Raw genomic sequence first — 70426 nt, forward strand, 5'->3', positions numbered from 1 at the left:
CGGTCACCCGCTCTTCTCTCTGCAAAATAAAATCGAACCTCTGTTAAATAAAGATTTAAAGTAAATTATCTATCTTCCCAAATAAAGTTGGTAAATGTGTTCTTCACAGTTATTTTAAAAATCAGGTTTAAAATAAACAACAGAGGTAGTCAGCAGGATTCAAACCCGTGCAGGGAACCCCCAAAGGATTTCAAGCCCATCACCTTAACCACTCGGCCATAACTACCAGCTCTCATTGAGCTCTACCGAAACTTTATATCACAACAAAATTGTGCAAAATGGCCGTGCAGACCTATATATGACTCCATTTAGTAGGATCTCTAACTGTGTGCAAAGGGCACATTGCTATGTTTCTGTCTAAGCTTTGCTTTAGGTCTGAGGTCTTAAGAACCAAAGCAGGCTCCACGCACACTTGCCTGCACAAAAAAACAAGCATTTGCAATGCGAAAGGTCTCACATTTGTGAGAGTTAGAGCTATTGGCGTTGCAAATGACAATGTCTTTTACCTAGGTTTTGGTTTTCTTCGGGAAAATTTGATGTGTCCACGTTGTGTTTTGGGGCACTTCCTGTCGCGGGCGCTAGGCCTACCCACACAAGTGAGGTAAAAAATGTTATCGGGAGACTTGGGGAAACATAGAATAGCAAAACAAGAGTTACTGCCCCTTGTCTTTATCTAAATTTTTTCCTTCCAAATATAAGACAGTGTGTAAAAAAGACGTCTATTTGAGAAATGCCCTTTAATTCGCATGCTAGTGTGGGCACCCCAGAATTCAGAGATGTGCAAATAACCACTGCTCCTTCACTCCTTATCTTGTGCCCATTTTGGAAATAGAAAGGTTTTCTTGATACCTATTTTTCACTCTATATACTTCGGCAAATTAATTGCAGTATACCCGGTATAGAATGAAAACCCACTGCAAGGTGCAGCTCATTTATTTTCTCTGGATACCTAGGGTTCTTGATGAACCTACAAGCCCTATATATCCCCGCAACCAGAAGAGTCCAGCAGGCGTAATGGTATATTGCTTTCAAAAATCTGACATTGCAGAAAAAAGTTACAGAGTAAAACGTAGAGGAAAATGGCTGTTTTTTTCTTCTCAATTTCAATATTTTTTTTTTATTTCAGTTGTTATTTTCTGTAGGAAACACTTGTAAGATCTACACAAGTTACCCATTGCTGAATTCAGAATGTTGTCTTCTTTTAAAAAATGTTTAGGTTACTGGGACCCAGCATTGGTTTCACACCCATTTCTGTCACTGACTGGAAGGAGGCTAAAAGCACACAAAATCGTAAAAATGGGGTATGTCCCAGTAAAATGCCAAAATTGTGTTGAAAAATTGGGTTTTCTGATTCAAGTCTGCCTGTCCCTGAAAGCTGGGAAGCTGGTGATTTTAGCAGTGCAAACCCTTTGTTGATGCCAATTTCAGGGACAAAAACCACAAGCCTTCTTCTCCAGCCCTTTTTTCCATTTTTTTCTTTTTTAAAACAAAATTTTTACTGTATTTTGGCTAATTTCTTGGTCTCCTTCAGGGGAACCCACAAAGTCTGGGTACCTCTAGAATCCCTAGGATGTTGGAAAAAAAGGACGCAAATTTGGCGTGGATAGCTTATGTGGACAAAAATCTATGAGGGCCTAAGCGCGCCCTGCCCCAAATAGCCAAAAAAATGCCTGGCACCTGAGGGGGAAAAGGCTGGCAGCGAAGGGGTTAAAATGCACTATTTTATTCCAATTTCTTCACTTAGCTTCAGATGAACTATTTTTCCCTCCCACCAACTCCTTTCAAAGTGCACCAGCCACCACTGCCTTGGGTGGGACAGATTGTTTTCGATTGCAGTATGGCAGATTGTTTTGGATTGCAGTGTGGTAGTTTGTTTTTGATTGGAGTGCAGCAGATTGCAGTGGGGTAGATTGTTTTGAATTGGAGTAGGGGAGATTGTTTTGAAGTGGAGTGGGGCAGATTGTTTTGGATCGAAGTGGGACAGATTGTTTTGGAGTGGTGCAGATTGTTTTTTATTATAGTGGGGCACATTGGAGTGAGACAGATTTGCTTGGGGTGGGTGGAGAGGATTGGAGTAGGATGAGTTAGAGTGGATTGGATTCGGGTGAGTGATTTGGACTGGAGTGAGGTGGATTAGTGTGGGTGAAGTGGTCTGGATGGGGTGGATTGTAGTGGGGAAGATTGGAGTGGGGTGGATTGAAGTGTACCGCAGGATTATGTGTTAAAGATTAATTTCAGAATTTACACATAATAAAGAAACACTGTTGATTTGCAATATTTTAAACGAGCTAATCGTCATCTTTTGAGAAGAGTGCCCACGAACAAAAGCAAAAGAAAACATGCGTGGAACGTGGGAAAAGACGATTTGGCAAAATAAAAGAAAGTTCGATTTAAATTTAAAACTTAACAGTTTTGGTTGTCCTGCTGGGCATGTTTTTGCCAGTCACAAGCCTTCTGTTTGCAGGGCACTAGAAGGTAAAAGGAAAAAATAGTACCTTGATCAGGTGGGGAGCAGCGGTCAGGCACTGATTAAGCTGAATCAATCAACGCTTGGTCGCTGCTCTACAGAGAGGAACGGAAATGATGCAAGACATGCCTTGATGAATTAGGAAACTGTAAAGAAGAGTGCCACATAAATAAAAAAATGGTGAGAGACATGCGGGCTCCAAGCCCTTTACTGAATGCTACAGAGTCTATCAAGCGAGACCCTAAAAAGGTCAGTTAGTTAAAATAAACAAACATTGTTACTTCTAAATATCAATATTCCAAGGACGCCTAGATGGTCGTCAAGCAAAAAGTTCCTAGTGCATGGAGGGGCTTATGGTAGTTCTGAAGAGAGGCAAAGGACTTGGTCAGAGGGTGGCCTTGTTGGTGTGGTAGGGAAGCAATACCTCAAACGTTATTACTGGGGTAGGGGAGCTTGCAATTCGGAGTAATGAAAATTATCACAAAGCAATCAAGTAATTCCACATCAAAATAACAAGCGTGCGGGCTGACAACCATGCTCTCAGCATCAACGAGCGCAGAGTGAAGTGAATTTTACCATCCTCTGTGCATTTTTATTGCGGGGCTCATTTACATTTGACTTGGCGCGCAGAACGAGTGAGAACCAGGTCAATAGAAACAAAAATCATCTATTTAAAAAGTTTAGTTTCACGTGGGCCTGTTGTCCTTACTTCTTTCAGAATAGCTTTTGAACCTCTGTCCTGTGTGTGTCTGTGACTGTCACGTGAAAGGCAGTCAGAGCATCCAGGTGGGCCCCATGTCACCTGGGGCACCGCCCACCAGTGCTGGAGTTTTAAACAGCACCCGGTTGCATTTTGGGACTTGTGCCTTTTCAATGTGAGCTCAAAGACGGGAGCCTGTGAAATTCTATTGGCTAAAAAATATTAACAGCGGAATGTGAATAGGCCACACAAGACATGACGTCACTGGAAAGCTAAACAGTATGTTGGGGAGACTGGGTGCGGCAATAGGGCTGATGTCATGAATACGTGCAACTCCTCAGTTATTTTTGAATGAACTGCTCATTCATTAGATCCCACCCAAAGAAATGAGCCCACCAGTATGAACACTTGTTTCATTAGAAAATGATGGAGTCACATTGCCTATGTAGAGCAGGTGCTTATACCTTGGTTGGAAGTCATTGCTCGGAGAGTGTTGTCTTTTAAGGTGATTGCACTAGGTCCGAGCAGGTGGGAGAAGACTTGTGCAGTGACTGAGTAAGAGAGATAACCTTCAATTACCACATCACCCTCCCGACATTGTAATCATGTCCATGAAATGGTTTATCAACTCGACTTTCCACACTCAGTGAGGAGGCTCAGGGTTGCGGTGCTCATCAAGTGCACAGACACACTGAGAGCAGCAGGTAGCGTGGCCGAGCGGTCTAAGGCGCTGGATTAAGGCTCCAGTCTCTTTGGAGGCGTGGGTTCAAATCCCACCGCTGCCAGAGATGGATTTTTACAGATCTTAATGACGCATCTCCCTTCTGACCCTTCAATTTGCATAAACAGTGACTCTACCAATAGGTCCCTAATTTTAAAACTCTTTTACAGTCTCCTTCTAAGTAAACTCCTAAACCGTGGACTCCAAGAAATCGGCTGATTGGCGCTGCTGTTGTTTTGCTTCATTCTGCTTAGATCACCTTCAAATGGAAGGTTTAACAAATCATTTGTTCTCCCCACGCGGTCACCCGCTCTTCTCTCTGCAAAATAAAATCGAACCTCTGTTAAATAAAGATTTAAAGTAAATTATCTATCTTCCCAAATAAAGTTGGTAAATGTGTTCTTCACAGTTATTTTAAAAATCAGGTTTAAAATAAACAACAGAGGTAGTCAGCAGGATTCAAACCCGTGCAGGGAACCCCCAAAGGATTTCAAGCCCATCACCTTAACCACTCGGCCATAACTACCAGCTCTCATTGAGCTATACCGAAACTTTATATCACAACAAAATTGTGCAAAATGGCCGTGCAGACCTATATATGACTCCATTTAGTAGGATCTCTAACTGTGTGCAAAGGGCACATTGCTATGTTTCTGTCTAAGCTTTGCTTTAGGTCTGAGGTCTTAAGAACCAAAGCAGGCTCCACGCACACTTGCCTGCACAAAAAAACAAGCATTTGCAATGCGAAAGGTCTCACATTTGTGAGAGTTAGAGCTATTGGCGTTGCAAATGACAATGTCTTTTACCTAGGTTTTGGTTTTCTTTGGGAAAATTTGATGTGTCCACGTTGTGTTTTGGGGCACTTCCTGTCGCGGGCGCTAGGCCTACCCACACAAGTGAGGTAAAAAATGTTATCGGGAGACTTGGGGAAACATAGAATAGCAAAACAAGAGTTACTGCCCCTTGTCTTTATCTACATTTTTTCCTTCCAAATATAAGACAGTGTGTAAAAAAGACGTCTATTTGAGAAATGCCCTTTAATTTGCATGCTAGTGTGGGCACCCCAGAATTCAGAGATGTGCAAATAACCACTGCTCCTTCACTCCTTATCTTGTGCCCATTTTGGAAATAGAAAGGTTTTCTTGATACCTATTTTTCACTCTATATACTTCGGCAAATTAATTGCAGTATACCCGGTATAGAATGAAAACCCACTGCAAGGTGCAGCTCATTTATTTTCTCTGGATACCTAGGGTTCTTGATGAACCTACAAGCCCTATATATCCCCGCAACCAGAAGAGTCCAGCAGGCGTAATGGTATATTGCTTTCAAAAATCTGACATTGCAGAAAAAAGTTACAGAGTAAAACGTAGAGGAAAATGGCTGTTTTTTTCTTCTCAATTTCAATATTTTTTTTTTATTTCAGTTGTTATTTTCTGTAGGAAACACTTGTAAGATCTACACAAGTTACCCATTGCTGAATTCAGAATGTTGTCTTCTTTTAAAAAATGTTTAGGTTACTGGGACCCAGCATTGGTTTCACACCCATTTCTGTCACTGACTGGAAGGAGGCTAAAAGCACACAAAATCGTAAAAATGGGGTATGTCCCAGTAAAATGCCAAAATTGTGTTGAAAAATTGGGTTTTCTGATTCAAGTCTGCCTGTCCCTGAAAGCTGGGAAGCTGGTGATTTTAGCAGTGCAAACCCTTTGTTGATGCCAATTTCAGGGACAAAAACCACAAGCCTTCTTCTCCAGCCCTTTTTTCCATTTTTTTCTTTTTTAAAACAAAATTTTTACTGTATTTTGGCTAATTTCTTGGTCTCCTTCAGGGGAACCCACAAAGTCTGGGTACCTCTAGAATCCCTAGGATGTTGGAAAAAAAGGACGCAAATTTGGCGTGGATAGCTTATGTGGACAAAAATCTATGAGGGCCTAAGCGCACCCTGCCCCAAATAGCCAAAAAAATGCCTGGCACCTGAGGGGGAAAAGGCTGGCAGCGAAGGGGTTAAAATGCACTATTTTATTCCAATTTCTTCACTTAGCTTCAGATGAACTATTTTTCCCTCCCACCAACTCCTTTCAAAGTGCACCAGCCACCACTGCCTTGGGTGGGACAGATTGTTTTCGATTGCAGTATGGCAGATTGTTTTGGATTGCAGTGTGGTAGTTTGTTTTTGATTGGAGTGCAGCAGATTGCAGTGGGGTAGATTGTTTTGAATTGGAGTAGGGGAGATTGTTTTGAAGTGGAGTGGGGCAGATTGTTTTGGATCGAAGTGGGACAGATTGTTTTGGAGTGGTGCAGATTGTTTTTTATTATAGTGGGGCACATTGGAGTGAGACAGATTTGCTTGGGGTGGGTGGAGAGGATTGGAGTAGGATGAGTTAGAGTGGATTGGATTCGGGTGAGTGATTTGGACTGGAGTGAGGTGGATTAGTGTGGGTGAAGTGGTCTGGATGGGGTGGATTGTAGTGGGGAAGATTGGAGTGGGGTGGATTGAAGTGTACCGCAGGATTATGTGTTAAAGATTAATTTCAGAATTTACACATAATAAAGAAACACTGTTGATTTGCAATATTTTAAACAAGCTAATCATCATCTTTTGAGAAGAGTGCCCACGAACAAAAGCAAAAGAAAACATGCGTGGAACGTGGGAAAAGACGATTTGGCAAAATAAAAGAAAGTTCGATTTAAATTTAAAACTTAACAGTTTTGTTTGTCCTGCTGGGCATGTTTTTGCCAGTCACAAGCCTTCTGTTTGCAGGGCACTAGAAGGTAAAAGGAAAAAATAGTACCTTGATCAGGTGGGGAGCAGCGGTCAGGCACTGATTAAGCTGAATCAATCAACGCTTGGTCGCTGCTCTACAGAGAGGAACGGAAATGATGCAAGACATGCCTTGATGAATTAGGAAACTGTAAAGAAGAGTGCCACATAAATAAAAAAATGGTGAGAGACATGCGGGCTCCAAGCCCTTTACTGAATACTACAGAGTCTATCAAGCGAGACCCTAAAAAGGTCAGTTAGTTAAAATAAACAAACATTGTTACTTCTAAATATCAATATTCCAAGGACGCCTAGATGGTCGTCAAGCAAAAAGTTCCTAGTGCATGGAGGGGCTTATGGTAGTTCTGAAGAGAGGCAAAGGACTTGGTCAGAGGGTGGCCTTGTTGGTGTGGTAGGGAAGCAATACCTCAAACATTATTACTGGGGTAGGGGAGCTTGCAATTCGGAGTAATTAAAATTATCACAAAGCAATCAAGTAATTCCACATCAAAATAACAAGCGTGCGGGCTGACAACCATGCTCTCAGCATCAACGAGCGCAGAGTGAAGTGAATTTTACCATCCTCTGTGCATTTTTATTGCGGGGCTCATTTACATTTGACTTGGCGCGCAGAACGAGTGAGAACCAGGTCAATAGAAACAAAAATCATCTATTTAAAAAGTTTAGTTTCACGTGGGCCTGTTGTCCTTACTTCTTTCAGAATAGCTTTTGAACCTCTGTCCTGTGTGTGTCTGTGACTGTCACGTGAAAAGGCAGTCAGGGCATCCAGGTGGACCCCATGTCACCTGGGGCACCGCCCACCAGTGCTGGAGTTTTAAACAGCACCCGGTTGCATTTTGGGACTTGTGCCTTTTCAATGTGAGCTCAAAGACGGGAGCCTGTGAAATTCTATTGGCTAAAAAATATTAACAGCGGAATGTGAATAGGCCACACAAGACATGACGTCACTGGAAAGCTAAACAGTATGTTGGGGAGACTGGGTGCGGCAATAGGGCTGATGTCATGAATACGTGCAACTCCTCAGTTATTTTTGAATGAACTGCTCATTCATTAGATCCCACCCAAAGAAATGAGCCCACCAGTATGAACACTTGTTTCATTAGAAAATGATGGAGTCACATTGCCTATGTAGAGCAGGTGCTTATACCTTGGTTGGAAGTCATTGCTCGGAGAGTGTTGTCTTTTAAGGTGATTGCACTAGGTCCGAGCAGGTGGGAGAAGACTTGTGCAGTGACTGAGTAAGAGAGATAACCTTCAATTACCACATCACCCTCCCGACATTGTAATCATGTCCATGAAATGGTTTATCAACTCGACTTTCCACACTAAGTGAGGAGACTCAGGGTTACGGTGCTCATGAAGTGCACAGACACACTGAGAGCAACAGGTAGCGTGGCCGAGCGGTCTAAGGCGCTGGATTAAGGCTCCAGTCTCTTTGGAGGCGTGGGTTCAAATCCCACCGCTGCCAGAGATGGATTTTTACAGATCTTAATGACGCATCTCCCTTCTGACCCTTCAATTTGCATAAACAGTGACTCTTCCAATAGGTCCCTAATTTTAAAACTCTTTTACAGTCTCCTTCTAAGTAAACTCCTAAACCGTGGACTCCAAGAAATCGGCTGATTGGCGCTGCTGTTGTTTTGCTTCATTCTGCTTAGATCACCTTCAAATGGAAGGTTTAACAAATCATTTGTTCTCCCCACGCGGTCACCCGCTCTTCTCTCTGCAAAATAAAATCGAACCTCTGTTAAATAAAGATTTAAAGTAAATTATCTATCTTCCCAAATAAAGTTGGTAAATGTGTTCTTCACAGTTATTTTAAAAATCAGGTTTAAAATAAACAACAGAGGTAGTCAGCAGGATTCAAACCCGTGCAGGGAACCCCCAAAGGATTTCAAGCCCATCACCTTAACCACTCGGCCATAACTACCAGCTCTCATTGAGCTCTACCGAAACTTTATATCACAACAAAATTGTGCAAAATGGCCGTGCAGACCTATATATGACTCCATTTAGTAGGATCTCTAACTGTGTGCAAAGGGCACATTGCTATGTTTCTGTCTAAGCTTTGCTTTAGGTCTGAGGTCTTAAGAACCAAAGCAGGCTCCACGCACACTTGCCTGCACAAAAAAACAAGCATTTGCAATGCGAAAGGTCTCACATTTGTGAGAGTTAGAGCTATTGGCGTTGCAAATGACAATGTCTTTTACCTAGGTTTTGGTTTTCTTTGGGAAAATTTGATGTGTCCACGTTGTGTTTTGGGGCACTTCCTGTCGCGGGCGCTAGGCCTACCCACACAAGTGAGGTAAAAAATGTTATCGGGAGACTTGGGGAAACATAGAATAGCAAAACAAGAGTTACTGCCCCTTGTCTTTATCTACATTTTTTCCTTCCAAATATAAGACAGTGTGTAAAAAAGACGTCTATTTGAGAAATGCCCTTTAATTTGCATGCTAGTGTGGGCACCCCAGAATTCAGAGATGTGCAAATAACCACTGCTCCTTCACTCCTTATCTTGTGCCCATTTTGGAAATAGAAAGGTTTTCTTGATACCTATTTTTCACTCTATATACTTCGGCAAATTAATTGCAGTATACCCGGTATAGAATGAAAACCCACTGCAAGGTGCAGCTCATTTATTTTCTCTGGATACCTAGGGTTCTTGATGAACCTACAAGCCCTATATATCCCCGCAACCAGAAGAGTCCAGCAGGCGTAATGGTATATTGCTTTCAAAAATCTGACATTGCAGAAAAAAGTTACAGAGTAAAACGTAGAGGAAAATGGCTGTTTTTTTCTTCTCAATTTCAATATTTTTTTTTTATTTCAGTTGTTATTTTCTGTAGGAAACACTTGTAAGATCTACACAAGTTACCCATTGCTGAATTCAGAATGTTGTCTTCTTTTAAAAAATGTTTAGGTTACTGGGACCCAGCATTGGTTTCACACCCATTTCTGTCACTGACTGGAAGGAGGCTAAAAGCACACAAAATCGTAAAAATGGGGTATGTCCCAGTAAAATGCCAAAATTGTGTTGAAAAATTGGGTTTTCTGATTCAAGTCTGCCTGTCCCTGAAAGCTGGGAAGCTGGTGATTTTAGCAGTGCAAACCCTTTGTTGATGCCAATTTCAGGGACAAAAACCACAAGCCTTCTTCTCCAGCCCTTTTTTCCATTTTTTTCTTTTTTAAAACAAAATTTTTACTGTATTTTGGCTAATTTCTTGGTCTCCTTCAGGGGAACCCACAAAGTCTGGGTACCTCTAGAATCCCTAGGATGTTGGAAAAAAAGGACGCAAATTTGGCGTGGATAGCTTATGTGGACAAAAATCTATGAGGGCCTAAGCGCGCCCTGCCCCAAATAGCCAAAAAAATGCCTGGCACCTGAGGGGGAAAAGGCTGGCAGCGAAGGGGTTAAAATGCACTATTTTATTCCAATTTCTTCACTTAGCTTCAGATGAACTATTTTTCCCTCCCACCAACTCCTTTCAAAGTGCACCAGCCACCACTGCCTTGGGTGGGACAGATTGTTTTCGATTGCAGTATGGCAGATTGTTTTGGATTGCAGTGTGGTAGTTTGTTTTTGATTGGAGTGCAGCAGATTGCAGTGGGGTAGATTGTTTTGAATTGGAGTAGGGGAGATTGTTTTGAAGTGGAGTGGGGCAGATTGTTTTGGATCGAAGTGGGACAGATTGTTTTGGAGTGGTGCAGATTGTTTTTTATTATAGTGGGGCACATTGGAGTGAGACAGATTTGCTTGGGGTGGGTGGAGAGGATTGGAGTAGGATGAGTTAGAGTGGATTGGATTCGGGTGAGTGATTTGGACTGGAGTGAGGTGGATTAGTGTGGGTGAAGTGGTCTGGATGGGGTGGATTGTAGTGGGGAAGATTGGAGTGGGGTGGATTGAAGTGTACCGCAGGATTATGTGTTAAAGATTAATTTCAGAATTTACACATAATAAAGAAACACTGTTGATTTGCAATATTTTAAACAAGCTAATCGTCATCTTTTGAGAAGAGTGCCCACGAACAAAAGCAAAAGAAAACATGCGTGGAACGTGGGAAAAGACGATTTGGCAAAATAAAAGAAAGTTCGATTTAAATTTAAAACTTAACAGTTTTGTTTGTCCTGCTGGGCATGTTTTTGCCAGTCACAAGCCTTCTGTTTGCAGGGCACTAGAAGGTAAAAGGAAAAAATAGTACCTTGATCAGGTGGGGAGCAGCGGTCAGGCACTGATTAAGCTGAATCAATCAACGCTTGGTCGCTGCTCTACAGAGAGGAACGGAAATGATGCAAGACATGCCTTGATGAATTAGGAAACTGTAAAGAAGAGTGCCACATAAATAAAAAAATGGTGAGAGACATGCGGGCTCCAAGCCCTTTACTGAATACTACAGAGTCTATCAAGCGAGACCCTAAAAAGGTCAGTTAGTTAAAATAAACAAACATTGTTACTTCTAAATATCAATATTCCAAGGACGCCTAGATGGTCGTCAAGCAAAAAGTTCCTAGTGCATGGAGGGGCTTATGGTAGTTCTGAAGAGAGGCAAAGGACTTGGTCAGAGGGTGGCCTTGTTGGTGTGGTAGGGAAGCAATACCTCAAACATTATTACTGGGGTAGGGGAGCTTGCAATTCGGAGTAATTAAAATTATCACAAAGCAATCAAGTAATTCCACATCAAAATAACAAGCGTGCGGGCTGACAACCATGCTCTCAGCATCAACGAGCGCAGAGTGAAGTGAATTTTACCATCCTCTGTGCATTTTTATTGCGGGGCTCATTTACATTTGACTTGGCGCGCAGAACGAGTGAGAACCAGGTCAATAGAAACAAAAATCATCTATTTAAAAAGTTTAGTTTCACGTGGGCCTGTTGTCCTTACTTCTTTCAGAATAGCTTTTGAACCTCTGTCCTGTGTGTGTCTGTGACTGTCACGTGAAAAGGCAGTCAGGGCATCCAGGTGGACCCCATGTCACCTGGGGCACCGCCCACCAGTGCTGGAGTTTTAAACAGCACCCGGTTGCATTTTGGGACTTGTGCCTTTTCAATGTGAGCTCAAAGACGGGAGCCTGTGAAATTCTATTGGCTAAAAAATATTAACAGCGGAATGTGAATAGGCCACACAAGACATGACGTCACTGGAAAGCTAAACAGTATGTTGGGGAGACTGGGTGCGGCAATAGGGCTGATGTCATGAATACGTGCAACTCCTCAGTTATTTTTGAATGAACTGCTCATTCATTAGATCCCACCCAAAGAAATGAGCCCACCAGTATGAACACTTGTTTCATTAGAAAATGATGGAGTCACATTGCCTATGTAGAGCAGGTGCTTATACCTTGGTTGGAAGTCATTGCTCGGAGAGTGTTGTCTTTTAAGGTGATTGCACTAGGTCCGAGCAGGTGGGAGAAGACTTGTGCAGTGACTGAGTAAGAGAGATAACCTTCAATTACCACATCACCCTCCCGACATTGTAATCATGTCCATGAAATGGTTTATCAACTCGACTTTCCACACTAAGTGAGGAGACTCAGGGTTACGGTGCTCATGAAGTGCACAGACACACTGAGAGCAACAGGTAGCGTGGCCGAGCGGTCTAAGGCGCTGGATTAAGGCTCCAGTCTCTTTGGAGGCGTGGGTTCAAATCCCACCGCTGCCAGAGATGGATTTTTACAGATCTTAATGACGCATCTCCCTTCTGACCCTTCAATTTGCATAAACAGTGACTCTTCCAATAGGTCCCTAATTTTAAAACTCTTTTACAGTCTCCTTCTAAGTAAACTCCTAAACCGTGGACTCCAAGAAATCGGCTGATTGGCGCTGCTGTTGTTTTGCTTCATTCTGCTTAGATCACCTTCAAATGGAAGGTTTAACAAATCATTTGTTCTCCCCACGCGGTCACCCGCTCTTCTCTCTGCAAAATAAAATCGAACCTCTGTTAAATAAAGATTTAAAGTAAATTATCTATCTTCCCAAATAAAGTTGGTAAATGTGTTCTTCACAGTTATTTTAAAAATCAGGTTTAAAATAAACAACAGAGGTAGTCAGCAGGATTCAAACCCGTGCAGGGAACCCCCAAAGGATTTCAAGCCCATCACCTTAACCACTCGGCCATAACTACCAGCTCTCATTGAGCTCTACCGAAACTTTATATCACAACAAAATTGTGCAAAATGGCCGTGCAGACCTATATATGACTCCATTTAGTAGGATCTCTAACTGTGTGCAAAGGGCACATTGCTATGTTTCTGTCTAAGCTTTGCTTTAGGTCTGAGGTCTTAAGAACCAAAGCAGGCTCCACGCACACTTGCCTGCACAAAAAAACAAGCATTTGCAATGCGAAAGGTCTCACATTTGTGAGAGTTAGAGCTATTGGCGTTGCAAATGACAATGTCTTTTACCTAGGTTTTGGTTTTCTTCGGGAAAATTTGATGTGTCCACGTTGTGTTTTGGGGCACTTCCTGTCGCGGGCGCTAGGCCTACCCACACAAGTGAGGTAAAAAATGTTATCGGGAGACTTGGGGAAACATAGAATAGCAAAACAAGAGTTACTGCCCCTTGTCTTTATCTACATTTTTTCCTTCCAAATATAAGACAGTGTGTAAAAAAGACGTCTATTTGAGAAATGCCCTTTAATTCGCATGCTAGTGTGGGCACCCCAGAATTCAGAGATGTGCAAATAACCACTGCTCCTTCACTCCTTATCTTGTGCCCATTTTGGAAATAGAAAGGTTTTCTTGATACCTATTTTTCACTCTATATACTTCGGCAAATTAATTGCAGTATACCCGGTATAGAATGAAAACCCACTGCAAGGTGCAGCTCATTTATTTTCTCTGGATACCTAGGGTTCTTGATGAACCTACAAGCCCTATATATCCCCGCAACCAGAAGAGTCCAGCAGGCGTAATGGTATATTGCTTTCAAAAATCTGACATTGCAGAAAAAAGTTACAGAGTAAAACGTAGAGGAAAATGGCTGTTTTTTTCTTCTCAATTTCAATATTTTTTTTTTTATTTCAGTTGTTATTTTCTGTAGGAAACACTTGTAAGATCTACACAAGTTACCCATTGCTGAATTCAGAATGTTGTCTTCTTTTCAAAAATGTTTAGGTTACTGGGACCCAGCATTGGTTTCACACCCATTTCTGTCACTGACTGGAAGGAGGCTAAAAGCACACAAAATCGTAAAAATGGGGTATGTCCCAGTAAAATGCCAAAATTGTGTTGAAAAATTGGGTTTTCTGATTCAAGTCTGCCTGTCCCTGAAAGCTGGGAAGCTGGTGATTTTAGCAGTGCAAACCCTTTGTTGATGCCAATTTCAGGGACAAAAACCACAAGCCTTCTTCTCCAGCCCTTTTTACCATTTTTTTCTTTTTTAAAACAAAATTTTTACTGTATTTTGGCTAATTTCTTGGTCTCCTTCAGGGGAACCCACAAAGTCTGGGTACCTCTAGAATCCCTAGGATGTTGGAAAAAAAGGACGCAAATTTGGCGTGGATAGCTTATGTGGACAAAAATCTATGAGGGCCTAAGCGCGCCCTGCCCCAAATAGCCAAAAAAATGCCTGGCACCTGAGGGGGAAAAGGCTGGCAGCGAAGGGGTTAAAATGCACTATTTTATTCCAATTTCTTCACTTAGCTTCAGATGAACTATTTTTCCCTCCCACCAACTCCTTTCAAAGTGCACCAGCCACCACTGCCTTGGGTGGGACAGATTGTTTTCGATTGCAGTATGGCAGATTGTTTTGGATTGCAGTGTGGTAGTTTGTTTTTGATTGGAGTGCAGCAGATTGCAGTGGGGTAGATTGTTTTGAATTGGAGTAGGGGAGATTGTTTTGAAGTGGAGTGGGGCAGATTGTTTTGGATCGAAGTGGGACAGATTGTTTTGGAGTGGTGCAGATTGTTTTTTATTATAGTGGGGCACATTGGAGTGAGACAGATTTGCTTGGGGTGGGTGGAGAGGATTGGAGTAGGATGAGTTAGAGTGGATTGGATTCGGGTGAGTGATTTGGACTGGAGTGAGGTGGATTAGTGTGGGTGAAGTGGTCTGGATGGGGTGGATTGTAGTGGGGAAGATTGGAGTGGGGTGGATTGAAGTGTACCGCAGGATTATGTGTTAAAGATTAATTTCAGAATTTACACATAATAAAGAAACACTGTTGATTTGCAATATTTTAAACGAGCTAATCGTCATCTTTTGAGAAGAGTGCCCACGAACAAAAGCAAAAGAAAACATGCGTGGAACGTGGGAAAAGACGATTTGGCAAAATAAAAGAAAGTTCGATTTAAATTTAAAACTTAACAGTTTTGGTTGTCCTGCTGGGCATGTTTTTGCCAGTCACAAGCCTTCTGTTTGCAGGGCACTAGAAGGTAAAAGGAAAAAATAGTACCTTGATCAGGTGGGGAGCAGCGGTCAGGCACTGATTAAGCTGAATCAATCAACGCTTGGTCGCTGCTCTACAGAGAGGAACGGAAATGATGCAAGACATGCCTTGATGAATTAGGAAACTGTAAAGAAGAGTGCCACATAAATAAAAAAATGGTGAGAGACATGCGGGCTCCAAGCCCTTTACTGAATGCTACAGAGTCTATCAAGCGAGACCCTAAAAAGGTCAGTTAGTTAAAATAAACAAACATTGTTACTTCTAAATATCAATATTCCAAGGACGCCTAGATGGTCGTCAAGCAAAAAGTTCCTAGTGCATGGAGGGGCTTATGGTAGTTCTGAAGAGAGGCAAAGGACTTGGTCAGAGGGTGGCCTTGTTGGTGTGGTAGGGAAGCAATACCTCAAACGTTATTACTGGGGTAGGGGAGCTTGCAATTCGGAGTAATGAAAATTATCACAAAGCAATCAAGTAATTCCACATCAAAATAACAAGCGTGCGGGCTGACAACCATGCTCTCAGCATCAACGAGCGCAGAGTGAAGTGAATTTTACCATCCTCTGTGCATTTTTATTGCGGGGCTCATTTACATTTGACTTGGCGCGCAGAACGAGTGAGAACCAGGTCAATAGAAACAAAAATCATCTATTTAAAAAGTTTAGTTTCACGTGGGCCTGTTGTCCTTACTTCTTTCAGAATAGCTTTTGAACCTCTGTCCTGTGTGTGTCTGTGACTGTCACGTGAAAGGCAGTCAGAGCATCCAGGTGGGCCCCATGTCACCTGGGGCACCGCCCACCAGTGCTGGAGTTTTAAACAGCACCCGGTTGCATTTTGGGACTTGTGCCTTTTCAATGTGAGCTCAAAGACGGGAGCCTGTGAAATTCTATTGGCTAAAAAATATTAACAGCGGAATGTGAATAGGCCACACAAGACATGACGTCACTGGAAAGCTAAACAGTATGTTGGGGAGACTGGGTGCGGCAATAGGGCTGATGTCATGAATACGTGCAACTCCTCAGTTATTTTTGAATGAACTGCTCATTCATTAGATCCCACCCAAAGAAATGAGCCCACCAGTATGAACACTTGTTTCATTAGAAAATGATGGAGTCACATTGCCTATGTAGAGCAGGTGCTTATACCTTGGTTGGAAGTCATTGCTCGGAGAGTGTTGTCTTTTAAGGTGATTGCACTAGGTCCGAGCAGGTGGGAGAAGACTTGTGCAGTGACTGAGTAAGAGAGATAACCTTCAATTACCACATCACCCTCCCGACATTGTAATCATGTCCATGAAATGGTTTATCAACTCGACTTTCCACACTCAGTGAGGAGGCTCAGGGTTGCGGTGCTCATCAAGTGCACAGACACACTGAGAGCAGCAGGTAGCGTGGCCGAGCGGTCTAAGGCGCTGGATTAAGGCTCCAGTCTCTTTGGAGGCGTGGGTTCAAATCCCACCGCTGCCAGAGATGGATTTTTACAGATCTTAATGACGCATCTCCCTTCTGACCCTTCAATTTGCATAAACAGTGACTCTACCAATAGGTCCCTAATTTTAAAACTCTTTTACAGTCTCCTTCTAAGTAAACTCCTAAACCGTGGACTCCAAGAAATCGGCTGATTGGCGCTGCTGTTGTTTTGCTTCATTCTGCTTAGATCACCTTCAAATGGAAGGTTTAACAAATAATTTGTTCTCCCCACGCGGTCACCCGCTCTTCTCTCTGCAAAATAAAATCGAACCTCTGTTAAATAAAGATTTAAAGTAAATTATCTATCTTCCCAAATAAAGTTGGTAAATGTGTTCTTCACAGTTATTTTAAAAATCAGGTTTAAAATAAACAACAGAGGTAGTCAGCAGGATTCAAACCCGTGCAGGGAACCCCCAAAGGATTTCAAGCCCATCACCTTAACCACTCGGCCATAACTACCAGCTCTCATTGAGCTATACCGAAACTTTATATCACAACAAAATTGTGCAAAATGGCCGTGCAGACCTATATATGACTCCATTTAGTAGGATCTCTAACTGTGTGCAAAGGGCACATTGCTATGTTTCTGTCTAAGCTTTGCTTTAGGTCTGAGGTCTTAAGAACCAAAGCAGGCTCCACGCACACTTGCCTGCACAAAAAAACAAGCATTTGCAATGCGAAAGGTCTCACATTTGTGAGAGTTAGAGCTATTGGCGTTGCAAATGACAATGTCTTTTACCTAGGTTTTGGTTTTCTTTGGGAAAATTTGATGTGTCCACGTTGTGTTTTGGGGCACTTCCTGTCGCGGGCGCTAGGCCTACCCACACAAGTGAGGTAAAAAATGTTATCGGGAGACTTGGGGAAACATAGAATAGCAAAACAAGAGTTACTGCCCCTTGTCTTTATCTACATTTTTTCCTTCCAAATATAAGACAGTGTGTAAAAAAGACGTCTATTTGAGAAATGCCCTTTAATTTGCATGCTAGTGTGGGCACCCCAGAATTCAGAGATGTGCAAATAACCACTGCTCCTTCACTCCTTATCTTGTGCCCATTTTGGAAATAGAAAGGTTTTCTTGATACCTATTTTTCACTCTATATACTTCGGCAAATTAATTGCAGTATACCCGGTATAGAATGAAAACCCACTGCAAGGTGCAGCTCATTTATTTTCTCTGGATACCTAGGGTTCTTGATGAACCTACAAGCCCTATATATCCCCGCAACCAGAAGAGTCCAGCAGGCGTAATGGTATATTGCTTTCAAAAATCTGACATTGCAGAAAAAAGTTACAGAGTAAAACGTAGAGGAAAATGGCTGTTTTTTTCTTCTCAATTTCAATATTTTTTTTTTATTTCAGTTGTTATTTTCTGTAGGAAACACTTGTAAGATCTACACAAGTTACCCATTGCTGAATTCAGAATGTTGTCTTCTTTTAAAAAATGTTTAGGTTACTGGGACCCAGCATTGGTTTCACACCCATTTCTGTCACTGACTGGAAGGAGGCTAAAAGCACACAAAATCGTAAAAATGGGGTATGTCCCAGTAAAATGCCAAAATTGTGTTGAAAAATTGGGTTTTCTGATTCAAGTCTGCCTGTCCCTGAAAGCTGGGAAGCTGGTGATTTTAGCAGTGCAAACCCTTTGTTGATGCCAATTTCAGGGACAAAAACCACAAGCCTTCTTCTCCAGCCCTTTTTTCCATTTTTTTCTTTTTTAAAACAAAATTTTTACTGTATTTTGGCTAATTTCTTGGTCTCCTTCAGGGGAACCCACAAAGTCTGGGTACCTCTAGAATCCCTAGGATGTTGGAAAAAAAGGACGCAAATTTGGCGTGGATAGCTTATGTGGACAAAAATCTATGAGGGCCTAAGCGCACCCTGCCCCAAATAGCCAAAAAAATGCCTGGCACCTGAGGGGGAAAAGGCTGGCAGCGAAGGGGTTAAAATGCACTATTTTATTCCAATTTCTTCACTTAGCTTCAGATGAACTATTTTTCCCTCCCACCAACTCCTTTCAAAGTGCACCAGCCACCACTGCCTTGGGTGGGACAGATTGTTTTCGATTGCAGTATGGCAGATTGTTTTGGATTGCAGTGTGGTAGTTTGTTTTTGATTGGAGTGCAGCAGATTGCAGTGGGGTAGATTGTTTTGAATTGGAGTAGGGGAGATTGTTTTGAAGTGGAGTGGGGCAGATTGTTTTGGATCGAAGTGGGACAGATTGTTTTGGAGTGGTGCAGATTGTTTTTTATTATAGTGGGGCACATTGGAGTGAGACAGATTTGCTTGGGGTGGGTGGAGAGGATTGGAGTAGGATGAGTTAGAGTGGATTGGATTCGGGTGAGTGATTTGGACTGGAGTGAGGTGGATTAGTGTGGGTGAAGTGGTCTGGATGGGGTGGATTGTAGTGGGGAAGATTGGAGTGGGGTGGATTGAAGTGTACCGCAGGATTATGTGTTAAAGATTAATTTCAGAATTTACACATAATAAAGAAACACTGTTGATTTGCAATATTTTAAACAAGCTAATCATCATCTTTTGAGAAGAGTGCCCACGAACAAAAGCAAAAGAAAACATGCGTGGAACGTGGGAAAAGACGATTTGGCAAAATAAAAGAAAGTTCGATTTAAATTTAAAACTTAACAGTTTTGTTTGTCCTGCTGGGCATGTTTTTGCCAGTCACAAGCCTTCTGTTTGCAGGGCACTAGAAGGTAAAAGGAAAAAATAGTACCTTGATCAGGTGGGGAGCAGCGGTCAGGCACTGATTAAGCTGAATCAATCAACGCTTGGTCGCTGCTCTACAGAGAGGAACGGAAATGATGCAAGACATGCCTTGATGAATTAGGAAACTGTAAAGAAGAGTGCCACATAAATAAAAAAATGGTGAGAGACATGCGGGCTCCAAGCCCTTTACTGAATACTACAGAGTCTATCAAGCGAGACCCTAAAAAGGTCAGTTAGTTAAAATAAACAAACATTGTTACTTCTAAATATCAATATTCCAAGGACGCCTAGATGGTCGTCAAGCAAAAAGTTCCTAGTGCATGGAGGGGCTTATGGTAGTTCTGAAGAGAGGCAAAGGACTTGGTCAGAGGGTGGCCTTGTTGGTGTGGTAGGGAAGCAATACCTCAAACATTATTACTGGGGTAGGGGAGCTTGCAATTCGGAGTAATTAAAATTATCACAAAGCAATCAAGTAATTCCACATCAAAATAACAAGCGTGCGGGCTGACAACCATGCTCTCAGCATCAACGAGCGCAGAGTGAAGTGAATTTTACCATCCTCTGTGCATTTTTATTGCGGGGCTCATTTACATTTGACTTGGCGCGCAGAACGAGTGAGAACCAGGTCAATAGAAACAAAAATCATCTATTTAAAAAGTTTAGTTTCACGTGGGCCTGTTGTCCTTACTTCTTTCAGAATAGCTTTTGAACCTCTGTCCTGTGTGTGTCTGTGACTGTCACGTGAAAAGGCAGTCAGGGCATCCAGGTGGACCCCATGTCACCTGGGGCACCGCCCACCAGTGCTGGAGTTTTAAACAGCACCCGGTTGCATTTTGGGACTTGTGCCTTTTCAATGTGAGCTCAAAGACGGGAGCCTGTGAAATTCTATTGGCTAAAAAATATTAACAGCGGAATGTGAATAGGCCACACAAGACATGACGTCACTGGAAAGCTAAACAGTATGTTGGGGAGACTGGGTGCGGCAATAGGGCTGATGTCATGAATACGTGCAACTCCTCAGTTATTTTTGAATGAACTGCTCATTCATTAGATCCCACCCAAAGAAATGAGCCCACCAGTATGAACACTTGTTTCATTAGAAAATGATGGAGTCACATTGCCTATGTAGAGCAGGTGCTTATACCTTGGTTGGAAGTCATTGCTCGGAGAGTGTTGTCTTTTAAGGTGATTGCACTAGGTCCGAGCAGGTGGGAGAAGACTTGTGCAGTGACTGAGTAAGAGAGATAACCTTCAATTACCACATCACCCTCCCGACATTGTAATCATGTCCATGAAATGGTTTATCAACTCGACTTTCCACACTAAGTGAGGAGACTCAGGGTTACGGTGCTCATGAAGTGCACAGACACACTGAGAGCAACAGGTAGCGTGGCCGAGCGGTCTAAGGCGCTGGATTAAGGCTCCAGTCTCTTTGGAGGCGTGGGTTCAAATCCCACCGCTGCCAGAGATGGATTTTTACAGATCTTAATGACGCATCTCCCTTCTGACCCTTCAATTTGCATAAACAGTGACTCTTCCAATAGGTCCCTAATTTTAAAACTCTTTTACAGTCTCCTTCTAAGTAAACTCCTAAACCGTGGACTCCAAGAAATCGGCTGATTGGCGCTGCTGTTGTTTTGCTTCATTCTGCTTAGATCACCTTCAAATGGAAGGTTTAACAAATCATTTGTTCTCCCCACGCGGTCACCCGCTCTTCTCTCTGCAAAATAAAATCGAACCTCTGTTAAATAAAGATTTAAAGTAAATTATCTATCTTCCCAAATAAAGTTGGTAAATGTGTTCTTCACAGTTATTTTAAAAATCAGGTTTAAAATAAACAACAGAGGTAGTCAGCAGGATTCAAACCCGTGCAGGGAACCCCCAAAGGATTTCAAGCCCATCACCTTAACCACTCGGCCATAACTACCAGCTCTCATTGAGCTCTACCGAAACTTTATATCACAACAAAATTGTGCAAAATGGCCGTGCAGACCTATATATGACTCCATTTAGTAGGATCTCTAACTGTGTGCAAAGGGCACATTGCTATGTTTCTGTCTAAGCTTTGCTTTAGGTCTGAGGTCTTAAGAACCAAAGCAGGCTCCACGCACACTTGCCTGCACAAAAAAACAAGCATTTGCAATGCGAAAGGTCTCACATTTGTGAGAGTTAGAGCTATTGGCGTTGCAAATGACAATGTCTTTTACCTAGGTTTTGGTTTTCTTTGGGAAAATTTGATGTGTCCACGTTGTGTTTTGGGGCACTTCCTGTCGCGGGCGCTAGGCCTACCCACACAAGTGAGGTAAAAAATGTTATCGGGAGACTTGGGGAAACATAGAATAGCAAAACAAGAGTTACTGCCCCTTGTCTTTATCTACATTTTTTCCTTCCAAATATAAGACAGTGTGTAAAAAAGACGTCTATTTGAGAAATGCCCTTTAATTTGCATGCTAGTGTGGGCACCCCAGAATTCAGAGATGTGCAAATAACCACTGCTCCTTCACTCCTTATCTTGTGCCCATTTTGGAAATAGAAAGGTTTTCTTGATACCTATTTTTCACTCTATATACTTCGGCAAATTAATTGCAGTATACCCGGTATAGAATGAAAACCCACTGCAAGGTGCAGCTCATTTATTTTCTCTGGATACCTAGGGTTCTTGATGAACCTACAAGCCCTATATATCCCCGCAACCAGAAGAGTCCAGCAGGCGTAATGGTATATTGCTTTCAAAAATCTGACATTGCAGAAAAAAGTTACAGAGTAAAACGTAGAGGAAAATGGCTGTTTTTTTCTTCTCAATTTCAATATTTTTTTTTTATTTCAGTTGTTATTTTCTGTAGGAAACACTTGTAAGATCTACACAAGTTACCCATTGCTGAATTCAGAATGTTGTCTTCTTTTAAAAAATGTTTAGGTTACTGGGACCCAGCATTGGTTTCACACCCATTTCTGTCACTGACTGGAAGGAGGCTAAAAGCACACAAAATCGTAAAAATGGGGTATGTCCCAGTAAAATGCCAAAATTGTGTTGAAAAATTGGGTTTTCTGATTCAAGTCTGCCTGTCCCTGAAAGCTGGGAAGCTGGTGATTTTAGCAGTGCAAACCCTTTGTTGATGCCAATTTCAGGGACAAAAACCACAAGCCTTCTTCTCCAGCCCTTTTTTCCATTTTTTTCTTTTTTAAAACAAAATTTTTACTGTATTTTGGCTAATTTCTTGGTCTCCTTCAGGGGAACCCACAAAGTCTGGGTACCTCTAGAATCCCTAGGATGTTGGAAAAAAAGGACGCAAATTTGGCGTGGATAGCTTATGTGGACAAAAATCTATGAGGGCCTAAGCGCGCCCTGCCCCAAATAGCCAAAAAAATGCCTGGCACCTGAGGGGGAAAAGGCTGGCAGCGAAGGGGTTAAAATGCACTATTTTATTCCAATTTCTTCACTTAGCTTCAGATGAACTATTTTTCCCTCCCACCAACTCCTTTCAAAGTGCACCAGCCACCACTGCCTTGGGTGGGACAGATTGTTTTCGATTGCAGTATGGCAGATTGTTTTGGATTGCAGTGTGGTAGTTTGTTTTTGATTGGAGTGCAGCAGATTGCAGTGGGGTAGATTGTTTTGAATTGGAGTAGGGGAGATTGTTTTGAAGTGGAGTGGGGCAGATTGTTTTGGATCGAAGTGGGACAGATTGTTTTGGAGTGGTGCAGATTGTTTTTTATTATAGTGGGGCACATTGGAGTGAGACAGATTTGCTTGGGGTGGGTGGAGAGGATTGGAGTAGGATGAGTTAGAGTGGATTGGATTCGGGTGAGTGATTTGGACTGGAGTGAGGTGGATTAGTGTGGGTGAAGTGGTCTGGATGGGGTGGATTGTAGTGGGGAAGATTGGAGTGGGGTGGATTGAAGTGTACCGCAGGATTATGTGTTAAAGATTAATTTCAGAATTTACACATAATAAAGAAACACTGTTGATTTGCAATATTTTAAACAAGCTAATCGTCATCTTTTGAGAAGAGTGCCCACGAACAAAAGCAAAAGAAAACATGCGTGGAACGTGGGAAAAGACGATTTGGCAAAATAAAAGAAAGTTCGATTTAAATTTAAAACTTAACAGTTTTGTTTGTCCTGCTGGGCATGTTTTTGCCAGTCACAAGCCTTCTGTTTGCAGGGCACTAGAAGGTAAAAGGAAAAAATAGTACCTTGATCAGGTGGGGAGCAGCGGTCAGGCACTGATTAAGCTGAATCAATCAACGCTTGGTCGCTGCTCTACAGAGAGGAACGGAAATGATGCAAGACATGCCTTGATGAATTAGGAAACTGTAAAGAAGAGTGCCACATAAATAAAAAAATGGTGAGAGACATGCGGGCTCCAAGCCCTTTACTGAATACTACAGAGTCTATCAAGCGAGACCCTAAAAAGGTCAGTTAGTTAAAATAAACAAACATTGTTACTTCTAAATATCAATATTCCAAGGACGCCTAGATGGTCGTCAAGCAAAAAGTTCCTAGTGCATGGAGGGGCTTATGGTAGTTCTGAAGAGAGGCAAAGGACTTGGTCAGAGGGTGGCCTTGTTGGTGTGGTAGGGAAGCAATACCTCAAACATTATTACTGGGGTAGGGGAGCTTGCAATTCGGAGTAATTAAAATTATCACAAAGCAATCAAGTAATTCCACATCAAAATAACAAGCGTGCGGGCTGACAACCATGCTCTCAGCATCAACGAGCGCAGAGTGAAGTGAATTTTACCATCCTCTGTGCATTTTTATTGCGGGGCTCATTTACATTTGACTTGGCGCGCAGAACGAGTGAGAACCAGGTCAATAGAAACAAAAATCATCTATTTAAAAAGTTTAGTTTCACGTGGGCCTGTTGTCCTTACTTCTTTCAGAATAGCTTTTGAACCTCTGTCCTGTGTGTGTCTGTGACTGTCACGTGAAAAGGCAGTCAGGGCATCCAGGTGGACCCCATGTCACCTGGGGCACCGCCCACCAGTGCTGGAGTTTTAAACAGCACCCGGTTGCATTTTGGGACTTGTGCCTTTTCAATGTGAGCTCAAAGACGGGAGCCTGTGAAATTCTATTGGCTAAAAAATATTAACAGCGGAATGTGAATAGGCCACACAAGACATGACGTCACTGGAAAGCTAAACAGTATGTTGGGGAGACTGGGTGCGGCAATAGGGCTGATGTCATGAATACGTGCAACTCCTCAGTTATTTTTGAATGAACTGCTCATTCATTAGATCCCACCCAAAGAAATGAGCCCACCAGTATGAACACTTGTTTCATTAGAAAATGATGGAGTCACATTGCCTATGTAGAGCAGGTGCTTATACCTTGGTTGGAAGTCATTGCTCGGAGAGTGTTGTCTTTTAAGGTGATTGCACTAGGTCCGAGCAGGTGGGAGAAGACTTGTGCAGTGACTGAGTAAGAGAGATAACCTTCAATTACCACATCACCCTCCCGACATTGTAATCATGTCCATGAAATGGTTTATCAACTCGACTTTCCACACTAAGTGAGGAGACTCAGGGTTACGGTGCTCATGAAGTGCACAGACACACTGAGAGCAACAGGTAGCGTGGCCGAGCGGTCTAAGGCGCTGGATTAAGGCTCCAGTCTCTTTGGAGGCGTGGGTTCAAATCCCACCGCTGCCAGAGATGGATTTTTACAGATCTTAATGACGCATCTCCCTTCTGACCCTTCAATTTGCATAAACAGTGACTCTTCCAATAGGTCCCTAATTTTAAAACTCTTTTACAGTCTCCTTCTAAGTAAACTCCTAAACCGTGGACTCCAAGAAATCGGCTGATTGGCGCTGCTGTTGTTTTGCTTCATTCTGCTTAGATCACCTTCAAATGGAAGGTTTAACAAATCATTTGTTCTCCCCACGCGGTCACCCGCTCTTCTCTCTGCAAAATAAAATCGAACCTCTGTTAAATAAAGATTTAAAGTAAATTATCTATCTTCCCAAATAAAGTTGGTAAATGTGTTCTTCACAGTTATTTTAAAAATCAGGTTTAAAATAAACAACAGAGGTAGTCAGCAGGATTCAAACCCGTGCAGGGAACCCCCAAAGGATTTCAAGCCCATCACCTTAACCACTCGGCCATAACTACCAGCTCTCATTGAGCTCTACCGAAACTTTATATCACAACAAAATTGTGCAAAATGGCCGTGCAGACCTATATATGACTCCATTTAGTAGGATCTCTAACTGTGTGCAAAGGGCACATTGCTATGTTTCTGTCTAAGCTTTGCTTTAGGTCTGAGGTCTTAAGAACCAAAGCAGGCTCCACGCACACTTGCCTGCACAAAAAAACAAGCATTTGCAATGCGAAAGGTCTCACATTTGTGAGAGTTAGAGCTATTGGCGTTGCAAATGACAATGTCTTTTACCTAGGTTTTGGTTTTCTTCGGGAAAATTTGATGTGTCCACGTTGTGTTTTGGGGCACTTCCTGTCGCGGGCGCTAGGCCTACCCACACAAGTGAGGTAAAAAATGTTATCGGGAGACTTGGGGAAACATAGAATAGCAAAACAAGAGTTACTGCCCCTTGTCTTTATCTACATTTTTTCCTTCCAAATATAAGACAGTGTGTAAAAAAGACGTCTATTTGAGAAATGCCCTTTAATTCGCATGCTAGTGTGGGCACCCCAGAATTCAGAGATGTGCAAATAACCACTGCTCCTTCACTCCTTATCTTGTGCCCATTTTGGAAATAGAAAGGTTTTCTTGATACCTATTTTTCACTCTATATACTTCGGCAAATTAATTGCAGTATACCCGGTATAGAATGAAAACCCACTGCAAGGTGCAGCTCATTTATTTTCTCTGGATACCTAGGGTTCTTGATGAACCTACAAGCCCTATATATCCCCGCAACCAGAAGAGTCCAGCAGGCGTAATGGTATATTGCTTTCAAAAATCTGACATTGCAGAAAAAAGTTACAGAGTAAAACGTAGAGGAAAATGGCTGTTTTTTTCTTCTCAATTTCAATATTTTTTTTTTTATTTCAGTTGTTATTTTCTGTAGGAAACACTTGTAAGATCTACACAAGTTACCCATTGCTGAATTCAGAATGTTGTCTTCTTTTCAAAAATGTTTAGGTTACTGGGACCCAGCATTGGTTTCACACCCATTTCTGTCACTGACTGGAAGGAGGCTAAAAGCACACAAAATCGTAAAAATGGGGTATGTCCCAGTAAAATGCCAAAATTGTGTTGAAAAATTGGGTTTTCTGATTCAAGTCTGCCTGTCCCTGAAAGCTGGGAAGCTGGTGATTTTAGCAGTGCAAACCCTTTGTTGATGCCAATTTCAGGGACAAAAACCACAAGCCTTCTTCTCCAGCCCTTTTTACCATTTTTTTCTTTTTTAAAACAAAATTTTTACTGTATTTTGGCTAATTTCTTGGTCTCCTTCAGGGGAACCCACAAAGTCTGGGTACCTCTAGAATCCCTAGGATGTTGGAAAAAAAGGACGCAAATTTGGCGTGGATAGCTTATGTGGACAAAAATCTATGAGGGCCTAAGCGCGCCCTGCCCCAAATAGCCAAAAAAATGCCTGGCACCTGAGGGGGAAAAGGCTGGCAGCGAAGGGGTTAAAATGCACTATTTTATTCCAATTTCTTCACTTAGCTTCAGATGAACTATTTTTCCCTCCCACCAACTCCTTTCAAAGTGCACCAGCCACCACTGCCTTGGGTGGGACAGATTGTTTTCGATTGCAGTATGGCAGATTGTTTTGGATTGCAGTGTGGTAGTTTGTTTTTGATTGGAGTGCAGCAGATTGCAGTGGGGTAGATTGTTTTGAATTGGAGTAGGGGAGATTGTTTTGAAGTGGAGTGGGGCAGATTGTTTTGGATCGAAGTGGGACAGATTGTTTTGGAGTGGTGCAGATTGTTTTTTATTATAGTGGGGCACATTGGAGTGAGACAGATTTGCTTGGGGTGGGTGGAGAGGATTGGAGTAGGATGAGTTAGAGTGGATTGGATTCGGGTGAGTGATTTGGACTGGAGTGAGGTGGATTAGTGTGGGTGAAGTGGTCTGGATGGGGTGGATTGTAGTGGGGAAGATTGGAGTGGGGTGGATTGAAGTGTACCGCAGGATTATGTGTTAAAGATTAATTTCAGAATTTACACATAATAAAGAAACACTGTTGATTTGCAATATTTTAAACGAGCTAATCGTCATCTTTTGAGAAGAGTGCCCACGAACAAAAGCAAAAGAAAACATGCGTGGAACGTGGGAAAAGACGATTTGGCAAAATAAAAGAAAGTTCGATTTAAATTTAAAACTTAACAGTTTTGGTTGTCCTGCTGGGCATGTTTTTGCCAGTCACAAGCCTTCTGTTTGCAGGGCACTAGAAGGTAAAAGGAAAAAATAGTACCTTGATCAGGTGGGGAGCAGCGGTCAGGCACTGATTAAGCTGAATCAATCAACGCTTGGTCGCTGCTCTACAGAGAGGAACGGAAATGATGCAAGACATGCCTTGATGAATTAGGAAACTGTAAAGAAGAGTGCCACATAAATAAAAAAATGGTGAGAGACATGCGGGCTCCAAGCCCTTTACTGAATACTACAGAGTCTATCAAGCGAGACCCTAAAAAGGTCAGTTAGTTAAAATAAACAAACATTGTTACTTCTAAATATCAATATTCCAAGGACGCCTAGATGGTCGTCAAGCAAAAAGTTCCTAGTGCATGGAGGGGCTTATGGTAGTTCTGAAGAGAGGCAAAGGACTTGGTCAGAGGGTGGCCTTGTTGGTGTGGTAGGGAAGCAATACCTCAAACATTATTACTGGGGTAGGGGAGCTTGCAATTCGGAGTAATTAAAATTATCACAAAGCAATCAAGTAATTCCACATCAAAATAACAAGCGTGCGGGCTGACAACCATGCTCTCAGCATCAACGAGCGCAGAGTGAAGTGAATTTTACCATCCTCTGTGCATTTTTATTGCGGGGCTCATTTACATTTGACTTGGCGCGCAGAACGAGTGAGAACCAGGTCAATAGAAACAAAAATCATCTGTTTAAAAAGTTTAGTTTCACGTGGGCCTGTTGTCCTTACTTCTTTCAGAATAGCTTTTGAACCTCTGTCCTGTGTGTGTCTGTGACTGTCACGTGAAAAGGCAGTCAGGGCATCCAGGTGGACCCCATGTCACCTGGGGCACCGCCCACCAGTGCTGGAGTTTTAAACAGCACCCGGTTGCATTTTGGGACTTGTGCCTTTTCAATGTGAGCTCAAAGACGGGAGCCTGTGAAATTCTATTGGCTAAAAAATATTAACAGCGGAATGTGAATAGGCCACACAAGACATGACGTCACTGGAAAGCTAAACAGTATGTTGGGGAGACTGGGTGCGGCAATAGGGCTGATGTCATGAATACGTGCAACTCCTCAGTTATTTTTGAATGAACTGCTCATTCATTAGATCCCACCCAAAGAAATGAGCCCACCAGTATGAACACTTGTTTCATTAGAAAATGATGGAGTCACATTGCCTATGTAGAGCAGGTGCTTATACCTTGGTTGGAAGTCATTGCTCGGAGAGTGTTGTCTTTTAAGGTGATTGCACTAGGTCCGAGCAGGTGGGAGAAGACTTGTGCAGTGACTGAGTAAGAGAGATAACCTTCAATTACCACATCACCCTCCCGACATTGTAATCATGTCCATGAAATGGTTTATCAACTCGACTTTCCACACTAAGTGAGGAGACTCAGGGTTACGGTGCTCATGAAGTGCACAGACACACTGAGAGCAACAGGTAGCGTGGCCGAGCGGTCTAAGGCGCTGGATTAAGGCTCCAGTCTCTTTGGAGGCGTGGGTTCAAATCCCACCGCTGCCAGAGATGGATTTTTACAGATCTTAATGACGCATCTCCCTTCTGACCCTTCAATTTGCATAAACAGTGACTCTTCCAATAGGTCCCTAATTTTAAAACTCTTTTACAGTCTCCTTCTAAGTAAACTCCTAAACCGTGGACTCCAAGAAATCGGCTGATTGGCGCTGCTGTTGTTTTGCTTCATTCTGCTTAGATCACCTTCAAATGGAAGGTTTAACAAATCATTTGTTCTCCCCACGCGGTCACCCGCTCTTCTCTCTGCAAAATAAAATCGAACCTCTGTTAAATAAAGATTTAAAGTAAATTATCTATCTTCCCAAATAAAGTTGGTAAATGTGTTCTTCACAGTTATTTTAAAAATCAGGTTTAAAATAAACAACAGAGGTAGTCAGCAGGATTCAAACCCGTGCAGGGAACCCCCAAAGGATTTCAAGCCCATCACCTTAACCACTCGGCCATAACTACCAGCTCTCATTGAGCTCTACCGAAACTTTATATCACAACAAAATTGTGCAAAATGGCCGTGCAGACCTATATATGACTCCATTTAGTAGGATCTCTAACTGTGTGCAAAGGGCACATTGCTATGTTTCTGTCTAAGCTTTGCTTTAGGTCTGAGGTCTTAAGAACCAAAGCAGGCTCCACGCACACTTGCCTGCACAAAAAAACAAGCATTTGCAATGCGAAAGGTCTCACATTTGTGAGAGTTAGAGCTATTGGCGTTGCAAATGACAATGTCTTTTACCTAGGTTTTGGTTTTCTTTGGGAAAATTTGATGTGTCCACGTTGTGTTTTGGGGCACTTCCTGTCGCGGGCGCTAGGCCTACCCACACAAGTGAGGTAAAAAATGTTATCGGGAGACTTGGGGAAACATAGAATAGCAAAACAAGAGTTACTGCCCCTTGTCTTTATCTACATTTTTTCCTTCCAAATATAAGACAGTGTGTAAAAAAGACGTCTATTTGAGAAATGCCCTTTAATTTGCATGCTAGTGTGGGCACCCCAGAATTCAGAGATGTGCAAATAACCACTGCTCCTTCACTCCTTATCTTGTGCCCATTTTGGAAATAGAAAGGTTTTCTTGATACCTATTTTTCACTCTATATACTTCGGCAAATTAATTGCAGTATACCCGGTATAGAATGAAAACCCACTGCAAGGTGCAGCTCATTTATTTTCTCTGGATACCTAGGGTTCTTGATGAACCTACAAGCCCTATATATCCCCGCAACCAGAAGAGTCCAGCAGGCGTAATGGTATATTGCTTTCAAAAATCTGACATTGCAGAAAAAAGTTACAGAGTAAAACGTAGAGGAAAATGGCTGTTTTTTTCTTCTCAATTTCAATATTTTTTTTTTATTTCAGTTGTTATTTTCTGTAGGAAACACTTGTAAGATCTACACAAGTTACCCATTGCTGAATTCAGAATGTTGTCTTCTTTTAAAAAATGTTTAGGTTACTGGGACCCAGCATTGGTTTCACACCCATTTCTGTCACTGACTGGAAGGAGGCTAAAAGCACACAAAATCGTAAAAATGGGGTATGTCCCAGTAAAATGCCAAAATTGTGTTGAAAAATTGGGTTTTCTGATTCAAGTCTGCCTGTCCCTGAAAGCTGGGAAGCTGGTGATTTTAGCAGTGCAAACCCTTTGTTGATGCCAATTTCAGGGACAAAAACCACAAGCCTTCTTCTCCAGCCCTTTTTTCCATTTTTTTCTTTTTTAAAACAAAATTTTTACTGTATTTTGGCTAATTTCTTGGTCTCCTTCAGGGGAACCCACAAAGTCTGGGTACCTCTAGAATCCCTAGGATGTTGGAAAAAAAGGACGCAAATTTGGCGTGGATAGCTTATGTGGACAAAAATCTATGAGGGCCTAAGCGCGCCCTGCCCCAAATAGCCAAAAAAATGCCTGGCACCTGAGGGGGAAAAGGCTGGCAGCGAAGGGGTTAAAATGCACTATTTTATTCCAATTTCTTCACTTAGCTTCAGATGAACTATTTTTCCCTCCCACCAACTCCTTTCAAAGTGCACCAGCCACCACTGCCTTGGGTGGGACAGATTGTTTTCGATTGCAGTATGGCAGATTGTTTTGGATTGCAGTGTGGTAGTTTGTTTTTGATTGGAGTGCAGCAGATTGCAGTGGGGTAGATTGTTTTGAATTGGAGTAGGGGAGATTGTTTTGAAGTGGAGTGGGGCAGATTGTTTTGGATCGAAGTGGGACAGATTGTTTTGGAGTGGTGCAGATTGTTTTTTATTATAGTGGGGCACATTGGAGTGAGACAGATTTGCTTGGGGTGGGTGGAGAGGATTGGAGTAGGATGAGTTAGAGTGGATTGGATTCGGGTGAGTGATTTGGACTGGAGTGAGGTGGATTAGTGTGGGTGAAGTGGTCTGGATGGGGTGGATTGTAGTGGGGAAGATTGGAGTGGGGTGGATTGAAGTGTACCGCAGGATTATGTGTTAAAGATTAATTTCAGAATTTACACATAATAAAGAAACACTGTTGATTTGCAATATTTTAAACAAGCTAATCGTCATCTTTTGAGAAGAGTGCCCACGAACAAAAGCAAAAGAAAACATGCGTGGAACGTGGGAAAAGACGATTTGGCAAAATAAAAGAAAGTTCGATTTAAATTTAAAACTTAACAGTTTTGTTTGTCCTGCTGGGCATGTTTTTGCCAGTCACAAGCCTTCTGTTTGCAGGGCACTAGAAGGTAAAAGGAAAAAATAGTACCTTGATCAGGTGGGGAGCAGCGGTCAGGCACTGATTAAGCTGAATCAATCAACGCTTGGTCGCTGCTCTACAGAGAGGAACGGAAATGATGCAAGACATGCCTTGATGAATTAGGAAACTGTAAAGAAGAGTGCCACATAAATAAAAAAATGGTGAGAGACATGCGGGCTCCAAGCCCTTTACTGAATACTACAGAGTCTATCAAGCGAGACCCTAAAAAGGTCAGTTAGTTAAAATAAACAAACATTGTTACTTCTAAATATCAATATTCCAAGGACGCCTAGATGGTCGTCAAGCAAAAAGTTCCTAGTGCATGGAGGGGCTTATGGTAGTTCTGAAGAGAGGCAAAGGACTTGGTCAGAGGGTGGCCTTGTTGGTGTGGTAGGGAAGCAATACCTCAAACATTATTACTGGGGTAGGGGAGCTTGCAATTCGGAGTAATTAAAATTATCACAAAGCAATCAAGTAATTCCACATCAAAATAACAAGCGTGCGGGCTGACAACCATGCTCTCAGCATCAACGAGCGCAGAGTGAAGTGAATTTTACCATCCTCTGTGCATTTTTATTGCGGGGCTCATTTACATTTGACTTGGCGCGCAGAACGAGTGAGAACCAGGTCAATAGAAACAAAAATCATCTATTTAAAAAGTTTAGTTTCACGTGGGCCTGTTGTCCTTACTTCTTTCAGAATAGCTTTTGAACCTCTGTCCTGTGTGTGTCTGTGACTGTCACGTGAAAAGGCAGTCAGGGCATCCAGGTGGACCCCATGTCACCTGGGGCACCGCCCACCAGTGCTGGAGTTTTAAACAGCACCCGGTTGCATTTTGGGACTTGTGCCTTTTCAATGTGAGCTCAAAGACGGGAGCCTGTGAAATTCTATTGGCTAAAAAATATTAACAGCGGAATGTGAATAGGCCACACAAGACATGACGTCACTGGAAAGCTAAACAGTATGTTGGGGAGACTGGGTGCGGCAATAGGGCTGATGTCATGAATACGTGCAACTCCTCAGTTATTTTTGAATGAACTGCTCATTCATTAGATCCCACCCAAAGAAATGAGCCCACCAGTATGAACACTTGTTTCATTAGAAAATGATGGAGTCACATTGCCTATGTAGAGCAGGTGCTTATACCTTGGTTGGAAGTCATTGCTCGGAGAGTGTTGTCTTTTAAGGTGATTGCACTAGGTCCGAGCAGGTGGGAGAAGACTTGTGCAGTGACTGAGTAAGAGAGATAACCTTCAATTACCACATCACCCTCCCGACATTGTAATCATGTCCATGAAATGGTTTATCAACTCGACTTTCCACACTAAGTGAGGAGACTCAGGGTTACGGTGCTCATGAAGTGCACAGACACACTGAGAGCAACAGGTAGCGTGGCCGAGCGGTCTAAGGCGCTGGATTAAGGCTCCAGTCTCTTTGGAGGCGTGGGTTCAAATCCCACCGCTGCCAGAGATGGATTTTTACAGATCTTAATGACGCATCTCCCTTCTGACCCTTCAATTTGCATAAACAGTGACTCTTCCAATAGGTCCCTAATTTTAAAACTCTTTTACAGTCTCCTTCTAAGTAAACTCCTAAACCGTGGACTCCAAGAAATCGGCTGATTGGCGCTGCTGTTGTTTTGCTTCATTCTGCTTAGATCACCTTCAAATGGAAGGTTTAACAAATCATTTGTTCTCCCCACGCGGTCACCCGCTCTTCTCTCTGCAAAATAAAATCGAACCTCTGTTAAATAAAGATTTAAAGTAAATTATCTATCTTCCCAAATAAAGTTGGTAAATGTGTTCTTCACAGTTATTTTAAAAATCAGGTTTAAAATAAACAACAGAGGTAGTCAGCAGGATTCAAACCCGTGCAGGGAACCCCCAAAGGATTTCAAGCCCATCACCTTAACCACTCGGCCATAACTACCAGCTCTCATTGAGCTCTACCGAAACTTTATATCACAACAAAATTGTGCAAAATGGCCGTGCAGACCTATATATGACTCCATTTAGTAGGATCTCTAACTGTGTGCAAAGGGCACATTGCTATGTTTCTGTCTAAGCTTTGCTTTAGGTCTGAGGTCTTAAGAACCAAAGCAGGCTCCACGCACACTTGCCTGCACAAAAAAACAAGCATTTGCAATGCGAAAGGTCTCACATTTGTGAGAGTTAGAGCTATTGGCGTTGCAAATGACAATGTCTTTTACCTAGGTTTTGGTTTTCTTCGGGAAAATTTGATGTGTCCACGTTGTGTTTTGGGGCACTTCCTGTCGCGGGCGCTAGGCCTACCCACACAAGTGAGGTAAAAAATGTTATCGGGAGACTTGGGGAAACATAGAATAGCAAAACAAGAGTTACTGCCCCTTGTCTTTATCTACATTTTTTCCTTCCAAATATAAGACAGTGTGTAAAAAAGACGTCTATTTGAGAAATGCCCTTTAATTCGCATGCTAGTGTGGGCACCCCAGAATTCAGAGATGTGCAAATAACCACTGCTCCTTCACTCCTTATCTTGTGCCCATTTTGGAAATAGAAAGGTTTTCTTGATACCTATTTTTCACTCTATATACTTCGGCAAATTAATTGCAGTATACCCGGTATAGAATGAAAACCCACTGCAAGGTGCAGCTCATTTATTTTCTCTGGATACCTAGGGTTCTTGATGAACCTACAAGCCCTATATATCCCCGCAACCAGAAGAGTCCAGCAGGCGTAATGGTATATTGCTTTCAAAAATCTGACATTGCAGAAAAAAGTTACAGAGTAAAACGTAGAGGAAAATGGCTGTTTTTTTCTTCTCAATTTCAATATTTTTTTTTTTATTTCAGTTGTTATTTTCTGTAGGAAACACTTGTAAGATCTACACAAGTTACCCATTGCTGAATTCAGAATGTTGTCTTCTTTTCAAAAATGTTTAGGTTACTGGGACCCAGCATTGGTTTCACACCCATTTCTGTCACTGACTGGAAGGAGGCTAAAAGCACACAAAATCGTAAAAATGGGGTATGTCCCAGTAAAATGCCAAAATTGTGTTGAAAAATTGGGTTTTCTGATTCAAGTCTGCCTGTCCCTGAAAGCTGGGAAGCTGGTGATTTTAGCAGTGCAAACCCTTTGTTGATGCCAATTTCAGGGACAAAAACCACAAGCCTTCTTCTCCAGCCCTTTTTACCATTTTTTTCTTTTTTAAAACAAAATTTTTACTGTATTTTGGCTAATTTCTTGGTCTCCTTCAGGGGAACCCACAAAGTCTGGGTACCTCTAGAATCCCTAGGATGTTGGAAAAAAAGGACGCAAATTTGGCGTGGATAGCTTATGTGGACAAAAATCTATGAGGGCCTAAGCGCGCCCTGCCCCAAATAGCCAAAAAAATGCCTGGCACCTGAGGGGGAAAAGGCTGGCAGCGAAGGGGTTAAAATGCACTATTTTATTCCAATTTCTTCACTTAGCTTCAGATGAACTATTTTTCCCTCCCACCAACTCCTTTCAAAGTGCACCAGCCACCACTGCCTTGGGTGGGACAGATTGTTTTCGATTGCAGTATGGCAGATTGTTTTGGATTGCAGTGTGGTAGTTTGTTTTTGATTGGAGTGCAGCAGATTGCAGTGGGGTAGATTGTTTTGAATTGGAGTAGGGGAGATTGTTTTGAAGTGGAGTGGGGCAGATTGTTTTGGATCGAAGTGGGACAGATTGTTTTGGAGTGGTGCAGATTGTTTTTTATTATAGTGGGGCACATTGGAGTGAGACAGATTTGCTTGGGGTGGGTGGAGAGGATTGGAGTAGGATGAGTTAGAGTGGATTGGATTCGGGTGAGTGATTTGGACTGGAGTGAGGTGGATTAGTGTGGGTGAAGTGGTCTGGATGGGGTGGATTGTAGTGGGGAAGATTGGAGTGGGGTGGATTGAAGTGTACCGCAGGATTATGTGTTAAAGATTAATTTCAGAATTTACACATAATAAAGAAACACTGTTGATTTGCAATATTTTAAACGAGCTAATCGTCATCTTTTGAGAAGAGTGCCCACGAACAAAAGCAAAAGAAAACATGCGTGGAACGTGGGAAAAGACGATTTGGCAAAATAAAAGAAAGTTCGATTTAAATTTAAAACTTAACAGTTTTGGTTGTCCTGCTGGGCATGTTTTTGCCAGTCACAAGCCTTCTGTTTGCAGGGCACTAGAAGGTAAAAGGAAAAAATAGTACCTTGATCAGGTGGGGAGCAGCGGTCAGGCACTGATTAAGCTGAATCAATCAACGCTTGGTCGCTGCTCTACAGAGAGGAACGGAAATGATGCAAGACATGCCTTGATGAATTAGGAAACTGTAAAGAAGAGTGCCACATAAATAAAAAAATGGTGAGAGACATGCGGGCTCCAAGCCCTTTACTGAATACTACAGAGTCTATCAAGCGAGACCCTAAAAAGGTCAGTTAGTTAAAATAAACAAACATTGTTACTTCTAAATATCAATATTCCAAGGACGCCTAGATGGTCGTCAAGCAAAAAGTTCCTAGTGCATGGAGGGGCTTATGGTAGTTCTGAAGAGAGGCAAAGGACTTGGTCAGAGGGTGGCCTTGTTGGTGTGGTAGGGAAGCAATACCTCAAACATTATTACTGGGGTAGGGGAGCTTGCAATTCGGAGTAATTAAAATTATCACAAAGCAATCAAGTAATTCCACATCAAAATAACAAGCGTGCGGGCTGACAACCATGCTCTCAGCATCAACGAGCGCAGAGTGAAGTGAATTTTACCATCCTCTGTGCATTTTTATTGCGGGGCTCATTTACATTTGACTTGGCGCGCAGAACGAGTGAGAACCAGGTCAATAGAAACAAAAATCATCTGTTTAAAAAGTTTAGTTTCACGTGGGCCTGTTGTCCTTACTTCTTTCAGAATAGCTTTTGAACCTCTGTCCTGTGTGTGTCTGTGACTGTCACGTGAAAAGGCAGTCAGGGCATCCAGGTGGACCCCATGTCACCTGGGGCACCGCCCACCAGTGCTGGAGTTTTAAACAGCACCCGGTTGCATTTTGGGACTTGTGCCTTTTCAATGTGAGCTCAAAGACGGGAGCCTGTGAAATTCTATTGGCTAAAAAATATTAACAGCGGAATGTGAATAGGCCACACAAGACATGACGTCACTGGAAAGCTAAACAGTATGTTGGGGAGACTGGGTGCGGCAATAGGGCTGATGTCATGAATACGTGCAACTCCTCAGTTATTTTTGAATGAACTGCTCATTCATTAGATCCCACCCAAAGAAATGAGCCCACCAGTATGAACACTTGTTTCATTAGAAAATGATGGAGTCACATTGCCTATGTAGAGCAGGTGCTTATACCTTGGTTGGAAGTCATTGCTCGGAGAGTGTTGTCTTTTAAGGTGATTGCACTAGGTCCGAGCAGGTGGGAGAAGACTTGTGCAGTGACTGAGTAAGAGAGATAACCTTCAATTACCACATCACCCTCCCGACATTGTAATCATGTCCATGAAATGGTTTATCAACTCGACTTTCCACACTAAGTGAGGAGACTCAGGGTTACGGTGCTCATGAAGTGCACAGACACACTGAGAGCAACAGGTAGCGTGGCCGAGCGGTCTAAGGCGCTGGATTAAGGCTCCAGTCTCTTTGGAGGCGTGGGTTCAAATCCCACCGCTGCCAGAGATGGATTTTTACAGATCTTAATGACGCATCTCCCTTCTGACCCTTCAATTTGCATAAACAGTGACTCTACCAATAGGTCCCTAATTTTAAAACTCTTTTACAGTCTCCTTCTAAGTAAACTCCTAAACCGTGGACTCCAAGAAATCGGCTGATTGGCGCTGCTGTTGTTTTGCTTCATTCTGCTTAGATCACCTTCAAATGGAAGGTTTAACAAATCATTTGTTCTCCCCACGCGGTCACCCGCTCTTCTCTCTGCAAAATAAAATCGAACCTCTGTTAAATAAAGATTTAAAGTAAATTATCTATCTTCCCAAATAAAGTTGGTAAATGTGTTCTTCACAGTTATTTTAAAAATCAGGTTTAAAATAAACAACAGAGGTAGTCAGCAGGATTCAAACCCGTGCAGGGAACCCCCAAAGGATTTCAAGCCCATCACCTTAACCACTCGGCCATAACTACCAGCTCTCATTGAGCTCTACCGAAACTTTATATCACAACAAAATTGTGCAAAATGGCCGTGCAGACCTATATATGACTCCATTTAGTAGGATCTCTAACTGTGTGCAAAGGGCACATTGCTATGTTTCTGTCTAAGCTTTGCTTTAGGTCTGAGGTCTTAAGAACCAAAGCAGGCTCCACGCACACTTGCCTGCACAAAAAAACAAGCATTTGCAATGCGAAAGGTCTCACATTTGTGAGAGTTAGAGCTATTGGCGTTGCAAATGACAATGTCTTTTACCTAGGTTTTGGTTTTCTTCGGGAAAATTTGATGTGTCCACGTTGTGTTTTGGGGCACTTCCTGTCGCGGGCGCTAGGCCTACCCACACAAGTGAGGTAAAAAATGTTATCGGGAGACTTGGGGAAACATAGAATAGCAAAACAAGAGTTACTGCCCCTTGTCTTTATCTACATTTTTTCCTTCCAAATATAAGACAGTGTGTAAAAAAGACGTCTATTTGAGAAATGCCCTTTAATTCGCATGCTAGTGTGGGCACCCCAGAATTCAGAGATGTGCAAATAACCACTGCTCCTTCACTCCTTATCTTGTGCCCATTTTGGAAATAGAAAGGTTTTCTTGATACCTATTTTTCACTCTATATACTTCGGCAAATTAATTGCAGTATACCCGGTATAGAATGAAAACCCACTGCAAGGTGCAGCTCATTTATTTTCTCTGGATACCTAGGGTTCTTGATGAACCTACAAGCCCTATATATCCCCGCAACCAGAAGAGTCCAGCAGGCGTAATGGTATATTGCTTTCAAAAATCTGACATTGCAGAAAAAAGTTACAGAGTAAAACGTAGAGGAAAATGGCTGTTTTTTTCTTCTCAATTTCAATATTTTTTTTTTATTTCAGTTGTTATTTTCTGTAGGAAACACTTGTAAGATCTACACAAGTTACCCATTGCTGAATTCAGAATGTTGTCTTCTTTTAAAAAATGTTTAGGTTACTGGGACCCAGCATTGGTTTCACACCCATTTCTGTCACTGACTGGAAGGAGGCTAAAAGCACACAAAATCGTAAAAATGGGGTATGTCCCAGTAAAATGCCAAAATTGTGTTGAAAAATTGGGTTTTCTGATTCAAGTCTGCCTGTCCCTGAAAGCTGGGAAGCTGGTGATTTTAGCAGTGCAAACCCTTTGTTGATGCCAATTTCAGGGACAAAAACCACAAGCCTTCTTCTCCAGCCCTTTTTTCCATTTTTTTCTTTTTTAAAACAAAATTTTTACTGTATTTTGGCTAATTTCTTGGTCTCCTTCAGGGGAACCCACAAAGTCTGGGTACCTCTAGAATCCCTAGGATGTTGGAAAAAAAGGACGCAAATTTGGCGTGGATAGCTTATGTGGACAAAAATCTATGAGGGCCTAAGCGCGCCCTGCCCCAAATAGCCAAAAAAATGCCTGGCACCTGAGGGGGAAAAGGCTGGCAGCGAAGGGGTTAAAATGCACTATTTTATTCCAATTTCTTCACTTAGCTTCAGATGAACTATTTTTCCCTCCCACCAACTCCTTTCAAAGTGCACCAGCCACCACTGCCTTGGGTGGGACAGATTGTTTTCGATTGCAGTATGGCAGATTGTTTTGGATTGCAGTGTGGTAGTTTGTTTTTGATTGGAGTGCAGCAGATTGCAGTGGGGTAGATTGTTTTGAATTGGAGTAGGGGAGATTGTTTTGAAGTGGAGTGGGGCAGATTGTTTTGGATCGAAGTGGGACAGATTGTTTTGGAGTGGTGCAGATTGTTTTTTATTATAGTGGGGCACATTGGAGTGAGACAGATTTGCTTGGGGTGGGTGGAGAGGATTGGAGTAGGATGAGTTAGAGTGGATTGGATTCGGGTGAGTGATTTGGACTGGAGTGAGGTGGATTAGTGTGGGTGAAGTGGTCTGGATGGGGTGGATTGTAGTGGGGAAGATTGGAGTGGGGTGGATTGAAGTGTACCGCAGGATTATGTGTTAAAGATTAATTTCAGAATTTACACATAATAAAGAAACACTGTTGATTTGCAATATTTTAAACGAGCTAATCGTCATCTTTTGAGAAGAGTGCCCACGAACAAAAGCAAAAGAAAACATGCGTGGAACGTGGGAAAAGACGATTTGGCAAAATAAAAGAAAGTTCGATTTAAATTTAAAACTTAACAGTTTTGGTTGTCCTGCTGGGCATGTTTTTGCCAGTCACAAGCCTTCTGTTTGCAGGGCACTAGAAGGTAAAAGGAAAAAATAGTACCTTGATCAGGTGGGGAGCAGCGGTCAGGCACTGATTAAGCTGAATCAATCAACGCTTGGTCGCTGCTCTACAGAGAGGAACGGAAATGATGCAAGACATGCCTTGATGAATTAGGAAACTGTAAAGAAGAGTGCCACATAAATAAAAAAATGGTGAGAGACATGCGGGCTCCAAGACCTTTACTGAATACTACAGAGTCTATCAAGCGAGACCCTAAAAAGGTCAGTTAGTTAAAATAAACAAACATTGTTACTTCTAAATATCAATATTCCAAGGACGCCTAGATGGTCGTCAAGCAAAAAGTTCCTAGTGCATGGAGGGGCTTATGGTAGTTCTGAAGAGAGGCAAAGGACTTGGTCAGAGGGTGGCCTTGTTGGTGTGGTAGGGAAGCAATACCTCAAACGTTATTACTGGGGTAGGGGAGCTTGCAATTCGGAGTAATTAAAATTATCACAAAGCAATCAAGTAATTCCACATCAAAATAACAAGCGTGCGGGCTGACAACCATGCTCTCAGCATCAACGAGCGCAGAGTGAAGTGAATTTTACCATCCTCTGTGCATTTTTATTGCGGGGCTCATTTACATTTGACTTGGCGCGCAGAACGAGTGAGAACCAGGTCAATAGAAACAAAAATCATCTATTTAAAAAGTTTAGTTTCACGTGGGCCTGTTGTGCTTACTTCTTTCAGAATAGCTTTTGAACCTCTGTCCTGTGTGTGTCTGTGACTGTCACGTGAAAAGGCAGTCAGGGCATCCAGGTGGACCCCATGTCACCTGGGGCACCGCCCACCAGTGCTGGAGTTTTAAACAGCACCCGGTTGCATTTTGGGACTTGTGCCTTTTCAATGTGAGCTCAAAGACGGGAGCCTGTGAAATTCTATTGGCTAAAAAATATTAACAGCGGAATGTGAATAGGCCACACAAGACATGACGTCACTGGAAAGCTAAACAGTATGTTGGGGAGACTGGGTGCGGCAATAGGGCTGATGTCATGAATACGTGCAACTCCTCAGTTATTTTTGAATGAACTGCTCATTCATTAGATCCCACCCTAAGAAATGAGCCCACCAGTATGAACACTTGTTTCATTAGAAAATGATGGAGTCACATTGCCTATGTAGAGCAGGTGCTTATACCTTGGTTGGAAGTCATTGCTCGGAGAGTGTTGTCTTTTAAGGTGATTGCACTAGGTCCGAGCAGGTGGGAGAAGACTTGTGCAGTGACTGAGTAAGAGAGATAACCTTCAATTACCACATCACCCTCCCGACATTGTAATCATGTCCATGAAATGGTTTATCAACTCGACTTTCCACACTCAGTGAGGAGGCTCAGGGTTGCGGTGCTCATCAAGTGCACAGACACACTGAGAGCAGCAGGTAGCGTGGCCGAGCGGTCTAAGGCGCTGGATTAAGGCTCCAGTCTCTTTGGAGGCGTGGGTTCAAATCCCACCGCTGCCAGAGATGGATTTTTACAGATCTTAATGACGCATCTCCCTTCTGACCCTTCAATTTGCATAAACAGTGACTCTACCAATAGGTCCCTAATTTTAAAACTCTTTTACAGTCTCCTTCTAAGTAAACTCCTAAACCGTGGACTCCAAGAAATCGGCTGATTGGCGCTGCTGTTGTTTTGCTTCATTCTGCTTAGATCACCTTCAAATGGAAGGTTTAACAAATAATTTGTTCTCCCCACGCGGTCACCCGCTCTTCTCTCTGCAAAATAAAATCGAACCTCTGTTAAATAAAGATTTAAAGTAAATTATCTATCTTCCCAAATAAAGTTGGTAAATGTGTTCTTCACAGTTATTTTAAAAATCAGGTTTAAAATAAACAACAGAGGTAGTCAGCAGGATTCAAACCCGTGCAGGGAACCCCCAAAGGATTTCAAGCCCATCACCTTAACCACTCGGCCATAACTACCAGCTCTCATTGAGCTATACCGAAACTTTATATCACAACAAAATTGTGCAAAATGGCCGTGCAGACCTATATATGACTCCATTTAGTAGGATCTCTAACTGTGTGCAAAGGGCACATTGCTATGTTTCTGTCTAAGCTTTGCTTTAGGTCTGAGGTCTTAAGAACCAAAGCAGGCTCCACGCACACTTGCCTGCACAAAAAAACAAGCATTTGCAATGCGAAAGGTCTCACATTTGTGAGAGTTAGAGCTATTGGCGTTGCAAATGACAATGTCTTTTACCTAGGTTTTGGTTTTCTTTGGGAAAATTTGATGTGTCCACGTTGTGTTTTGGGGCACTTCCTGTCGCGGGCGCTAGGCCTACCCACACAAGTGAGGTAAAAAATGTTATCGGGAGACTTGGGGAAACATAGAATAGCAAAACAAGAGTTACTGCCCCTTGTCTTTATCTACATTTTTTCCTTCCAAATATAAGACAGTGTGTAAAAAAGACGTCTATTTGAGAAATGCCCTTTAATTCGCATGCTAGTGTGGGCACCCCAGAATTCAGAGATGTGCAAATAACCACTGCTCCTTCACTCCTTATCTTGTGCCCATTTTGGAAATAGAAAGGTTTTCTTGATACCTATTTTTCACTCTATATACTTTGGCAAATTAATTGCAGTATACCCGGTATAGAATGAAAACCCACTGCAAGGTGCAGCTCATTTATTTTCTCTGGATACCTAGGGTTCTTGATGAACCTACAAGCCCTATATATCCCCGCAACCAGAAGAGTCCAGCAGGCGTAATGGTATATTGCTTTCAAAAATCTGACATTGCAGAAAAAAGTTACAGAGTAAAACGTAGAGGAAAATGGCTGTTTTTTTCTTCTCAATTTCAATATTTTTTTTTTATTTCAGTTGTTATTTTCTGTAGGAAACACTTGTAAGATCTACACAAGTTACCCATTGCTGAATTCAGAATGTTGTCTTCTTTTCAAAAATGTTTAGGTTACTGGGACCCAGCATTGGTTTCACACCCATTTCTGTCACTGACTGGAAGGAGGCTAAAAGCACACAAAATCGTAAAAATGGGGTATGTCCCAGTAAAATGCCAAAATTGTGTTGAAAAATTGGGTTTTCTGATTCAAGTCTGCCTGTCCCTGAAAGCTGGGAAGCTGGTGATTTTAGCAGTGCAAACCCTTTGTTGATGCCAATTTCAGGGACAAAAACCACAAGCCTTCTTCTCCAGCCCTTTTTTCCATTTTTTTCTTTTTTAAAACAAAATTTTTACTGTATTTTGGCTAATTTCTTGGTCTCCTTCAGGGGAACCCACAAAGTCTGGGTACCTCTAGAATCCCTAGGATGTTGGAAAAAAAGGACGCAAATTTGGCGTGGATAGCTTATGTGGACAAAAATCTATGAGGGCCTAAGCGCGCCCTGCCCCAAATAGCCAAAAAAATGCCTGGCACCTGAGGGGGAAAAGGCTGGCAGCGAAGGGGTTAAAATGCACTATTTTATTCCAATTTCTTCACTTAGCTTCAGATGAACTATTTTTCCCTCCCACCAACTCCTTTCAAAGTGCACCAGCCACCACTGCCTTGGGTGGGACAGATTGTTTTCGATTGCAGTATGGCAGATTGTTTTGGATTGCAGTGTGGTAGTTTGTTTTTGATTGGAGTGCAGCAGATTGCAGTGGGGTAGATTGTTTTGAATTGGAGTAGGGGAGATTGTTTTGAAGTGGAGTGGGGCAGATTGTTTTGGATCGAAGTGGGACAGATTGTTTTGGAGTGGTGCAGATTGTTTTTTATTATAGTGGGGCACATTGGAGTGAGACAGATTTGCTTGGGGTGGGTGGAGAGGATTGGAGTAGGATGAGTTAGAGTGGATTGGATTCGGGTGAGTGATTTGGACTGGAGTGAGGTGGATTAGTGTGGGTGAAGTGGTCTGGATGGGGTGGATTGTAGTGGGGAAGATTGGAGTGGGGTGGATTGAAGTGTACCGCAGGATTATGTGTTAAAGATTAATTTCAGAATTTACACATAATAAAGAAACACTGTTGATTTGCAATATTTTAAACAAGCTAATCATCATCTTTTGAGAAGAGTGCCCACGAACAAAAGCAAAAGAAAACATGCGTGGAACGTGGGAAAAGACGATTTGGCAAAATAAAAGAAAGTTCGATTTAAATTTAAAACTTAACAGTTTTGTTTGTCCTGCTGGGCATGTTTTTGCCAGTCACAAGCCTTCTGTTTGCAGGGCACTAGAAGGTAAAAGGAAAAAATAGTACCTTGATCAGGTGGGGAGCAGCGGTCAGGCACTGATTAAGCTGAATCAATCAACGCTTGGTCGCTGCTCTACAGAGAGGAACGGAAATGATGCAAGACATGCCTTGATGAATTAGGAAACTGTAAAGAAGAGTGCCACATAAATAAAAAAATGGTGAGAGACATGCGGGCTCCAAGCCCTTTACTGAATACTACAGAGTCTATCAAGCGAGACCCTAAAAAGGCCAGTTAGTTAAAATAAACAAACATTGTTACTTCTAAATATCAATATTCCAAGGACGCCTAGATGGTCGTCAAGCAAAAAGTTCCTAGTGCATGGAGGGGCTTATGGTAGTTCTGAAGAGAGGCAAAGGACTTGGTCAGAGGGTGGCCTTGTTGGTGTGGTAGGGAAGCAATACCTCAAACATTATTACTGGGGTAGGGGAGCTTGCAATTCGGAGTAATTAAAATTATCACAAAGCAATCAAGTAATTCCACATCAAAATAACAAGCGTGCGGGCTGACAACCATGCTCTCAGCATCAACGAGCGCAGAGTGAAGTGAATTTTACCATCCTCTGTGCATTTTTATTGCGGGGCTCATTTACATTTGACTTGGCGCGCAGAACGAGTGAGAACCAGGTCAATAGAAACAAAAATCATCTATTTAAAAAGTTTAGTTTCACGTGGGCCTGTTGTCCTTACTTCTTTCAGAATAGCTTTTGAACCTCTGTCCTGTGTGTGTCTGTGACTGTCACGTGAAAAGGCAGTCAGGGCATCCAGGTGGACCCCATGTCACCTGGGGCACCGCCCACCAGTGCTGGAGTTTTAAACAGCACCCGGTTGCATTTTGGGACTTGTGCCTTTTCAATGTGAGCTCAAAGACGGGAGCCTGTGAAATTCTATTGGCTAAAAAATATTAACAGCGGAATGTGAATAGGCCACACAAGACATGACGTCACTGGAAAGCTAAACAGTATGTTGGGGAGACTGGGTGCGGCAATAGGGCTGATGTCATGAATACGTGCAACTCCTCAGTTATTTTTGAATGAACTGCTCATTCATTAGATCCCACCCAAAGAAATGAGCCCACCAGTATGAACACTTGTTTCATTAGAAAATGATGGAGTCACATTGCCTATGTAGAGCAGGTGCTTATACCTTGGTTGGAAGTCATTGCTCGGAGAGTGTTGTCTTTTAAGGTGATTGCACTCGGTCCGAGCAGGTGGGAGAAGACTTGTGCAGTGACTGAGTAAGAGAGATAACCTTCAATTACCACATCACCCTCCCGACATTGTAATCATGTCCATGAAATGGTTTATCAACTCGACTTTCCACACTAAGTGAGGAGACTCAGGGTTACGGTGCTCATGAAGTGCACAGACACACTGAGAGCAACAGGTAGCGTGGCCGAGCGGTCTAAGGCGCTGGATTAAGGCTCCAGTCTCTTTGGAGGCGTGGGTTCAAATCCCACCGCTGCCAGAGATGGATTTTTACAGATCTTAATGACGCATCTCCCTTCTGACCCTTCAATTTGCATAAACAGTGACTCTACCAATAGGTCCCTAATTTTAAAACTCTTTTACAGTCTCCTTCTAAGTAAACTCCTAAACCGTGGACTCCAAGAAATCGGCTGATTGGCGCTGCTGTTGTTTTGCTTCATTCTGCTTAGATCACCTTCAAATGGAAGGTTTAACAAATCATTTGTTCTCCCCACGCGGTCACCCGCTCTTCTCTCTGCAAAATAAAATCGAACCTCTGTTAAATAAAGATTTAAAGTAAATTATCTATCTTCCCAAATAAAGTTGGTAAATGTGTTCTTCACAGTTATTTTAAAAATCAGGTTTAAAATAAACAACAGAGGTAGTCAGCAGGATTCAAACCCGTGCAGGGAACCCCCAAAGGATTTCAAGCCCATCACCTTAACCACTCGGCCATAACTACCAGCTCTCATTGAGCTCTACCGAAACTTTATATCACAACAAAATTGTGCAAAATGGCCGTGCAGACCTATATATGACTCCATTTAGTAGGATCTCTAACTGTGTGCAAAGGGCACATTGCTATGTTTCTGTCTAAGCTTTGCTTTAGGTCTGAGGTCTTAAGAACCAAAGCAGGCTCCACGCACACTTGCCTGCACAAAAAAACAAGCATTTGCAATGCGAAAGGTCTCACATTTGTGAGAGTTAGAGCTATTGGCGTTGCAAATGACAATGTCTTTTACCTAGGTTTTGGTTTTCTTCGGGAAAATTTGATGTGTCCACGTTGTGTTTTGGGGCACTTCCTGTCGCGGGCGCTAGGCCTACCCACACAAGTGAGATAAAAAATGTTATCGGGAGACTTGGGGAAACATAGAATAGCAAAACAAGAGTTACTGCCCCTTGTCTTTATCTACATTTTTTCCTTCCAAATATAAGACAGTGTGTAAAAAAGACGTCTATTTGAGAAATGCCCTTTAATTCGCATGCTAGTGTGGGCACCCCAGAATTCAGAGATGTGCAAATAACCACTGCTCCTTCACTCCTTATCTTGTGCCCATTTTGGAAATAGAAAGGTTTTCTTGATACCTATTTTTCACTCTATATACTTCGGCAAATTAATTGCAGTATACCCGGTATAGAATGAAAACCCACTGCAAGGTGCAGCTCATTTATTTTCTCTGGATACCTAGGGTTCTTGATGAACCTACAAGCCCTATATATCCCCGCAACCAGAAGAGTCCAGCAGGCGTAATGGTATATTGCTTTCAAAAATCTGACATTGCAGAAAAAAGTTACAGAGTAAAACGTAGAGGAAAATGGCTGTTTTTTTCTTCTCAATTTCAATATTTTTTTTTTATTTCAGTTGTTATTTTCTGTAGGAAACACTTGTAAGATCTACACAAGTTACCCATTGCTGAATTCAGAATGTTGTCTTCTTTTAAAAAATGTTTAGGTTACTGGGACCCAGCATTGGTTTCACACCCATTTCTGTCACTGACTGGAAGGAGGCTAAAAGCACACAAAATCGTAAAAATGGGGTATGTCCCAGTAAAATGCCAAAATTGTGTTGAAAAATTGGGTTTTCTGATTCAAGTCTGCCTGTCCCTGAAAGCTGGGAAGCTGGTGATTTTAGCAGTGCAAACCCTTTGTTGATGCCAATTTCAGGGACAAAAACCACAAGCCTTCTTCTCCAGCCCTTTTTTCCATTTTTTTCTTTTTTAAAACAAAATTTTTACTGTATTTTGGCTAATTTCTTGGTCTCCTTCAGGGGAACCCACAAAGTCTGGGTACCTCTAGAATCCCTAGGATGTTGGAAAAAAAGGACGCAAATTTGGCGTGGATAGCTTATGTGGACAAAAATCTATGAGGGCCTAAGCGCGCCCTGCCCCAAATAGCCAAAAAAATGCCTGGCACCTGAGGGGGAAAAGGCTGGCAGCGAAGGGGTTAAAATGCACTATTTTATTCCAATTTCTTCACTTAGCTTCAGATGAACTATTTTTCCCTCCCACCAACTCCTTTCAAAGTGCACCAGCCACCACTGCCTTGGGTGGGACAGATTGTTTTCGATTGCAGTATGGCAGATTGTTTTGGATTGCAGTGTGGTAGTTTGTTTTTGATTGGAGTGCAGCAGATTGCAGTGGGGTAGATTGTTTTGAATTGGAGTAGGGGAGATTGTTTTGAAGTGGAGTGGGGCAGATTGTTTTGGATCGAAGTGGGACAGATTGTTTTGGAGTGGTGCAGATTGTTTTTTATTATAGTGGGGCACATTGGAGTGAGACAGATTTGCTTGGGGTGGGTGGAGAGGATTGGAGTAGGATGAGTTAGAGTGGATTGGATTCGGGTGAGTGATTTGGACTGGAGTGAGGTGGATTAGTGTGGGTGAAGTGGTCTGGATGGGGTGGATTGTAGTGGGGAAGATTGGAGTGGGGTGGATTGAAGTGTACCGCAGGATTATGTGTTAAAGATTAATTTCAGAATTTACACATAATAAAGAAACACTGTTGATTTGCAATATTTTAAACGAGCTAATCGTCATCTTTTGAGAAGAGTGCCCACGAACAAAAGCAAAAGAAAACATGCGTGGAACGTGGGAAAAGACGATTTGGCAAAATAAAAGAAAGTTCGATTTAAATTTAAAACTTAACAGTTTTGGTTGTCCTGCTGGGCATGTTTTTGCCAGTCACAAGCCTTCTGTTTGCAGGGCACTAGAAGGTAAAAGGAAAAAATAGTACCTTGATCAGGTGGGGAGCAGCGGTCAGGCACTGATTAAGCTGAATCAATCAACGCTTGGTCGCTGCTCTACAGAGAGGAACGGAAATGATGCAAGACATGCCTTGATGAATTAGGAAACTGTAAAGAAGAGTGCCACATAAATAAAAAAATGGTGAGAGACATGCGGGCTCCAAGACCTTTACTGAATACTACAGAGTCTATCAAGCGAGACCCTAAAAAGGTCAGTTAGTTAAAATAAACAAACATTGTTACTTCTAAATATCAATATTCCAAGGACGCCTAGATGGTCGTCAAGCAAAAAGTTCCTAGTGCATGGAGGGGCTTATGGTAGTTCTGAAGAGAGGCAAAGGACTTGGTCAGAGGGTGGCCTTGTTGGTGTGGTAGGGAAGCAATACCTCAAACATTATTACTGGGGTAGGGGAGCTTGCAATTCGGAGTAATTAAAATTATCACAAAGCAATCAAGTAATTCCACATCAAAATAACAAGCGTGCGGGCTGACAACCATGCTCTCAGCATCAACGAGCGCAGAGTGAAGTGAATTTTACCATCCTCTGTGCATTTTTATTGCGGGGCTCATTTACATTTGACTTGGCGCGCAGAACGAGTGAGAACCAGGTCAATAGAAACAAAAATCATCTGTTTAAAAAGTTTAGTTTCACGTGGGCCTGTTGTCCTTACTTCTTTCAGAATAGCTTTTGAACCTCTGTCCTGTGTGTGTCTGTGACTGTCACGTGAAAAGGCAGTCAGGGCATCCAGGTGGACCCCATGTCACCTGGGGCACCGCCCACCAGTGCTGGAGTTTTAAACAGCACCCGGTTGCATTTTGGGACTTGTGCCTTTTCAATGTGAGCTCAAAGACGGGAGCCTGTGAAATTCTATTGGCTAAAAAATATTAACAGCGGAATGTGAATAGGCCACACAAGACATGACGTCACTGGAAAGCTAAACAGTATGTTGGGGAGACTGGGTGCGGCAATAGGGCTGATGTCATGAATACGTGCAACTCCTCAGTTATTTTTGAATGAACTGCTCATTCATTAGATCCCACCCAAAGAAATGAGCCCACCAGTATGAACACTTGTTTCATTAGAAAATGATGGAGTCACATTGCCTATGTAGAGCAGGTGCTTATACCTTGGTTGGAAGTCATTGCTCGGAGAGTGTTGTCTTTTAAGGTGATTGCACTAGGTCCGAGCAGGTGGGAGAAGACTTGTGCAGTGACTGAGTAAGAGAGATAACCTTCAATTACCACATCACCCTCCCGACATTGTAATCATGTCCATGAAATGGTTTATCAACTCGACTTTCCACACTAAGTGAGGAGACTCAGGGTTACGGTGCTCATGAAGTGCACAGACACACTGAGAGCAACAGGTAGCGTGGCCGAGCGGTCTAAGGCGCTGGATTAAGGCTCCAGTCTCTTTGGAGGCGTGGGTTCAAATCCCACCGCTGCCAGAGATGGATTTTTACAGATCTTAATGACGCATCTCCCTTCTGACCCTTCAATTTGCATAAACAGTGACTCTACCAATAGGTCCCTAATTTTAAAACTCTTTTACAGTCTCCTTCTAAGTAAACTCCTAAACCGTGGACTCCAAGAAATCGGCTGATTGGCGCTGCTGTTGTTTTGCTTCATTCTGCTTAGATCACCTTCAAATGGAAGGTTTAACAAATCATTTGTTCTCCCCACGCGGTCACCCGCTCTTCTCTCTGCAAAATAAAATCGAACCTCTGTTAAATAAAGATTTAAAGTAAATTATCTATCTTCCCAAATAAAGTTGGTAAATGTGTTCTTCACAGTTATTTTAAAAATCAGGTTTAAAATAAACAACAGAGGTAGTCAGCAGGATTCAAACCCGTGCAGGGAACCCCCAAAGGATTTCAAGCCCATCACCTTAACCACTCGGCCATAACTACCAGCTCTCATTGAGCTCTACCGAAACTTTATATCACAACAAAATTGTGCAAAATGGCCGTGCAGACCTATATATGACTCCATTTAGTAGGATCTCTAACTGTGTGCAAAGGGCACATTGCTATGTTTCTGTCTAAGCTTTGCTTTAGGTCTGAGGTCTTAAGAACCAAAGCAGGCTCCACGCACACTTGCCTGCACAAAAAAACAAGCATTTGCAATGCGAAAGGTCTCACATTTGTGAGAGTTAGAGCTATTGGCGTTGCAAATGACAATGTCTTTTACCTAGGTTTTGGTTTTCTTCGGGAAAATTTGATGTGTCCACGTTGTGTTTTGGGGCACTTCCTGTCGCGGGCGCTAGGCCTACCCACACAAGTGAGGTAAAAAATGTTATCGGGAGACTTGGGGAAACATAGAATAGCAAAACAAGAGTTACTGCCCCTTGTCTTTATCTACATTTTTTCCTTCCAAATATAAGACAGTGTGTAAAAAAGACGTCTATTTGAGAAATGCCCTTTAATTCGCATGCTAGTGTGGGCACCCCAGAATTCAGAGATGTGCAAATAACCACTGCTCCTTCACTCCTTATCTTGTGCCCATTTTGGAAATAGAAAGGTTTTCTTGATACCTATTTTTCACTCTATATACTTCGGCAAATTAATTGCAGTATACCCGGTATAGAATGAAAACCCACTGCAAGGTGCAGCTCATTTATTTTCTCTGGATACCTAGGGTTCTTGATGAACCTACAAGCCCTATATATCCCCGCAACCAGAAGAGTCCAGCAGGCGTAATGGTATATTGCTTTCAAAAATCTGACATTGCAGAAAAAAGTTACAGAGTAAAACGTAGAGGAAAATGGCTGTTTTTTTCTTCTCAATTTCAATATTTTTTTTTTATTTCAGTTGTTATTTTCTGTAGGAAACACTTGTAAGATCTACACAAGTTACCCATTGCTGAATTCAGAATGTTGTCTTCTTTTCAAAAATGTTTAGGTTACTGGGACCCAGCATTGGTTTCACACCCATTTCTGTCACTGACTGGAAGGAGGCTAAAAGCACACAAAATCGTAAAAATGGGGTATGTCCCAGTAAAATGCCAAAATTGTGTTGAAAAATTGGGTTTTCTGATTCAAGTCTGCCTGTCCCTGAAAGCTGGGAAGCTGGTGATTTTAGCAGTGCAAACCCTTTGTTGATGCCAATTTCAGGGACAAAAACCACAAGCCTTCTTCTCCAGCCCTTTTTTCCATTTTTTTCTTTTTTAAAACAACATTTTTACTGTATTTTGGCTAATTTCTTGGTCTCCTTCAGGGGAACCCACAAAGTCTGGGTACCTCTAGAATCCCTAGGATGTTGGAAAAAAAGGACGCAAATTTGGCGTGGATAGCTTATGTGGACAAAAATCTATGAGGGCCTAAGCGCGCCCTGCCCCAAATAGCCAAAAAAATGCCTGGCACCTGAGGGGGAAAAGGCTGGCAGCGAAGGGGTTAAAATGCACTATTTTATTCCAATTTCTTCACTTAGCTTCAGATGAACTATTTTTCCCTCCCACCAACTCCTTTCAAAGTGCACCAGCCACCACTGCCTTGGGTGGGACAGATTGTTTTCGATTGCAGTATGGCAGATTGTTTTGGATTGCAGTGTGGTAGTTTGTTTTTGATTGGAGTGCAGCAGATTGCAGTGGGGTAGATTGTTTTGAATTGGAGTAGGGGAGATTGTTTTGAAGTGGAGTGGGGCAGATTGTTTTGGATCGAAGTGGGACAGATTGTTTTGGAGTGGTGCAGATTGTTTTTTATTATAGTGGGGCACATTGGAGTGAGACAGATTTGCTTGGGGTGGGTGGAGAGGATTGGAGTAGGATGAGTTAGAGTGGATTGGATTCGGGTGAGTGATTTGGACTGGAGTGAGGTGGATTAGTGTGGGTGAAGTGGTCTGGATGGGGTGGATTGTAGTGGGGAAGATTGGAGTGGGGTGGATTGAAGTGTACCGCAGGATTATGTGTTAAAGATTAATTTCAGAATTTACACATAATAAAGAAACACTGTTGATTTGCAATATTTTAAACGAGCTAATCGTCATCTTTTGAGAAGAGTGCCCACGAACAAAAGCAAAAGAAAACATGCGTGGAACGTGGGAAAAGACGATTTGGCAAAATAAAAGAAAGTTCGATTTAAATTTAAAACTTAACAGTTTTGGTTGTCCTGCTGGGCATGTTTTTGCCAGTCACAAGCCTTCTGTTTGCAGGGCACTAGAAGGTAAAAGGAAAAAATAGTACCTTGATCAGGTGGGGAGCAGCGGTCAGGCACTGATTAAGCTGAATCAATCAACGCTTGGTCGCTGCTCTACAGAGAGGAACGGAAATGATGCAAGACATGCCTTGATGAATTAGGAAACTGTAAAGAAGAGTGCCACATAAATAAAAAAATGGTGAGAGACATGCGGGCTCCAAGCCCTTTACTGAATACTACAGAGTCTATCAAGCGAGACCCTAAAAAGGTCAGTTAGTTAAAATAAACAAACATTGTTACTTCTAAATATCAATATTCCAAGGACGCCTAGATGGTCGTCAAGCAAAAAGTTCCTAGTGCATGGAGGGGCTTATGGTAGTTCTGAAGAGAGGCAAAGGACTTGGTCAGAGGGTGGCCTTGTTGGTGTGGTAGGGAAGCAATACCTCAAACGTTATTACTGGGGTAGGGGAGCTTGCAATTCGGAGTAATTAAAATTATCACAAAGCAATCAAGTAATTCCACATCAAAATAACAAGCGTGCGGGCTGACAACCATGCTCTCAGCATCAACGAGCGCAGAGTGAAGTGAATTTTACCATCCTCTGTGCATTTTTATTGCGAGGCTCATTTACATTTGACTTGGCGCGCAGAACGAGTGAGAACCAGGTCAATAGAAACAAAAATCATCTATTTAAAAAGTTTAGTTTCACGTGGGCCTGTTGTGCTTACTTCTTTCAGAATAGCTTTTGAACCTCTGTCCTGTGTGTGTCTGTGACTGTCACGTGAAAAGGCAGTCAGGGCATCCAGGTGGACCCCATGTCTCCTGGGGCACCGCCCACCAGTGCTGGAGTTTTAAACAGCACCCGGTTGCATTTTGGGACTTGTGCCTTTTCAATGTGAGCTCAAAGACGGGAGCCTGTGAAATTCTATTGGCTAAAAAATATTAACAGCGGAATGTGAATAGGCCACACAAGACATGACGTCACTGGAAAGCTAAACAGTATGTTGGGGAGACTGGGTGCGGCAATAGGGCTGATGTCATGAATACGTGCAACTCCTCAGTTATTTTTGAATGAACTGCTCATTCATTAGATCCCACCCTAAGAAATGAGCCCACCAGTATGAACACTTGTTTCATTAGAAAATGATGGAGTCACATTGCCTATGTTGAGCAGGTGCTTATACCTTGGTTGGAAGTCATTGCTCGGAGAGTGTTGTCTTTTAAGGTGATTGCACTAGGTCCGAGCAGGTGGGAGAAGACTTGTGCAGTGACTGAGTAAGAGAGATAACCTTCAATTACCACATCACCCTCCCGACATTGTAATCATGTCCATGAAATGGTTTATCAACTCGACTTTCCACACTAAGTGAGGAGACTCAGGGTTACGGTGCTCATGAAGTGCACAGACACACTGAGAGCAACAGGTAGCGTGGCCGAGCGGTCTAAGGCGCTGGATTAAGGCTCCAGTCTCTTTGGAGGCGTGGGTTCAAATCCCACCGCTGCCAGAGATGGATTTTTACAGATCTTAATGACGCATCTCCCTTCTGACCCTTCAATTTGCATAAACAGTGACTCTACCAATAGGTCCCTAATTTTAAAACTCTTTTACAGTCTCCTTCTAAGTAAACTCCTAAACCGTGGACTCCAAGAAATCGGCTGATTGGCGCTGCTGTTGTTTTGCTTCATTCTGCTTAGATCACCTTCAAATGGAAGGTTTAACAAATCATTTGTTCTCCCCACGCGGTCACCCGCTCTTCTCTCTGCAAAATAAAATCGAACCTCTGTTAAATAAAGATTTAAAGTAAATTATCTATCTTCCCAAATAAAGTTGGTAAATGTGTTCTTCACAGTTATTTTAAAAATCAGGTTTAAAATAAACAACAGAGGTAGTCAGCAGGATTCAAACCCGTGCAGGGAACCCCCAAAGGATTTCAAGCCCATCACCTTAACCACTCGGCCATAACTACCAGCTCTCATTGAGCTCTACCGAAACTTTATATCACAACAAAATTGTGCAAAATGGCCGTGCAGACCTATATATGACTCCATTTAGTAGGATCTCTAACTGTGTGCAAAGGGCACATTGCTATGTTTCTGTCTAAGCTTTGCTTTAGGTCTGAGGTCTTAAGAACCAAAGCAGGCTCCACGCACACTTGCCTGCACAAAAAAACAAGCATTTGCAATGCGAAAGGTCTCACATTTGTGAGAGTTAGAGCTATTGGCGTTGCAAATGACAATGTCTTTTACCTAGGTTTTGGTTTTCTTTGGGAAAATTTGATGTGTCCACGTTGTGTTTTGGGGCACTTCCTGTCGCGGGCGCTAGGCCTACCCACACAAGTGAGGTAAAAAATGTTATCGGGAGACTTGGGGAAACATAGAATAGCAAAACAAGAGTTACTGCCCCTTGTCTTTATCTAAATTTTTTCCTTCCAAATATAAGACAGTGTGTAAAAAAGACGTCTATTTGAGAAATGCCCTTTAATTTGCATGCTAGTGTGGGCACCCCAGAATTCAGAGATGTGCAAATAACCACTGCTCCTTCACTCCTTATCTTGTGCCCATTTTGGAAATAGAAAGGTTTTCTTGATACCTATTTTTCACTCTATATACTTCGGCAAATTAATTGCAGTATACCCGGTATAGAATGAAAACCCACTGCAAGGTGCAGCTCATTTATTTTCTCTGGATACCTAGGGTTCTTGATGAACCTACAAGCCCTATATATCCCCGCAACCAGAAGAGTCCAGCAGGCGTAATGGTATATTGCTTTCAAAAATCTGACATTGCAGAAAAAAGTTACAGAGTAAAACGTAGAGGAAAATGGCTGTTTTTTTCTTCTCAATTTCAATATTTTTTTTTTATTTCAGTTGTTATTTTCTGTAGGAAACACTTGTAAGATCTACACAAGTTACCCATTGCTGAATTCAGAATGTTGTCTTCTTTTAAAAAATGTTTAGGTTACTGACACCCAGCATTGGTTTCACACCCATTTCTGTCACTGACTGGAAGGAGGCTAAAAGCACACAAAATCGTAAAAATGGGGTATGTCCCAGTAAAATGCCAAAATTGTGTTGAAAAATTGGGTTTTCTGATTCAAGTCTGCCTGTCCCTGAAAGCTGGGAAGCTGGTGATTTTAGCAGTGCAAACCCTTTGTTGATGCCAATTTCAGGGACAAAAACCACAAGCCTTCTTCTCCAGCCCTTTTTTCCATTTTTTTCTTTTTTAAAACAAAATTTTTACTGTATTTTGGCTAATTTCTTGGTCTCCTTCAGGGGAACCCACAAAGTCTGGGTACCTCTAGAATCCCTAGGATGTTGGAAAAAAAGGACGCAAATTTGGCGTGGATAGCTTATGTGGACAAAAATCTATGAGGGCCTAAGCGCGCCCTGCCCCAAATAGCCAAAAAAATGCCTGGCACCTGAGGGGGAAAAGGCTGGCAGCGAAGGGGTTAAAATGCACTATTTTATTCCAATTTCTTCACTTAGCTTCAGATGAACTATTTTTCCCTCCCACCAACTCCTTTCAAAGTGCACCAGCCACCACTGCCTTGGGTGGGACAGATTGTTTTCGATTGCAGTATGGCAGATTGTTTTGGATTGCAGTGTGGTAGTTTGTTTTTGATTGGAGTGCAGCAGATTGCAGTGGGGTAGATTGTTTTGAATTGGAGTAGGGGAGATTGTTTTGAAGTGGAGTGGGGCAGATTGTTTTGGATCGAAGTGGGACAGATTGTTTTGGAGTGGTGCAGATTGTTTTTTATTATAGTGGGGCACATTGGAGTGAGACAGATTTGCTTGGGGTGGGTGGAGAGGATTGGAGTAGGATGAGTTAGAGTGGATTGGATTCGGGTGAGTGATTTGGACTGGAGTGAGGTGGATTAGTGTGGGTGAAGTGGTCTGGATGGGGTGGATTGTAGTGGGGAAGATTGGAGTGGGGTGGATTGAAGTGTACCGCAGGATTATGTGTTAAAGATTAATTTCAGAATTTACACATAATAAAGAAACACTGTTGATTTGCAATATTTTAAACAAGCTAATCGTCATCTTTTGAGAAGAGTGCCCACGAACAAAAGCAAAAGAAAACATGCGTGGAACGTGGGAAAAGACGATTTGGCAAAATAAAAGAAAGTTCGATTTAAATTTAAAACTTAACAGTTTTGTTTGTCCTGCTGGGCATGTTTTTGCCAGTCACAAGCCTTCTGTTTGCAGGGCACTAGAAGGTAAAAGGAAAAAATAGTACCTTGATCAGGTGGGGAGCAGCGGTCAGGCACTGATTAAGCTGAATCAATCAACGCTTGGTCGCTGCTCTACAGAGAGGAACGGAAATGATGCAAGACATGCCTTGATGAATTAGGAAACTGTAAAGAAGAGTGCCACATAAATAAAAAAATGGTGAGAGACATGCGGGCTCCAAGCCCTTTACTGAATACTACAGAGTCTATCAAGCGAGACCCTAAAAAGGTCAGTTAGTTAAAATAAACAAACATTGTTACTTCTAAATATCAATATTCCAAGGACGCCTAGATGGTCGTCAAGCAAAAAGTTCCTAGTGCATGGAGGGGCTTATGGTAGTTCTGAAGAGAGGCAAAGGACTTGGTCAGAGGGTGGCCTTGTTGGTGTGGTAGGGAAGCAATACCTCAAACATTATTACTGGGGTAGGGGAGCTTGCAATTCGGAGTAATTAAAATTATCACAAAGCAATCAAGTAATTCCACATCAAAATAACAAGCGTGCGGGCTGACAACCATGCTCTCAGCATCAACGAGCGCAGAGTGAAGTGAATTTTACCATCCTCTGTGCATTTTTATTGCGGGGCTCATTTACATTTGACTTGGCGCGCAGAACGAGTGAGAACCAGGTCAATAGAAACAAAAATCATCTATTTAAAAAGTTTAGTTTCACGTGGGCCTGTTGTCCTTACTTCTTTCAGAATAGCTTTTGAACCTCTGTCCTGTGTGTGTCTGTGACTGTCACGTGAAAAGGCAGTCAGGGCATCCAGGTGGACCCCATGTCACCTGGGGCACCGCCCACCAGTGCTGGAGTTTTAAACAGCACCCGGTTGCATTTTGGGACTTGTGCCTTTTCAATGTGAGCTCAAAGACGGGAGCCTGTGAAATTCTATTGGCTAAAAAATATTAACAGCGGAATGTGAATAGGCCACACAAGACATGACGTCACTGGAAAGCTAAACAGTATGTTGGGGAGACTGGGTGCGGCAATAGGGCTGATGTCATGAATACGTGCAACTCCTCAGTTATTTTTGAATGAACTGCTCATTCATTAGATCCCACCCAAAGAAATGAGCCCACCAGTATGAACACTTGTTTCATTAGAAAATGATGGAGTCACATTGCCTATGTAGAGCAGGTGCTTATACCTTGGTTGGAAGTCATTGCTCGGAGAGTGTTGTCTTTTAAGGTGATTGCACTAGGTCCGAGCAGGTGGGAGAAGACTTGTGCAGTGACTGAGTAAGAGAGATAACCTTCAATTACCACATCACCCTCCCGACATTGTAATCATGTCCATGAAATGGTTTATCAACTCGACTTTCCACACTAAGTGAGGAGACTCAGGGTTACGGTGCTCATGAAGTGCACAGACACACTGAGAGCAACAGGTAGCGTGGCCGAGCGGTCTAAGGCGCTGGATTAAGGCTCCAGTCTCTTTGGAGGCGTGGGTTCAAATCCCACCGCTGCCAGAGATGGATTTTTACAGATCTTAATGACGCATCTCCCTTCTGACCCTTCAATTTGCATAAACAGTGACTCTTCCAATAGGTCCCTAATTTTAAAACTCTTTTACAGTCTCCTTCTAAGTAAACTCCTAAACCGTGGACTCCAAGAAATCGGCTGATTGGCGCTGCTGTTGTTTTGCTTCATTCTGCTTAGATCACCTTCAAATGGAAGGTTTAACAAATCATTTGTTCTCCCCACGCGGTCACCCGCTCTTCTCTCTGCAAAATAAAATCGAACCTCTGTTAAATAAAGATTTAAAGTAAATTATCTATCTTCCCAAATAAAGTTGGTAAATGTGTTCTTCACAGTTATTTTAAAAATCAGGTTTAAAATAAACAACAGAGGTAGTCAGCAGGATTCAAACCCGTGCAGGGAACCCCCAAAGGATTTCAAGCCCATCACCTTAACCACTCGGCCATAACTACCAGCTCTCATTGAGCTCTACCGAAACTTTATATCACAACAAAATTGTGCAAAATGGCCGTGCAGACCTATATATGACTCCATTTAGTAGGATCTCTAACTGTGTGCAAAGGGCACATTGCTATGTTTCTGTCTAAGCTTTGCTTTAGGTCTGAGGTCTTAAGAACCAAAGCAGGCTCCACGCACACTTGCCTGCACAAAAAAACAAGCATTTGCAATGCGAAAGGTCTCACATTTGTGAGAGTTAGAGCTATTGGCGTTGCAAATGACAATGTCTTTTACCTAGGTTTTGGTTTTCTTCGGGAAAATTTGATGTGTCCACGTTGTGTTTTGGGGCACTTCCTGTCGCGGGCGCTAGGCCTACCCACACAAGTGAGGTAAAAAATGTTATCGGGAGACTTGGGGAAACATAGAATAGCAAAACAAGAGTTACTGCCCCTTGTCTTTATCTACATTTTTTCCTTCCAAATATAAGACAGTGTGTAAAAAAGACGTCTATTTGAGAAATGCCCTTTAATTCGCATGCTAGTGTGGGCACCCCAGAATTCAGAGATGTGCAAATAACCACTGCTCCTTCACTCCTTATCTTGTGCCCATTTTGGAAATAGAAAGGTTTTCTTGATACCTATTTTTCACTCTATATACTTCGGCAAATTAATTGCAGTATACCCGGTATAGAATGAAAACCCACTGCAAGGTGCAGCTCATTTATTTTCTCTGGATACCTAGGGTTCTTGATGAACCTACAAGCCCTATATATCCCCGCAACCAGAAGAGTCCAGCAGGCGTAATGGTATATTGCTTTCAAAAATCTGACATTGCAGAAAAAAGTTACAGAGTAAAACGTAGAGGAAAATGGCTGTTTTTTTCTTCTCAATTTCAATATTTTTTTTTTATTTCAGTTGTTATTTTCTGTAGGAAACACTTGTAAGATCTACACAAGTTACCCATTGCTGAATTCAGAATGTTGTCTTCTTTTCAAAAATGTTTAGGTTACTGGGACCCAGCATTGGTTTCACACCCATTTCTGTCACTGACTGGAAGGAGGCTAAAAGCACACAAAATCGTAAAAATGGGGTATGTCCCAGTAAAATGCCAAAATTGTGTTGAAAAATTGGGTTTTCTGATTCAAGTCTGCCTGTCCCTGAAAGCTGGGAAGCTGGTGATTTTAGCAGTGCAAACCCTTTGTTGATGCCAATTTCAGGGACAAAAACCACAAGCCTTCTTCTCCAGCCCTTTTTACCATTTTTTTCTTTTTTAAAACAAAATTTTTACTGTATTTTGGCTAATTTCTTGGTCTCCTTCAGGGGAACCCACAAAGTCTGGGTACCTCTAGAATCCCTAGGATGTTGGGAAAAAAGGACGCAAATTTGGCGTGGATAGCTTATGTGGACAAAAATCTATGAGGGCCTAAGCGCGCCCTGCCCCAAATAGCCAAAAAAATGCCTGGCACCTGAGGGGGAAAAGGCTGGCAGCGAAGGGGTTAAAATGCACTATTTTATTCCAATTTCTTCACTTAGCTTCAGATGAACTATTTTTCCCTCCCACCAACTCCTTTCAAAGTGCACCAGCCACCACTGCCTTGGGTGGGACAGATTGTTTTCGATTGCAGTATGGCAGATTGTTTTGGATTGCAGTGTGGTAGTTTGTTTTTGATTGGAGTGCAGCAGATTGCAGTGGGGTAGATTGTTTTGAATTGGAGTAGGGGAGATTGTTTTGAAGTGGAGTGGGGCAGATTGTTTTGGATCGAAGTGGGACAGATTGTTTTGGAGTGGTGCAGATTGTTTTTTATTATAGTGGGGCACATTGGAGTGAGACAGATTTGCTTGGGGTGGGTGGAGAGGATTGGAGTAGGATGAGTTAGAGTGGATTGGATTCGGGTGAGTGATTTGGACTGGAGTGAGGTGGATTAGTGTGGGTGAAGTGGTCTGGATGGGGTGGATTGTAGTGGGGAAGATTGGAGTGGGGTGGATTGAAGTGTACCGCAGGATTATGTGTTAAAGATTAATTTCAGAATATACACATAATAAAGAAACACTGTTGATTTGCAATATTTTAAACGAGCTAATCGTCATCTTTTGAGAAGAGTGCCCACGAACAAAAGCAAAAGAAAACATGCGTGGAACGTGGGAAAAGACGATTTGGCAAAATAAAAGAAAGTTCGATTTAAATTTAAAACTTAACAGTTTTGGTTGTCCTGCTGGGCATGTTTTTGCCAGTCACAAGCCTTCTGTTTGCAGGGCACTAGAAGGTAAAAGGAAAAAATAGTACCTTGATCAGGTGGGGAGCAGCGGTCAGGCACTGATTAAGCTGAATCAATCAACGCTTGGTCGCTGCTCTACAGAGAGGAACGGAAATGATGCAAGACATGCCTTGATGAATTAGGAAACTGTAAAGAAGAGTGCCACATAAATAAAAAAATGGTGAGAGACATGCGGGCTCCAAGCCCTTTACTGAATACTACAGAGTCTATCAAGCGAGACCCTAAAAAGGTCAGTTAGTTAAAATAAACAAACATTGTTACTTCTAAATATCAATATTCCAAGGACGCCTAGATGGTCGTCAAGCAAAAAGTTCCTAGTGCATGGAGGGGCTTATGGTAGTTCTGAAGAGAGGCAAAGGACTTGGTCAGAGGGTGGCCTTGTTGGTGTGGTAGGGAAGCAATACCTCAAACATTATTACTGGGGTAGGGGAGCTTGCAATTCGGAGTAATTAAAATTATCACAAAGCAATCAAGTAATTCCACATCAAAATAACAAGCGTGCGGGCTGACAACCATGCTCTCAGCATCAACGAGCGCAGAGTGAAGTGAATTTTACCATCCTCTGTGCATTTTTATTGCGGGGCTCATTTACATTTGACTTGGCGCGCAGAACGAGTGAGAACCAGGTCAATAGAAACAAAAATCATCTGTTTAAAAAGTTTAGTTTCACGTGGGCCTGTTGTCCTTACTTCTTTCAGAGTAGCTTTTGAACCTCTGTCCTGTGTGTGTCTGTGACTGTCACGTGAAAAGGCAGTCAGGGCATCCAGGTGGACCCCATGTCACCTGGGGCACCGCCCACCAGTGCTGGAGTTTTAAACAGCACCCGGTTGCATTTTGGGACTTGTGCCTTTTCAATGTGAGCTCAAAGACGGGAGCCTGTGAAATTCTATTGGCTAAAAAATATTAACAGCGGAATGTGAATAGGCCACACAAGACATGACGTCACTGGAAAGCTAAACAGTATGTTGGGGAGACTGGGTGCGGCAATAGGGCTGATGTCATGAATACGTGCAACTCCTCAGTTATTTTTGAATGAACTGCTCATTCATTAGATCCCACCCAAAGAAATGAGCCCACCAGTATGAACACTTGTTTCATTAGAAAATGATGGAGTCACATTGCCTATGTAGAGCAGGTGCTTATACCTTGGTTGGAAGTCATTGCTCGGAGAGTGTTGTCTTTTAAGGTGATTGCACTAGGTCCGAGCAGGTGGGAGAAGACTTGTGCAGTGACTGAGTAAGAGAGATAACCTTCAATTACCACATCACCCTCCCGACATTGTAATCATGTCCATGAAATGGTTTATCAACTCGACTTTCCACACTAAGTGAGGAGACTCAGGGTTACGGTGCTCATGAAGTGCACAGACACACTGAGAGCAACAGGTAGCGTGGCCGAGCGGTCTAAGGCGCTGGATTAAGGCTCCAGTCTCTTTGGAGGCGTGGGTTCAAATCCCACCGCTGCCAGAGATGGATTTTTACAGATCTTAATGACGCATCTCCCTTCTGACCCTTCAATTTGCATAAACAGTGACTCTACCAATAGGTCCCTAATTTTAAAACTCTTTTACAGTCTCCTTCTAAGTAAACTCCTAAACCGTGGACTCCAAGAAATCGGCTGATTGGCGCTGCTGTTGTTTTGCTTCATTCTGCTTAGATCACCTTCAAATGGAAGGTTTAACAAATCATTTGTTCTCCCCACGCGGTCACCCGCTCTTCTCTCTGCAAAATAAAATCGAACCTCTGTTAAATAAAGATTTAAAGTAAATTATCTATCTTCCCAAATAAAGTTGGTAAATGTGTTCTTCACAGTTATTTTAAAAATCAGGTTTAAAATAAACAACAGAGGTAGTCAGCAGGATTCAAACCCGTGCAGGGAACCCCCAAAGGATTTCAAGCCCATCACCTTAACCACTCGGCCATAACTACCAGCTCTCATTGAGCTCTACCGAAACTTTATATCACAACAAAATTGTGCAAAATGGCCGTGCAGACCTATATATGACTCCATTTAGTAGGATCTCTAACTGTGTGCAAAGGGCACATTGCTATGTTTCTGTCTAAGCTTTGCTTTAGGTCTGAGGTCTTAAGAACCAAAGCAGGCTCCACGCACACTTGCCTGCACAAAAAAACAAGCATTTGCAATGCGAAAGGTCTCACATTTGTGAGAGTTAGAGCTATTGGCGTTGCAAATGACAATGTCTTTTACCTAGGTTTTGGTTTTCTTCGGGAAAATTTGATGTGTCCACGTTGTGTTTTGGGGCACTTCCTGTCGCGGGCGCTAGGCCTACCCACACAAGTGAGGTAAAAAATGTTATCGGGAGACTTGGGGAAACATAGAATAGCAAAACAAGAGTTACTGCCCCTTGTCTTTATCTACATTTTTTCCTTCCAAATATAAGACAGTGTGTAAAAAAGACGTCTATTTGAGAAATGCCCTTTAATTCGCATGCTAGTGTGGGCACCCCAGAATTCAGAGATGTGCAAATAACCACTGCTCCTTCACTCCTTATCTTGTGCCCATTTTGGAAATAGAAAGGTTTTCTTGATACCTATTTTTCACTCTATATACTTCGGCAAATTAATTGCAGTATACCCGGTATAGAATGAAAACCCACTGCAAGGTGCAGCTCATTTATTTTCTCTGGATACCTAGGGTTCTTGATGAACCTACAAGCCCTATATATCCCCGCAACCAGAAGAGTCCAGCAGGCGTAATGGTATATTGCTTTCAAAAATCTGACATTGCAGAAAAAAGTTACAGAGTAAAACGTAGAGGAAAATGGCTGTTTTTTTCTTCTCAATTTCAATATTTTTTTTTTATTTCAGTTGTTATTTTCTGTAGGAAACACTTGTAAGATCTACACAAGTTACCCATTGCTGAATTCAGAATGTTGTCTTCTTTTAAAAAATGTTTAGGTTACTGGGACCCAGCATTGGTTTCACACCCATTTCTGTCACTGACTGGAAGGAGGCTAAAAGCACACAAAATCGTAAAAATGGGGTATGTCCCAGTAAAATGCAAAAATTGTGTTGAAAAATTGGGTTTTCTGATTCAAGTCTGCCTGTCCCTGAAAGCTGGGAAGCTGGTGATTTTAGCAGTGCAAACCCTTTGTTGATGCCAATTTCAGGGACAAAAACCACAAGCCTTCTTCTCCAGCCCTTTTTTCCATTTTTTTCTTTTTTAAAACAACATTTTTACTGTATTTTGGCTAATTTCTTGGTCTCCTTCAGGGGAACCCACAAAGTCTGGGTACCTCTAGAATCCCTAGGATGTTGGAAAAAAAGGACGCAAATTTGGCGTGGATAGCTTATGTGGACAAAAATCTATGAGGGCCTAAGCGCGCCCTGCCCCAAATAGCCAAAAAAATGCCTGCCACCTGAGGGGGAAAAGGCTGGCAGCGAAGGGGTTAAAATGCACTATTTTATTCCAATTTCTTCACTTAGCTTCAGATGAACTATTTTTCCCTCCCACCAACTCCTTTCAAAGTGCACCAGCCACCACTGCCTTGGGTGGGACAGATTGTTTTCGATTGCAGTATGGCAGATTGTTTTGGATTGCAGTGTGGTAGTTTGTTTTTGATTGGAGTGCAGCAGATTGCAGTGGGGTAGATTGTTTTGAATTGGAGTAGGGGAGATTGTTTTGAAGTGGAGTGGGGCAGATTGTTTTGGATCGAAGTGGGACAGATTGTTTTGGAGTGGTGCAGATTGTTTTTTATTATAGTGGGGCACATTGGAGTGAGACAGATTTGCTTGGGGTGGGTGGAGAGGATTGGAGTAGGATGAGTTAGAGTGGATTGGATTCGGGTGAGTGATTTGGACTGGAGTGAGGTGGATTAGTGTGGGTGAAGTGGTCTGGATGGGGTGGATTGTAGTGGGGAAGATTGGAGTGGGGTGGATTGAAGTGTACCGCAGGATTATGTGTTAAAGATTAATTTCAGAATTTACACATAATAAAGAAACACTGTTGATTTGCAATATTTTAAACGAGCTAATCGTCATCTTTTGAGAAGAGTGCCCACGAACAAAAGCAAAAGAAAACATGCGTGGAACGTGGGAAAAGACGATTTGGCAAAATAAAAGAAAGTTCGATTTAAATTTAAAACTTAACAGTTTTGGTTGTCCTGCTGGGCATGTTTTTGCCAGTCACAAGCCTTCTGTTTGCAGGGCACTAGAAGGTAAAAGGAAAAAATAGTACCTTGATCAGGTGGGGAGCAGCGGTCAGGCACTGATTAAGCTGAATCAATCAACGCTTGGTCGCTGCTCTACAGAGAGGAACGGAAATGATGCAAGACATGCCTTGATGAATTAGGAAACTGTAAAGAAGAGTGCCACATAAATAAAAAAATGGTGAGAGACATGCGGGCTCCAAGCCCTTTACTGAATACTACAGAGTCTATCAAGCGAGACCCTAAAAAGGTCAGTTAGTTAAAATAAACAAACATTGTTACTTCTAAATATCAATATTCCAAGGACGCCTAGATGGTCGTCAAGCAAAAAGTTCCTAGTGCATGGAGGGGCTTATGGTAGTTCTGAAGAGAGGCAAAGGACTTGGTCAGAGGGTGGCCTTGTTGGTGTGGTAGGGAAGCAATACCTCAAACGTTATTACTGGGGTAGGGGAGCTTGCAATTCGGAGTAATTAAAATTATCACAAAGCAATCAAGTAATTCCACATCAAAATAACAAGCGTGCGGGCTGACAACCATGCTCTCAGCATCAACGAGCGCAGAGTGAAGTGAATTTTACCATCCTCTGTGCATTTTTATTGCGAGGCTCATTTACATTTGACTTGGCGCGCAGAACGAGTGAGAACCAGGTCAATAGAAACAAAAATCATCTATTTAAAAAGTTTAGTTTCACGTGGGCCTGTTGTGCTTACTTCTTTCAGAATAGCTTTTGAACCTCTGTCCTGTGTGTGTCTGTGACTGTCACGTGAAAAGGCAGTCAGGGCATCCAGGTGGACCCCATGTCTCCTGGGGCACCGCCCACCAGTGCTGGAGTTTTAAACAGCACCCGGTTGCATTTTGGGACTTGTGCCTTTTCAATGTGAGCTCAAAGACGGGAGCCTGTGAAATTCTATTGGCTAAAAAATATTAACAGCGGAATGTGAATAGGCCACACAAGACATGACGTCACTGGAAAGCTAAACAGTATGTTGGGGAGACTGGGTGCGGCAATAGGGCTGATGTCATGAATACGTGCAACTCCTCAGTTATTTTTGAATGAACTGCTCATTCATTAGATCCCACCCTAAGAAATGAGCCCACCAGTATGAACACTTGTTTCATTAGAAAATGATGGAGTCACATTGCCTATGTTGAGCAGGTGCTTATACCTTGGTTGGAAGTCATTGCTCGGAGAGTGTTGTCTTTTAAGGTGATTGCACTAGGTCCGAGCAGGTGGGAGAAGACTTGTGCAGTGACTGAGTAAGAGAGATAACCTTCAATTACCACATCACCCTCCCGACATTGTAATCATGTCCATGAAATGGTTTATCAACTCGACTTTCCACACTAAGTGAGGAGACTCAGGGTTACGGTGCTCATGAAGTGCACAGACACACTGAGAGCAACAGGTAGCGTGGCCGAGCGGTCTAAGGCGCTGGATTAAGGCTCCAGTCTCTTTGGAGGCGTGGGTTCAAATCCCACCGCTGCCAGAGATGGATTTTTACAGATCTTAATGACGCATCTCCTTTCTGACCCTTCAATTTGCATAAACAGTGACTCTACCAATAGGTCCCTAATTTTAAAACTCTTTTACAGTCTCCTTCTAAGTAAACTCCTAAACCGTGGACTCCAAGAAATCGGCTGATTGGCGCTGCTGTTGTTTTGCTTCATTCTGCTTAGATCACCTTCAAATGGAAGGTTTAACAAATCATTTGTTCTCCCCACGCGGTCACCCGCTCTTCTCTCTGCAAAATAAAATCGAACCTCTGTTAAATAAAGATTTAAAGTAAATTATCTATCTTCCCAAATAAAGTTGGTAAATGTGTTCTTCACAGTTATTTTAAAAATCAGGTTTAAAATAAACAACAGAGGTAGTCAGCAGGATTCAAACCCGTGCAGGGAACCCCCAAAGGATTTCAAGCCCATCACCTTAACCACTCGGCCATAACTACCAGCTCTCATTGAGCTCTACCGAAACTTTATATCACAACAAAATTGTGCAAAATGGCCGTGCAGACCTATATATGACTCCATTTAGTAGGATCTCTAACTGTGTGCAAAGGGCACATTGCTATGTTTCTGTCTAAGCTTTGCTTTAGGTCTGAGGTCTTAAGAACCAAAGCAGGCTCCACGCACACTTGCCTGCACAAAAAAACAAGCATTTGCAATGCGAAAGGTCTCACATTTGTGAGAGTTAGAGCTATTGGCGTTGCAAATGACAATGTCTTTTACCTAGGTTTTGGTTTTCTTTGGGAAAATTTGATGTGTCCACGTTGTGTTTTGGGGCACTTCCTGTCGCGGGCGCTAGGCCTACCCACACAAGTGAGGTAAAAAATGTTATCGGGAGACTTGGGGAAACATAGAATAGCAAAACAAGAGTTACTGCCCCTTGTCTTTATCTAAATTTTTTCCTTCCAAATATAAGACAGTGTGTAAAAAAGACGTCTATTTGAGAAATGCCCTTTAATTTGCATGCTAGTGTGGGCACCCCAGAATTCAGAGATGTGCAAATAACCACTGCTCCTTCACTCCTTATCTTGTGCCCATTTTGGAAATAGAAAGGTTTTCTTGATACCTATTTTTCACTCTATATACTTCGGCAAATTAATTGCAGTATACCCGGTATAGAATGAAAACCCACTGCAAGGTGCAGCTCATTTATTTTCTCTGGATACCTAGGGTTCTTGATGAACCTACAAGCCCTATATATCCCCGCAACCAGAAGAGTCCAGCAGGCGTAATGGTATATTGCTTTCAAAAATCTGACATTGCAGAAAAAAGTTACAGAGTAAAACGTAGAGGAAAATGGCTGTTTTTTTCTTCTCAATTTCAATATTTTTTTTTTATTTCAGTTGTTATTTTCTGTAGGAAACACTTGTAAGATCTACACAAGTTACCCATTGCTGAATTCAGAATGTTGTCTTCTTTTAAAAAATGTTTAGGTTACTGACACCCAGCATTGGTTTCACACCCATTTCTGTCACTGACTGGAAGGAGGCTAAAAGCACACAAAATCGTAAAAATGGGGTATGTCCCAGTAAAATGCCAAAATTGTGTTGAAAAATTGGGTTTTCTGATTCAAGTCTGCCTGTCCCTGAAAGCTGGGAAGCTGGTGATTTTAGCAGTGCAAACCCTTTGTTGATGCCAATTTCAGGGACAAAAACCACAAGCCTTCTTCTCCAGCCCTTTTTTCCATTTTTTTCTTTTTTAAAACAAAATTTTTACTGTATTTTGGCTAATTTCTTGGTCTCCTTCAGGGGAACCCACAAAGTCTGGGTACCTCTAGAATCCCTAGGATGTTGGAAAAAAAGGACGCAAATTTGGCGTGGATAGCTTATGTGGACAAAAATCTATGAGGGCCTAAGCGCGCCCTGCCCCAAATAGCCAAAAAAATGCCTGGCACCTGAGGGGGAAAAGGCTGGCAGCGAAGGGGTTAAAATGCACTATTTTATTCCAATTTCTTCACTTAGCTTCAGATGAACTATTTTTCCCTCCCACCAACTCCTTTCAAAGTGCACCAGCCACCACTGCCTTGGGTGGGACAGATTGTTTTCGATTGCAGTATGGCAGATTGTTTTGGATTGCAGTGTGGTAGTTTGTTTTTGATTGGAGTGCAGCAGATTGCAGTGGGGTAGATTGTTTTGAATTGGAGTAGGGGAGATTGTTTTGAAGTGGAGTGGGGCAGATTGTTTTGGATCGAAGTGGGACAGATTGTTTTGGAGTGGTGCAGATTGTTTTTTATTATAGTGGGGCACATTGGAGTGAGACAGATTTGCTTGGGGTGGGTGGAGAGGATTGGAGTAGGATGAGTTAGAGTGGATTGGATTCGGGTGAGTGATTTGGACTGGAGTGAGGTGGATTAGTGTGGGTGAAGTGGTCTGGATGGGGTGGATTGTAGTGGGGAAGATTGGAGTGGGGTGGATTGAAGTGTACCGCAGGATTATGTGTTAAAGATTAATTTCAGAATTTACACATAATAAAGAAACACTGTTGATTTGCAATATTTTAAACAAGCTAATCGTCATCTTTTGAGAAGAGTGCCCACGAACAAAAGCAAAAGAAAACATGCGTGGAACGTGGGAAAAGACGATTTGGCAAAATAAAAGAAAGTTCGATTTAAATTTAAAACTTAACAGTTTTGTTTGTCCTGCTGGGCATGTTTTTGCCAGTCACAAGCCTTCTGTTTGCAGGGCACTAGAAGGTAAAAGGAAAAAATAGTACCTTGATCAGGTGGGGAGCAGCGGTCAGGCACTGATTAAGCTGAATCAATCAACGCTTGGTCGCTGCTCTACAGAGAGGAACGGAAATGATGCAAGACATGCCTTGATGAATTAGGAAACTGTAAAGAAGAGTGCCACATAAATAAAAAAATGGTGAGAGACATGCGGGCTCCAAGCCCTTTACTGAATACTACAGAGTCTATCAAGCGAGACCCTAAAAAGGTCAGTTAGTTAAAATAAACAAACATTGTTACTTCTAAATATCAATATTCCAAGGACGCCTAGATGGTCGTCAAGCAAAAAGTTCCTAGTGCATGGAGGGGCTTATGGTAGTTCTGAAGAGAGGCAAAGGACTTGGTCAGAGGGTGGCCTTGTTGGTGTGGTAGGGAAGCAATACCTCAAACATTATTACTGGGGTAGGGGAGCTTGCAATTCGGAGTAATTAAAATTATCACAAAGCAATCAAGTAATTCCACATCAAAATAACAAGCGTGCGGGCTGACAACCATGCTCTCAGCATCAACGAGCGCAGAGTGAAGTGAATTTTACCATCCTCTGTGCATTTTTATTGCGGGGCTCATTTACATTTGACTTGGCGCGCAGAACGAGTGAGAACCAGGTCAATAGAAACAAAAATCATCTATTTAAAAAGTTTAGTTTCACGTGGGCCTGTTGTCCTTACTTCTTTCAGAATAGCTTTTGAACCTCTGTCCTGTGTGTGTCTGTGACTGTCACGTGAAAAGGCAGTCAGGGCATCCAGGTGGACCCCATGTCACCTGGGGCACCGCCCACCAGTGCTGGAGTTTTAAACAGCACCCGGTTGCATTTTGGGACTTGTGCCTTTTCAATGTGAGCTCAAAGACGGGAGCCTGTGAAATTCTATTGGCTAAAAAATATTAACAGCGGA

General features: G+C 42.4%; 16 non-coding genes across 16 annotated transcripts; all 16 read left to right on the forward strand.

Annotated features, from left to right (window-relative positions):
• The first annotated feature begins 3870 nt into the window (after positions 1-3870).
• TRNAL-AAG (transfer RNA leucine (anticodon AAG)) lies at positions 3871-3952 on the forward strand. The gene has a single exon. It is a non-coding gene; the product is annotated as a tRNA-Leu (tRNA).
• A 4107-nt stretch (positions 3953-8059) lies between these two features.
• TRNAL-AAG (transfer RNA leucine (anticodon AAG)) lies at positions 8060-8141 on the forward strand. Its single transcript has one exon. It is a non-coding gene; the product is annotated as a tRNA-Leu (tRNA).
• A 4107-nt stretch (positions 8142-12248) lies between these two features.
• TRNAL-AAG (transfer RNA leucine (anticodon AAG)) lies at positions 12249-12330 on the forward strand. Its single transcript has one exon. It is a non-coding gene; the product is annotated as a tRNA-Leu (tRNA).
• A 4107-nt stretch (positions 12331-16437) lies between these two features.
• Positions 16438-16519, forward strand: TRNAL-AAG (transfer RNA leucine (anticodon AAG)). Its single transcript has one exon. It is a non-coding gene; the product is annotated as a tRNA-Leu (tRNA).
• Positions 16520-20626: 4107 nt separating this feature from the next.
• Positions 20627-20708, forward strand: TRNAL-AAG (transfer RNA leucine (anticodon AAG)). Its single transcript has one exon. It is a non-coding gene; the product is annotated as a tRNA-Leu (tRNA).
• A 4107-nt stretch (positions 20709-24815) lies between these two features.
• TRNAL-AAG (transfer RNA leucine (anticodon AAG)) lies at positions 24816-24897 on the forward strand. Its single transcript has one exon. It is a non-coding gene; the product is annotated as a tRNA-Leu (tRNA).
• A 4108-nt stretch (positions 24898-29005) lies between these two features.
• TRNAL-AAG (transfer RNA leucine (anticodon AAG)) lies at positions 29006-29087 on the forward strand. Its single transcript has one exon. It is a non-coding gene; the product is annotated as a tRNA-Leu (tRNA).
• A 4107-nt stretch (positions 29088-33194) lies between these two features.
• Positions 33195-33276, forward strand: TRNAL-AAG (transfer RNA leucine (anticodon AAG)). The gene has a single exon. It is a non-coding gene; the product is annotated as a tRNA-Leu (tRNA).
• Positions 33277-37384: 4108 nt separating this feature from the next.
• Positions 37385-37466, forward strand: TRNAL-AAG (transfer RNA leucine (anticodon AAG)). The gene has a single exon. It is a non-coding gene; the product is annotated as a tRNA-Leu (tRNA).
• A 4107-nt stretch (positions 37467-41573) lies between these two features.
• Positions 41574-41655, forward strand: TRNAL-AAG (transfer RNA leucine (anticodon AAG)). Its single transcript has one exon. It is a non-coding gene; the product is annotated as a tRNA-Leu (tRNA).
• A 4107-nt stretch (positions 41656-45762) lies between these two features.
• TRNAL-AAG (transfer RNA leucine (anticodon AAG)) lies at positions 45763-45844 on the forward strand. The gene has a single exon. It is a non-coding gene; the product is annotated as a tRNA-Leu (tRNA).
• A 4107-nt stretch (positions 45845-49951) lies between these two features.
• Positions 49952-50033, forward strand: TRNAL-AAG (transfer RNA leucine (anticodon AAG)). Its single transcript has one exon. It is a non-coding gene; the product is annotated as a tRNA-Leu (tRNA).
• A 4107-nt stretch (positions 50034-54140) lies between these two features.
• On the forward strand, positions 54141-54222 carry TRNAL-AAG (transfer RNA leucine (anticodon AAG)). Its single transcript has one exon. It is a non-coding gene; the product is annotated as a tRNA-Leu (tRNA).
• Positions 54223-58329: 4107 nt separating this feature from the next.
• TRNAL-AAG (transfer RNA leucine (anticodon AAG)) lies at positions 58330-58411 on the forward strand. The gene has a single exon. It is a non-coding gene; the product is annotated as a tRNA-Leu (tRNA).
• Positions 58412-62518: 4107 nt separating this feature from the next.
• TRNAL-AAG (transfer RNA leucine (anticodon AAG)) lies at positions 62519-62600 on the forward strand. The gene has a single exon. It is a non-coding gene; the product is annotated as a tRNA-Leu (tRNA).
• A 4107-nt stretch (positions 62601-66707) lies between these two features.
• Positions 66708-66789, forward strand: TRNAL-AAG (transfer RNA leucine (anticodon AAG)). The gene has a single exon. It is a non-coding gene; the product is annotated as a tRNA-Leu (tRNA).
• Positions 66790-70426: the final 3637 nt, after the last annotated feature.

Source organism: Pleurodeles waltl, unplaced genomic scaffold, assembly GCF_031143425.1.
Source record: "Pleurodeles waltl isolate 20211129_DDA unplaced genomic scaffold, aPleWal1.hap1.20221129 scaffold_183, whole genome shotgun sequence".
NCBI lineage: Eukaryota > Metazoa > Chordata > Amphibia > Caudata > Salamandridae > Pleurodeles > Pleurodeles waltl.